The sequence below is a fragment of the Abramis brama genome (assembly GCF_963993115.1).
Source record: "Abramis brama genome assembly, chromosome: 4".
NCBI lineage: Eukaryota > Metazoa > Chordata > Actinopteri > Cypriniformes > Leuciscidae > Abramis > Abramis brama.
This window is the reverse complement of record NC_139966.1, coordinates 11098411-11170499: the sequence shown is the minus strand read 5'-3', so window position 1 is coordinate 11170499 and position 72089 is coordinate 11098411. Positions and strand designations below refer to the sequence as shown.

Below are 72089 nucleotides of genomic sequence, written 5' to 3'. Positions count from 1 at the left end.
AGTGTGAAGTCTCATGTGGACGCAGAGGCTTGTGTTATACGTGAAACTCTTTCCACACTGATGACATGTGAATGGTTTCTCTCCAGTGTGACTGTTCATGTGACATCTAAGGTTTTGTTTTGTTGTGAAGCTCTTTCGACACTGTTGGCAGATGAAAGGCTTTTCTCCAGTGTGGATTCTCATGTGATACCTAAAGTTTTGTTCTGTTGTGAAACTCTTTCCACACAGTTGGCAGATGAATGTCTTTTCTCCTGTGTGAATTTTCATGTGAGTCTCAAGATTTCCTTTTTGTGTGAAGCTCTTCCCACACGGTTTGCAGGTGTAAGGCTTCACTCCAGTGTGAACTCTCATGTGAACGCAGAGGTTACTGATATGAGCGAAACTCTTTCCACACTGATGACATGTGAACGGTTTCTCTCCAGTGTGACTGTTCATGTGACACCTAAGGTTTAGCTCTATTGTGAAGCTCTTTCCACACTGATCACATGTGAACAGGTTTTCTCCAGTGTGGATTCTCATGTGGCAAACAAGATTTTTTTTATGTTTAAAACTCTTTCCGCACTGATTGCAATGGTAAGGCTTCCCTCCAGTAGGAGCACCATCTTGAGCACCATCTTGAGCACCAAGACTCTCCTCTTTGAGCACCATCTTGTCTAAAATGAAAAAAAAATAAAAATAATTTAACTCCCGTTTAATGGCACAAAGCAACAGAAATCAAAACCACAATAAAGAACCAAGATAAAAACCTTGTTAGATCCGATATACACTAAGCTATTGAAAGAGTAATCTCACAATCTCTTCTCAATATTAACTGTTCACTTTCATTAGAACATAAAAAAAGCTTTAGTCCATGAAAGCTGGAAATTATCAAACCCCTCATCACTTCACCCAGAATAATTGGTTTATTATAGATCAATCCCAAAATGTTAGAATAAAATATTGTCCTCTCAACTATGCTCAGTTTTGCAGAAAAACAATATTTCAGTCAGAATTTAAGCCCCATTGTAGCACATAAACTAAAGATACTAAAGTTAATTAGATCTTTTGACAACAGAGACCACAACGTTCTCTGATATTGATAATTATGTTATTAAATTTAAATATATTAAATATATAATTATGCAAACACAAGTATAGTGTGCCACAAGGCTCAGTATTAGGTCCTCTGCTTTTCTCATTGTTTATGCTTCCCCTAAGGGACATTGTCATTCACTGTTATGACAACAATACTCAGTTTTACACTGCTAACTTAGAGTAGTGAAGTTTTGTCCGGTTATATTAATAATGATATAAATGATGGGTTGACTAAAGTGTTAGATTTTAGCAAATGTACTGTTATCTGGGTGTCTAGAGATTAGGGCTGGGCGATTTAAATCGTGAGATTGTTATGCGCATCTCGTCAGTAAAGCCGGTTCCTTGATTAGTAGTAAATCGCCATCACCTGCTTTCAGATGGAGCGGCATTTACTACAAAGAGCCGTAGTTAACTGACAAGCTGAGCCATATCGCATTAAAATCGATATGGCTCAGCTTGTCAGTTAACTACGGCTCTTTGTAGTAAATGCCGCTCCATCTGAAAGCAGGTGATGGCGATTTACTACTAATCAAGGAACCGGCTTTACTGACGAGATGCGCATAACAATATCACGATTTAAATCGCCCAGCCCTACTAGAGATATAAACAAGTTAAATGTAAGACTTTTTAAGACCTTTTTAATACCACCTTATATGATATTTAAGACCAAACCTGCAATGGAAACCATATAATCAAAAATGTTCATTTTACTCAACAAGTGTCACGGCTGTATACTTTGTATTGTCGTCTTTGCCGTGTCTGGGTGTGTTTTGCTCCTCCTACAGGTGCGCTGCGGAAATGAGGTAATTAGGTGGATTGGGTGCACCGGTGCACAGGTGTGCCTGTCAATAAAAGCTTCCTGTTTGGCGTCCTTAGTGAGCGTTCCATTCTGTCACATCGATCCTTGGCCAGGACCGAGATGTTGATCAGCGTTGTGGCGTATAGCGAGAACTTGAGAGACAGTCTTTGTTATAAAGAATGTGTAAATAAAAAGAGTATTGTAACCGCCGTAAACGTTTCCTCCTCCTTTATTGTTGCTTCCTAATAAGGGCGTAACACTGCAATTTTTTTCAGATATACAGTTGCAATCAGAAATATTCAACCCCCTAAAGATTTTAAGGATTTATCAATTAAAGTTTTTTCAAAGAGCAAGATTCTGCATTGGATGATTTCTTGATGAGTTGATAAATAAAATCCATCCATCCATCTTCTTCCGCTTATCTGGGGCCGGGTCGCCGGGGCTGGGTGCAGGGATGCCCAGACTTCCCTCTCCCTAGACACTTCCTCCAGCTCTTCCGGGGGGACACCGAGGTGTTCCCAGGCCAGCCGTGTTCCCAGCGTGTCCTAGGTCTTTCCCAGGGCCTTCCCGGGAAGGCGTCCAGGAGGCATCCGGAAAAGATGCCCGAGCCACCTCAGCTGACCCCTCTCGATGTGGAGGAGCAGCAGCTCTACTCTGAGCTCCTCCCGAGTGACTCAGCTTCTCACCCTATCTCTAAGGGATCACCCAGCCACCCTGCGGAGAAAGCTCATTTTGGCCGCCTGTATCTGGGATCTCGTCCTTTCGGTCATGACCCACAGCTCATGACCATAGGTGAGAGTAGGAACGTAGATTGAACGGTAAATCGAGAGCTTCGCCACACCACGACAGACCGGTACACGACCGCATTACTGCAGAAGCTGCACCGATCCGTCTGTCAATCTCCCGTTCCATCCTTCCCTCACTTGTAAACAAGACCCCAAGATACTTGAACTCCTCCACTTGAGGCAGAAACTCTCAGCACGACAACATCATCTGCAAAGAGCAGAGATGAAATCGTGTGGTCCCCAAACCTGACACCCTCCGGCCCCTGGCTGCACCTAGAAATTCTGTCCATAAAAATTATGAACAGAACCGGCGACAAAGGGCAGCCCTGCCGGAGTCCAACATGCACCGGGAATAAGTCTGACTTACTGCCGGAAATGCGAGCCAAGCTCCTGCTCCGGTCGTACAGGAACCGGATAGCCCTTAGCAAAGGGCCCCAGACCCCATACTCACAGAGCACTCTCCACAAGATGCGAGGGACACAGTTGAATGCCTTCTCCAAATCCACAAAGCACATGTGGATTGGTTTGGCAAACTCCCATGAACCCTCCAACACCCTGGAGAGGGTATAGAGCTGGTCCAGTGTTCCACGACCGGGACGAAAACCGCACTGTTCCTCCTGAATCCGAGGTTCTACTATCGGCCGTATTCTCCTCTCCAGTACCCTGGCATAGACTTTCCCGGGGAGGCTGAGAAGTGTGATCCCCCTATAGTTGGAGCACACCCTCCGGTCCCCCTTCTTAAAAAGAGGGACCACCACCCAGTCCAAAGGTACTGTTCCCGACCGCCACGCGATGCTGCAGAGGCGTGTCAGCCAAGACAGCCCCACAACACCCAGAGACTTGAGGTTCTCGGGGCGGATCTCATCCACCCCCGGTGCCTTGCTACCGAGGAGTTTCTTGACTACCTCGGTGACTTCAGCCCGGGTGATGGACGAGTCCACCTCCGAGCCCTCAGCCTCTGCTTCCTCAATGGAAGACGTGATGGCGGAATTGAGGAGATCCTCAAAGTATTCCTTCCACCGTCTGATGACATCCCCAGTCGAGGTCAACAGCATTGGTAGGGCACTGCTTCCCCCTCCTGAGGCGCCGGACGGTTTGCCAGAATCTCTTCGAGGCCGACCGATAGTCCTTCTCCATGGCCTCACCAAACTCCTCCCAGGCTGATAGGACTCCTTCTTCAACTTGACGGCATCCCTTACTTTCGGTGTCCACCACCGGGTTCGGGGATTGCCGCCTTGACTGGCACCGGAGACCTTAGTGTTGACAATGGAGGTGGAGAACATGGTCCACTCGGACTCAATATCTCCAGACTACTCCATGTCTGGTCAAAGCTCTGCCGGAGGTGGAAGTTGAAGATCTCTCTGACAGGGGATTTGGCCAAACGTTCCCAACAGACCCTCACAGTACGTTTTGGGTCTGCCGAGTCTGTCCAGCTTCCTCCCCTGCCATCGGATCCAACTCACCACCAGGTGGTGATCAGTTGACAGCTCCGCCCCTCTCTTCACCCGAGTGTCCAAGACATACGGCCGGTGGTCAGATGAAACAACCACAAAGTCGATCATCGACCTCCGGCTTAGGGTGTCCTGGTGCCATGTGCAGTGATGGACACCCTTATGCTTGAACATGGTGTTCGTTATGGACAAACTGTTACTAGCACAGAAGTCCAATAACAGAACACCACTCGGGTTCAGATCAGGGGGGCTGTTCCTTCCAATCACGCCCCTCCAGGTGTCACTGTTGGCGGCTGAGCTGGGGGGCTATAAGCAAACCCACACCAGCCCGCCGCCTCTCACCATGAGCAACTCCAGAGTGGTAAAGAGTCCATCCTCTCTCAAGGAGTGTGGTTCCAGAGCCCAAGCCATGCGTGGAGGTGATCCCGACTATCTCTAGCCGGAATCTCTGAATCTCACGCACAATCTCAGGCTCCTTCCCCGCCAGAGAGGTGACATTCCATGTCCCCAGAGCTAGATTCCGTGTCCAGGGATCAGGTTGTTGAGGCCCCCGCCTTCGACTGCCGCCCAATCCACTAAGCACCGGCCCCTTACGGTCCCTCCTGCAGGTGGTGGGTCCACGGGAGGGCGGCCCCACATCGCTCCTTCGGGCTGAGCCCGGCTGGACCCCATGGGGGAGGCCCGACCACTAGGCGCTCGCATACGAGCCCCAACCCCGGGCCTGACTCCAGGGTGGGCCCCCGGCTGCGCCATGCCGGGCGACGTCACGGTCCTCAAATTTATAGGCATCATAAGGGTTTTTTTTTTAACCGCTCTTAGTCTGACCCATCACCTAGGACCTGTTTTGCCAAGGGAGACCCTACCAGGGGCATATAGCCCCAGACAACATAGCTCCTAGGGTCGTTCGGGTACTCAAACCACTCCACCACGGTAAGGTGGCAGTTCAAGGAGGGGATAAATAAAATCAGCACAGAAAATGCATGATGTAGTATTTGTGTGAAACAGGATATCTTGCAAATATAGACATGTCACAGTTATTCAACCCATATATATATAATATTGTTGTTTTTAAAGCTTTCTGAAAGTTTTTATGGCCTAAAGTGGAGTTGGAACATAATTAAGCCTTTGGGAACTCTATAATGATCCTTCATTTGCTTCAGCTTTGAAGTCGACTAAAATATGCCAGGAGGAATTTGGATAAGACTACAGAGTTTTGGGAGACAGTTCTATGGACTGACTAAACCAAACTGGAACTGTTTGGGCCAGCGGCATGTCTGGCATGCGAAAGGCTTATGACCAGAAGAATATCATCCCCACAGTCAAGCATGGAGGTGGGTCACTGATGACGTCGGGCTGTTTTTCTGTGGCAGGAACTGGCAATATTGATGGTGTACCTGGCATCGTGGATTCCCAGAAATACCAGGCCATTTTAAAGAGGAATGTGATGCCTTCTGTTGACAAATTAAACCTTGGTGATCATTGGACTTTCCAGCAAGACTATGATCCCAAGCACACCTCCAAGTCAACCAAAGCTTGGTTTAGTAAAAGATCCAGGAACGTCCAAGAATGGCCTTTTCAGTCACCAGATTCAAATCCAATTGAAAATCTTTGGTGGGATTTAAAGAAGGCAGTTGCAGCACGGAAGCCATCAAACATCACTGAGCAAAAGATTCCAATCGAGAGGTGTAAGAAAACTTACCGAAAACATTTGTTAGAAATTATAAAAGCTAAAGGATGCTCCACAAAGTACTGAAGCTGAGTTGAATAATACTGCACATGCATGTGTTAAAAGTTAAATGTTTCATTTGAACTTCAAAGTTAAATAAAAATTTCTGTTGTCAAAATAACTCAAACATGCATCAATAAATATTTTTTGTTGCTTGAGTTTTTTTGTCATTTATTGTCATTGTCGTTCATCGACATCACTATAATGTATTTTGAGGAGAGGGGGTTGAATATTTCTGATTGCAACTGTATATATATATAAATAAAACCTTCATTTATATAGCGCTTTTAACAATTCAGACTGTTTCAAAGCAGCTTTACAGTGATAATAGGGAATTTATTTAATTAAATCACACACAACTGAAACATACAAGATTATCTTTGGCTTGAGACGGACCTTTTCAGAGAGAATGTTTAACAACCTGAGGAAGAGATCATTTTCTACTAACATAGATGAGCCCACCAGTAACAGCAACAAGACTGCTGGTGAGCTACTACCATGAAGATCTGGAGAAGGTTGTGGAGGAACACCTGAGGTCTACTGAGGTGATGCACATCCATCAGGTACAATGTGGATCCCGGTCTGGCCACTTACAAGCAGGGAGAAATGTGGTGGAGTGGTGCAGAAAACAGGGAGGTATCCAACCCTCAACCAAGTGGTGAAAGTAGCACTCTCAATCGTCCAAGGTCCTGTAGTGGAGTCATCATTGAGCTTGATGTACAGTGTAATCGACACCAGACGAACAAACACGTCAACCTTCAATGTTCAGCCTGCGCTTCTCGTCCGGTGTGCGCCCCCCTTCAGACCCCCGAGGGTTAAGGTGAAGCTGCTTTGAAACTATTTCTGTTGTATAAAGTACTATATAAATAAAGGTGACTTGATTTGTTACTGTACTGGTGTGCAGGAAAATAAAGCTATCAAAAGATATAACTGGCTGTCATGTCGTTCTTCTGTCCACATGAGGCGACCGGCTCAAATAAAATTAAAATAAAACCACTTTAATTAGGACACTCTTCAAAAATATCATTTATTTCTGTAGAGCTAGACATTTCAATAAGGATCAAACAACTGAGTTCAACTTTGAGAATGAAACCAACCTGTCTGTGTCTCAGTATCGTCATGTTTGACATGTTTGAATGTTTCTTCAATCTTCACGTCTTCACTCTCCTCTTTAATAAACGCCATCTTTATAATAGTGTGTCACGTGGATCTCAGTCGCTTCACCAGGAGTTTTTCTGTGTGTTTGGAAACTCTGTCCTGTTTAAGAGGAGAATAATTAACAGAAAGAAAAACACTCTAAACTAAATATCTGAGTGTGTGGCAGTCAGATCTACTGCCATCATTCCTTGATGACGTAAGGAACCGATTAATCTGTTTTTGAAATAAACTGTCCAAAAGAACCGTTTCGCAGAAATGAATCAGATTTGACATTACTACTCAAAACTAGCACTACAAATTAAAGGAACAGAGAATATACAGGCAATTCATATTTAGGCATTTATAATTCACATGTATGTATTGATTTGTTGACTATATTTAATGGATTACACTGTGAACATTGTCAGTTGATTTGTAGAAGTTGTCACTCCACATGTTTGTGTTGTTGTTCTTGTTGCATTTACATGCTGTGAATCAAGTGCTTCCAAACTCTACATTATTTGATTCAATTGAATCTCAACTGGTTTTGAAAATCTCTTTCTCTATCATAACTTGCCAGAGAGCAATATGATTATGATGAACTGATTCACAATATAGGGAGCTTAGGAACCTTTACTGTTACTCATTTATGGATGTGCTTCACTGCTAAAAAAAAAACCTGGTTCATTAATTTTATTAGATACATTATAATTTTACATTAAAATAATTCATTTCAAAGTTCTCTATATAATTGTACTGACGGGTTGTATTGATTTAAACACTTTAGATGATTAAAAACACAAACCTTTCTTCAGCAGAATCACAGATGCAGGAGCGGCGCAGCCTTATGACATCATGTCGCCCCACCAAAATAAAAGTCCTGTTAACATTAAATAGAAATTCACACACAGAAAACACATTAAAATGATAAGATAAAGGATTCATTCAAAGAATAAATTGCTGATTTGTGATATTCTCAATCATGAATAAAGTCAAGTATCTTGATCTTCATTATTATAAAGGATTGGAAAAAAGTTTGTATTTAAAAACTAGGTTTTTGGTTGCAGAGTGAAACTCAACTATTTAATTGAACTAAAATGGAGTCCTTATCATAATATAAATATCCACCCGCTCCCGGTTAAAATTCACTCAGTGTTCACCCGCTACCCACCGCCCGACCGACGCCGCTGAATTTAGATCTCATTTCCAGAATCTCACATTAAAATTTCCCCTAAAGGAAGAGTGACTGGGGATATACAATTTTGGCTATACAATAATTGTATTTGTTATTTTTGTCGGTAACACTTTATTGTGATGGTCCCTTTTAAACATTCTGTTGACTATGAGTAACAACTACATGTCAACTAACTCACATTAGAGAATTTGTGGACTGACTTCTTAATATCTAAACCAGGGATAGGCAACTCCGGTCCTGGAGGGCCGCTGTCCTGCAGAGTTTAGCTTCAGCCCTGATAAAAACTCACCTGCCTGTATCTATCTAGTAATCCTGAAAACATTGATTGCCTTGTTCAGGTGTGTTTAATTAGGGTTGGAGCTAAACTCTGCAGGACAGTGGCCCTCCAGGACCGGAGTTGCCTATCCCTGATCTAAACTCTTATTTTGATGCTCCCCAACAGACATTCTACTGACTATAAGAACATCTGCAAGTACTGTACATATGAACTTTTTCTAACCCTAACCCTACCAGTCTACTGATACTCTACTGAGAGTTAGTAGACATCCAGGCGCAACGTTACTTGCAGTCAACAGAATGTGTTGAAGGGAAAATATAGCAATGTGTGGAAAAGTAAAGTGGAACCGTTTTTCTTATGATAATGTAAACACCATAAATAATGTCACAAAGAAAAATGGGCTAAATCAGATCTGTCACTCAAACTGATATCTTCAGCAGGATTGAACTTGAGCTGGCTGGGCCCAGCGTTTAAAAAGTAGTATACTAATAGCACACTTGAATAAACTTGTTTTTTAAAGAGTACTCTGATACAAAGAACACAGAAGGTCTCACATTTACATGACTTTTTTCATTTGTATTTCTAAGTGTGATGATTTTATTACACTGATCACAATTTAATTGTATTTCTCCAGAGGGAATATGCAGATGATTGCTAAAATTTCTCCTTTTCAACTTCTCGTCACACTGAGAAAAATGGCGATTTCTTCCCAGAATGAGTTTGCAAATGCTGTGTCAGGTTTGAGTGAAATGAGAAACTCTTCTCACACTGAAGACAATTGTAATGGTGCGTTCACACCGGACAAGGAATAGCGCGTCAGGCACGATATGCGAATATGCAGATGATTGCTAAAATTAGATTTTTATTTTGATTGCGATTTCTTTCCAGAATGAGTTTGCAAATGCTGTGTCAGGTTTGAGTGAAATGAGAAACTCTTGTCATCACACTGAAGACACTTGTCAGGCTTCTCTCCAGTGTGAACTCTCATGTGAATCTTCAGGTTTCCTTTAATCGTGAAGCTCTTTCCACACTGAGGACAGGTGAAAGGCTTTTCTCCAGTGTGAACTCTCATGTGAGTCTTAAAGTTTGTTCTACATATGAAACTCTTTCCACAGTCTTCACATGAGGAATCACTCAGGAGAGAACTGTTTTATATGTCAAGATCAAGATGTGATTTATATCTATAACTTGTTTCACACTGATCACAAGCAAACGGCTTCTCTCCAGTGTGAATTCTCATGTGATTCTTGAGAGATACTTTTTCGATACCAATTTTATGAAATCCATTTTAACAAGATTAACACATAACACATTACCTCAGAAAAACTTTGGTTTTATTTTTTCAGTTTGACTCATGCTCCTTAGCCAGTGCACAAAGAAAAAAATTTTTTTATTAAGAGCTCATGCTCACCAAAGCTGAATTTGTTTGGTCAAAAATACAGTAAAACTTGTAACATTGTGAAATAGTATTACAATTTAAAATCTTATTTGAATATATTTCAAAATGTAATTTATTCCTGTGATGTCAAAGCTGAATTTTCAAAATGAAGTCATTACTTCAGTGTCACATGATCCTACAGAAATATGAAAACAGTTTGCTGCTTAATATTTTGGAAACTATGATAAATTTTTTCATGATTCTTTGATGAATAAAAAATTCAAAAGAACAGCATTTATTTGAAACAGAAATCTTTTGTAACATTACATGTTTTAAGGTCATTTTTGATCACTTTAATGCATCCTTACTGAAAAAAATTCTGAACGGCAGTGTACATTCAGTAGGTCATTATTGCAATAATAAACACTGTCAGAGTGATCAACAAGGTATCTCTTCATTTACCAGTCAAAGGCGGAGCAACTTTCTGCTCTTATGTTTACTCCGTGCACTGTCAAGGGCTTCATCATATCTGTCGTGGTACCGGTCTTTGCAGCAATTATTTTACCACAAATACTGCATCGCGCGCTGTTGGCATCGAGCCTGGAGAAATGTAGCCACACTTTTGATAGACTTTTCCACATCTTTAGGGTATTGTATGTGCGCGAGTTTGTGTGTGTGTGCTCACATCACGTCTCATATGAGTATGTGCGGAGAGTTCTGCGCGTCTCGTGTGTGTAGAGTTTGCGTGTATGTGCGTGAGCGACTTTAGGTGTGTCGTTGTGCATTTCATATGTATTTGTTTGAGCACTGACATTGACGAGTTAACCCCTTAGGTATTGAAATCTGGTACCGAAAAACAAGTCATTTTTCGATACTCGATAGTATCAAGGCAATTCGGTCGGCACCTAAAAAGTATTGAACTCGGTACCCAGCCCTACTGATGTACGTTGACATCAGTCCAAAACATTGTAGGCCCATTGGGGCAAAGCTCCTGTGCCATGGTTACAGATGACTGCATGTCAACAAGTTCGAGTGTGAATTTCCCCTCGTCAATGGAAGGAACCACTTGCTTTGCTCTGGCGGATAAGTCCCCTTCTATTGCAACAGTGAATGGGTCTCTGACAAAAACGGCCAACACTGTGGGCAGAACAAGTCCATCCAAAGTTCATTTTCAACCTCGCAATGAAATCTGTCATCACATCTGTGATTTGTGTGGGGGATGAGATGCATTTGCAGAGTGTCGGAAAATGCAGCATTCGGCCTGTGCTCAAATCAGTTGCAAAAAGGTCCAGTTTAACTGGGAATCCGCGCATCTGTTCCACAAGGTCGATGACAGTTTTGTCTCTGCCTTGTAGTGCCAAATTGAGATCATTCAGGTGTTTGAATATGTCGCTCAGAAAGCAGGAATCGGCCATGAAGTTAACCAGGAGTGCACAATTAATCACAATGAAACCGCACGCAAGATCCATCTACATTTAATTTATACAGTAAAGAATATGCAATGTCCGCTGACCCAATCCTCGGCGCTGAGCCCTGCTGGAGCACCTCTAAATATGTGCTCTAAATGCAGACACCAGCTGACTCGGTCTGTGTGTCTATAGAGTTAGAAAATACAATATAAAGTTTTCTTTTATCAAATGCAGTACTACAAAATAACTGACTATAAATAATTCAGTTTTTAGTCAAAAAAAGCTTTTAAGCTTCTTATGAATAGAATTATGACAAGGTATGATTATATAAATAATACCTTTGCGACGGTACTTGGGTCTCGTGGTTTGAAATCATAGACAGTATATAAACTGGACACAGCGACCCCATAGGTTTCAACGGAGAGAAAGTGAAGCACATTAGAAGCCCTCATTTCCTGATTGCCAAGCGTACTGCGCAGACTCAAACTGAGCTTGACGACGTGGATGTGACGTGAGCAGCCTGCCTGACAGTTGTAAGTTTTCTAGTAGCTGTGCCAAACGAAATCTGAACCATTCCCTTCCGAATCTTGCAGAGATGGAAAGCGTGAGTAGGATCTGTCCATGAGCTAGGAGCAGGAGCAACGTCATGACTCTCTATGGGCTTCTCCCTTGACTTTATCGGACTTTATGCCTCCACGTCCCCCCGATTGCATGCAAGCTTCTCTTCCTGTCTCTACGGTAATTTCCAGAGAGTCGGGTGGTTATGACGCAATCGTTAGCCTACTTTTACAAAAACTGCTTCTACGGGGGCATAACGTAAGATACAAGGTAATGGAGCCTTTTATACATTGTCGTGTTTCTTTAGAAATAAACCATAGACAAACGGAGTCTTTAAACGCCTCAGATGTAAAGTTATTCGCTGTCAAAGTGACGCCAAAATGAATGGGAGTCAATGGGATGCTAACAGCAGGTGATGGCTTGTTAGCCAATGGCGGCTCCCGGGGGTACCTTCAAAGTAATATGAAACCCTTACCCACTGTTTGAAATGCCTGCTGTGTATTTCACACACTGATGTGTGTGTGTGTGTGTGTGTGTGTGTGTGTGTGTGTGTGTGTGTGTGTGTGTGTGTGTGTGTGTGTGTGTGTGTCTTTCATCTTTCAACGCGGGGTCTGAACATGACAGACTCTGAAAACAATATGCAAGAACACCAAGTAAAAACACTGTGATTATTCATCATGAATTAAACTGCAATTAACGTTTTAGTAAGTAGTTTTTACATTACTCAAAGTTTGTGGCATCATCGTTGGGTCCAGAATAGTAGGCACAGCCTGAATTTTGAGGAAAAGTGTTATGGCTAAGCCAGCATCATACTGCGATTTGTTCTCAGTCATCCGTGAAGTGTAGTGAACACACGCGTAAATGAACACTGACGTGACTGGGACGTCCGCAAAAAATAAACTGAATCCATTTTTCCCTGATGTCTGGATCCTCCGGCAGCGTATTCAAACATGCTGTTTTTCCACAGAGCCAGGAACGTGGGACGCGTCAAAATCTTACTGTAAATTAGGGCTGTACTCAACCAAAGAAAATCTTGGTCGACTGAAGTCCTGAAATTTTCGACTAAAAATCGACTAAAAATGACGTTAGAAAAAAAACAACTTTAAATTAATTTAGATGCGCACTGTGCGCAGGACTTGGTAGCCTTGTTGTCCGCCTAAATGAATTATAAATAAACAAACAACTAGTAGGCTATTTGCAGTATATTAAATCGTTTTTGACCTAATTATTTTGCACTGAAATGAGTCTGACACACGAGTCTGTCGGCTCTGACAGCGTTGCATCACGTGCACCTGCGCAATATCATAGTTATGATTTCTGAAAATAGTACTATGTTGTCAACTAGTGATATCATCACAAGAACTGTTGAGGAATATGCAACATAATTTAGACAATTATTTGTGTCATATGTTATAATAATAAGTTATAACTGTCAGACACTATCATTTCACCGTGCATGTCCTCGCACCGAGCGAGGCTGAACATGAGCTCAACTTCGCAGCTGAGACACGAATAGACTATTAACTTAAAGGTGCCATGTGTAAAAATTGAGGTAAAAATATCCAAAAAATGAGCTACACGCATCAAAAGAATGAGAAGAAATAAGGGCGATGATGTCATTAAAAAATGACAAGTTATAGTTCTGCAGAGATATCAACCTGAATTAGCATTAGCATTAATAGCCACGGCCAGACAGGTGTCGTAATACCAGTTTCGGCCATGGGAGGCGGTATGCGGGCAACATAACCACCAGTCAAACATGCAATACACGAATAACTCGCACGGCTTGTGGGCGTACTTGAACCTGATGTCAATCGTGTGGAAAGTAGCCTACTGCCCACTACTACATTCAAATAAAATCTGATAAAAAAGGAACAGAACCAGAGTAAACATTGGCACTGCTTTCCATCGCTGGAGACAACTAATGGACATGAAAGAAATGAGGTTCGACTCCGAACTTGCAACATTTCTTTTGGATTGGTAAGTAAGATGCTGTTAGTATTTCGTTAGAAGTTTGTTTTATATGTTTGTGTAGTTTTTTCGGGAAGTTATAACATAGAAATGTATCGAAGGCTGTTCGATAAACGTATAACGTACATAAATATAGTATTGTAATAGTACACATATATAGCACAATCTCTATAGCTCTTTTTTTCTTGCCAACTACGTGACCTATATTATGTTTATTAAATGGCTTTCCTGAGGTAAATCTGACATAATTGTTCCCCAACTGTGTTATTGACCTCTTCACGCTGATAAAAAACACTGATTGGTCGATATTATGTATGAGGAATACATTTTGGTAAGTTGTAGCCTACTGTATCTTTCAACAGTGTTCGTGTTTTTTTTACTATTAGTAGAGATGATCGGTTCACGTGCCGCTAGGGATCTGTCGTGTAACATTTACAAGCGCCAAAACGGTATTTTTTGTTTGAATTGCGTAATGATTAAATAAATACTTATTTTATAATAGGGAGGACGTCTTAAGCTTTGAAACTTGCAGGAGGTTTTAATGATACAAAGACCTCTTATATATTGATCTGATTAGACAAAGAACACTCAAAACTAGCACTACAAATTAATAAAAGAACACATATCTTACAATTATTTTGTTGTGATTTATATTTGGTATCTAATAACTCTTAGATTATATTTAATGGACTGCACCTTCCATTAAAACATTTTCAATAGTTTTTTTTTTTTTTTTTTTCAAAAGTTGACATTAAAGATCATTGTTTGTTCTCTTTGTATTTACACTGTTTCCATAAGCATTTGTTTCAGTTGACTCAGATTTTTTTTTTTGAACTTAAAAAAAGTCATTTTCTCTATTATTACTTTCCAGAGAGCAAACAGTGTGTTTATGATGAACTGACTCAGCGAAATGAGACGCACTGTTTCCGTTAGTCGCGTGTGGATGCGCTTTACTCACACAAACTGTTTATTAATGCTAACGTTATTTATGCACTCTACTAAAAAAAGCAATGCTCATTACTGCTATTAAATAGAATACAGTGTTATATTCATTAACAATTAACTTATTTCACAGTTTTACATATCATTGTTTGAACAGGTTGTATTGATTTAAACACTTTAGATGATTAAAAACACAAACCTTTCTTCAGCAGAATCACAGATGCAGGAGCGCGGCGCAGCCTTATGACGTCATGCCCCCACACCAAAATAAAAGTCCCGTTCAAAATATAATATAATACAAATTCACATACAGAAAACATATTCAAATGATAAGGTAAAGAATTGATTTAATGTATGAATTACCAAAGCTTTTCAGATTTCCAAAGCTTTCAACACCGAGATTTTTCCAAAAGCTTCTGGCTTATATCTAAATGTAAATAATTATAATACAAACTACAGAGCATTTGTGATATTCTCAATCATGAATAAAGTCAAGTACTTTGATCTTTTTATGAAATATTGAAAAGAAATAAATACCTAAATATTTTAATTTTATATTTAATATAAATATTTATATCTAAATTTAAATATTTTACACAAATTAAGAATTTTTATCTCAAAATCAAATTTGTGATAGGAAAGAAATCTTACTACTTTTGACCGTAATTTATTAACTAAAATAGTCCTTATCATGATGTACATCTTATTCCATCTCAGTTTCTCCACAGAATATTGGGGGGGAAAAAAACTATATGTGAAAAAAACAACAAAGTGCATTGTAGTAAAGGGCCATGACACTGAAGAAATAGCTCCTTTAACACAAGCAATTTGATTATACAAGTTGTATATGTTCTTTGTTACAGTCAGAAAGTGAAAAACATCTAATGAAAATAAACCATTGTTAGAAGAACTCTATGGTATCCCTTACGAAAATTAACCATGGTTTTACTATAGTAAAACTGTAGTTAACTATGACTGTAGTAACCGTGGTATTTTGGTGCAGTTTTGATACCATGGTTTTACTACAGTTATATTGTAGTAATATTATAGTAAAACTGTAGTTAACTATGACTGGAGTGACCGTGGCTTTCTCCAAAAACCACGATTACTATGGTTTTACTGTAGTATTACCACAGTGTAGCCATGGTTTTACAAAATTATCTTGAATTACATTTAAGCCATTTACTTACAACAAACATCTACAAAATAACAACAGAAAGAAGTTACCATTCTATGATACAGACTTTATTACACAAATTACATCATCTGAAAAAAATATAAACTTGCATTTGTTCTCACATGTGACATAAAACAATAAACTACAAAGTTATACAAAATTATTGGTGATAAAGTGGTGCTGTGCAATGGTTAAAAAATTCAGTTGCTAATTTACAAAAAATAACATTGTACAAATAAACATGACTTAGAGCCCCTTTAAATACACAGCATCTACCTCCTCTAAAAATGTCTATAACCTGTTAACACGTGTCCAACACAAGCATGTTTGCAATTTATACTGTACATACATTAACAAGATGACAACATTACTTCATTACTTAAAAACATTACTAAAAGTTTAATGGAAAATTCTTACATATACTATTAAACAAATTCAGAAGAAATGAGCAGTTCTTTAAAGAATGTTTAAAATGATATCCACTCACAAGAGATGAAGACATGGAGTCTCCTCATGGGGGATGAAAACTCTAGGTGAAGAAGTCAATATGAAGTGAAGTCAGTCATATAGGCCAGTAGGTTACATCTCGATCCTCAGCCAAAATGGACACAGGAGCTAAAATAAGAAGAATACACACCACATTAACACTCGGCTTGCTGGAATACTCAACTGTACTATTGGGCAGCCGAGTAATAATGTCCAAGTGCAATAATGTCCATTCAGCCAGTGTTTTCATAAATAACCCATACATTATTAGGGCTCCAAAAGCCAAGCAGAAAGAATGTACATTATATGATCAGCTGAGTGTATTTTCTTTTACTTATACTCTTGAAAGGTTAAACAGAACAAAAAGTACAAGTCTCATATATACATCATTTCACGAAAGAGAAAATGAGATGGAATAAAGGACAAAAGAGATGGAGAAAGTATTGGTTTGAGTAGAGACATCTGTAACCAACACAGGGACAGAGCTCTAGACACTCACAATCGTACATGCAGAATAACAGAATTGAGAAATACCCAGACAGATAATCAAGAAAGGTTTTTTCTCACCCACAGCTATTGTATTGTTTCAACCTGGAAAACAGTGCATGAGTCACGTGGACCTGTTTTATGGTGATTTTTTATTCCTTTTACAGTTTAAAAAAAAAGATTGGCTCAGTTAAATCTCACGACATGGACAGAACAAATCAGAACATTCTTCCAAAGTTCACGTTTTTATCCCTTTAATGTTTATCATATTTAATTTTGGGAGTTATACTGACATTTGTTAAACAAAAATTAATTGGTTTGTAAATGTACTTACCACTAATACACTTGAATTGCCAATAGAACTCGCTTTCTTCCAGTCCAAGAACTCTTTTTCTCATGTTGGTACAGATTGGACAGGTTTTTTTGGCAGGCTGGGGACAAAAAAAAAAGAAAAGATTTTAAAAGACAAAAAATTTAGATAGACAGTACATATACCATATAATTATTATATGTTTATTAATGGCATTCACTATGACTTCACTATTTACCTGGCAAACAGCTGATGGTTTCACACTCTCTCTTGTCTGTATTAAAGAAGATGATAATTAGAAACTAGAAAAAAAAAGTTTGTTGAGACAAACTTTAAGTTGGCTTGAGAAAGCCGGACCAGAGAGTTTGAAAAAGTTAAAAGTAGTTAGAAGTTTGAAGTAGTTTGAAGTTTAAAGTAGTTTAAATTTTGATTGATAAATTAGTTAGAAAGAAAGAAAAAATATTAGTTAGAAAGAAAAAGAACGATAGATTAGTTAGAAAGAAAGATTAAAAGAAAGATTAGTTAGAAAGATAGATTAAAAGAAAAATTAGTTAGAAAGATAGATTAAAAGAAAGATTAGTTAGAAAGAAAGACAGATTAGTTAGAAAGCAAGAAAGAAAGAAAGAAAGAAAGAAAGAAAGAAAGAAAGAAAGATTAGGTAGAAAGAATGAATGAAAGAAAAAAGAAAGTAAGATTAGTTAGAAAGAAAGACATTAGTTAGAAAGCAAGAAAAAGATTAGAAAGAAAGAAAAAAAGAAAGAGAGAGATTAGGTAGAAAGAAAGAAAGAAAGAAAGAAAGAAAGAAAGAAAGAAAGAAAGAAAGAAAGAAAGAAAGAAAGAGATTAGAAAGAAAGAAAGAACGAAATAAAGAAAGAAAAAGATTAGGTAGAAAGGTAGAAAGAAAGAAAGAAAGAAAGAAAGAAAGAAAGAAAGAAAGAAAGAAAGAAAAAGATTAGGTAGAAAGAAAGAAAGAAAGAAAGAAAGAAAGAAAGAAAGAAAGAAAGAAAGAAAGAAAGAAAGATGGATTAGTTAGAAAGAAAGAAAAATGGATTAGTTTGAAAGAAAGAAAGAAAAATCGATTAGTTAGAATGAAAAAAAGAAAGACTGATTAGTTAGAAAGAAAGATGATTAGAAATTGATAGAAAGAAAGATTAGTTAGAAAGAAATAAAAATGGATTAGTTTGAAAGAAAGAAAGAAAGACTGATGAGTTAGAAAGAAAGATAGGTTAGTAAGAGAGAAAGAAAAATTGATTAGTAAGAAAGATGATTAGAAATTGATTAGAAAGAAAGAAAGAAAGAAAGAAAGAAAGAAAAAGATTAGATAGACAGATAGATAGATAGATAGATAGATAGAAAAGGTTTGAAGATAGATAGATAGATAGATAAATAGATAGATAGATAGATAGATAGATAGATAAAGTTCAATAGATAGATAGATAGATTAGGTAGAAAGAAAGAAAGAAAGAAAGAAAGAAAGAAAGAAAGACAGGATAGCCAGAAAGATTAGGTAGAGGAAAAGAAAGAAAGAAAGATTAGTTAGAAAGAAAGAAAGACAGAAAGGAAGATAGATAGATAGATAGATAGATAGATAGATAGATAGATAGATAGATAGATAGATAGATAGATTAGTTAGAAAGACAGATTGATTAGTTAGAAAGAATGATAGATAGATTAGTTGGAAAGAAAGAAAGAAAGAAAGAAAGAAAGAAAGAAAGAAAGAAAGAAAGAAAGAAAAATAAAGATTAGTTTGAAAGAAAGAAAGAAAAAGATTAGTTAGAAAGATTAGGTAGAAAGAAATATTAGTTAGAAAGAAAGAAAGATTAGGTAGAAAGAAAAAGATTAAGTAGAAAGAATGAGAAAGATTAGTTAGAAAGAAAGAAAGAAGAAAGAAAGATTAGGTAGACAGAAATATTAGTTAGAAAGAAAGAAAGATTATGTAGAAAGATAGAAAAGTTAGAAAGAAAGAAAGAAAGAAAGAAAGAAAGAAAGGTGGATTAGTTAGAAAGAAAGAAAAATGGATTAGTTTGTAAGAAAGAAAGAAAGAAAAATCGATTAGTTAGAAAGAAAGAATGAAAAAGATTAGTTAGAAAGAAAGAATGAAAAAGATTAGTTAGAAAGATTAGGTAGAAAGAAATATTAGTTAGAAAGAAAGAAAGATTAGGTAGAAAGAAATATTAGTTAGAAAGAAAGAAAGATTAGTTAGAAAGAAAGAAAGATTAGGTAGAAAGAAAGAATGAAAAAAATAGTTAGAGAGAAAGAAAGAAGAAAGAAAGATTAGGTAGACAGAAATATTAGTTAGAAAGAAAGAAAGATTATGTAGAAAGATAGAAAGAAAGAAAGAAAGAAAGAAAGAAAGAAAGACAGGATAGCCAGAAAGAAAGAAAGATAAGGTAGAGGAAAAGAAAGAAAGGAAGATTAGTTAGAAAGAAAGAAAGACAGAAAGGAAGATAGATAGATAGATAGATAGATAGATAGATAGATAGATAGATAGATAGATAGATAGATAGACAGATTGATTAGTTAGAAAGAAAAAGATAGATTAGTTAGAAAGAATGATAGATAGATTAGTTAGAAAGAAAGATGGATTAGTTGGAAAGAAAGAAAGAAAGAAAGAAAGAAAGAAAGAAAGAAAGAAAGAAAGAAAGATGGATTAGTTAGAAAGTTAAAACCAAAGAAAGAAAGAAAGAATAGTTAGAAAGAAAGATAGATTAGTTAGAAAGAAAGATAGATTAGTTAGAGATAGATAGATAGATAGATAGATAGATAGATAGATAGATAGATAGATAGAAAGACAGATTGATTAGTTAGAAAGAAAAAGATAGATTAGTTAGAAAGAATGATAGATAGATTAGTTAGAAAGAAAGATGGATTAGTTGGAAAGAAAGAAAGAAAGAAAGAAAGAAAGAAAGAAAGATGGATTAGTTAGAAAGAAAGATAGATTAGTTAGAAAGAAAGATAGATTAGTTAGAGATAGATAGATAGATAGATAGATAGATAGATAAAAACAGTTTGAAGATAGATAGATAGATAGATAGATAGATAGATAGATAGATAGATAGATAGATAGATTTATTAGTCCATAGAATGGAAGTTTAATTGAGTCTAGGGCTTCAGGGAGTTGAGATTTGAGTTTTTGGCTTGTGCACTACTGGGCCACCGTAGTCTTGGCTCACTTTGAACAGTCCGCAATGAAAGTCTATGGGATTTAGGAGGAGTTAGAATTGTAAATTTAGTCTAATAATAATAATAATAATTAAAGCTGCAAGCAGCATTTATCGGGGTTCAAGCTATTAAGGCCTTTAAGGGTTTTTAAGCACAAAAGCATCAAAAGTTATCAGGTTTTATTTAGCAAGCATGTAACCACTGACATAATAGATGGAAAAGACCATTTACAGCCAATACAGGCAATGTACCATAGGAAATATATGGTTTTAAAGCTTTTTAACAGTTATAGCGCCACCTATAGTCCGATCTCCATAAAATTTGGCATGCTTGTTAATGATGTTATGTCACATATGCTCACCAATTTTTGTGAAGTTCTGAGTTTTCATTTAGGATTTATAGGCTTTTTAGTGTATTTTGCCACACCCATTTTATAAATGACCCTATTACAGCCATCCAAATGCAAAAGTTCAACTTTTTTTTGATAGTTTTTGATCTAGAGAGTCCAGAGAATTGTCCTAGACTGGTCTGGTTCCAATCGTGCGAAAAACCTAGGACTAGTTCGCAAAAGTAGGTTTTTAACATGTTTGCGAATATTTAATGAACGGTTTGATTGACAGCAATGGTCCTTGAGGCAAAGTTGTTCAGGATGAGGAGATCTATCAAATGATATGCATATTGTGTGGATATTTGTAACACCACGTGATTACAGAGCTGTAAAACTCGTTAGCACCAACTAGTGGCCGATTTCTTTCAAAATTGTTACAGACCTCTATGGCCTTGAGTCGAACATGCCCATCGAGTTTCGTTCCGATCGGCCTCCGTTAACCTTGTCTAATAGGTGCTCAAACTTCATTGGCCGATGGCGGCCATGTTTTTCGAGATACGCCAATGTCCTCATACACATACATGGCACCTTGGACCAAGACACTGCATGCCAATTTTCAAGTCAATCGGACTAATGGTCAGGTGGTTATAGCCTGTTTTATGTTTTTTTCATGTTATAGCGCCACCATGTGGCCAATTGCCGCGGTTTTTTTACTGTGACCTCAGATTGACCTCTTACACATGTGTACCAAGTTTGGTGAAGATACCTCATTTACTTCTGGAGTTATAGCCATTTTAGTAAAATAGGCCCTTCCCACAACGTACGTTTTGGCGCCCCTTACCGTCCGTGAGTCGAAATTTCAACTTTTTTTCGATAGTTTTTGATAATCAGACTCTAGAGAACATTTCTGCACTGGTTTGGTTCCGATCGGGCGAAAAACCTAGGACTAGTTCGCAAAAGTATGTTTTTGACAAAATTCAAAATGGCGGAAAATCTATCATGGCGGAAATGAAATCGGAGATATACGTTTTGTTCGTCAGGCGTCCAGCTTTCCAATGATATAACACACTTGAGTCTACGTCATACGGTCTAGTAGTTATGAGCAGTTTCGCGCTTTTGGTTGCTATAGCGCCACCTATGGGCCAATCGGGGTCATACTTTGATAGGTTCTCCCCAAATTGAGGACTACCATTTGGCCAAGTTTCAAGGTTCCAGCTCTTACGGTTTGGTCTGCACGATGCGTTTTAGGGGAAAATAATAATAATAATAATAATTAAAGCTGCAAGCAGCATTTATCGGGGTTCAAGCATTTAAGGCCTTTAAACACATAAGCATTTAAGACATTTAGATTTATTTAGAAAGCTTTGAACCACTGAAATAATAGATGGAAAAGTCCATTTACAGCCAATACAGGAAATTTACCATAGGAAATATATGGTTTTCAAAGCTTTTTAACAGTTATAGCGCCACCTATGGTCCGATCTCCATAAAAATTTCCATGCTTCTTTAGCATGTTATTTCACATATGCCCATCAATTTTTGTGAAGTTCTGAGTTTTTATTTAGGCTTTATAGACGTTTGAGTGTATTTGGACACGCCTATTTTATAAATGATCCTCTTATAGCCAACCAAAAGCAAAATTTTAACTTTTTTTTGATAATTATTGATCTAGAGCAGGGGTCACCAACTGGCGGACCCCGGTCCGAATCCGGACCGCAAAATGCGTCCATACGGACCGCGAAGCCTTTTGACATAATGAAATAAATAAATGCCGCTATTTTCTAATAAAAACACATTTATATCAGGCACATCAAAGTCAGCTCAGTAGAGCCGTTTGGGTCCAACAGCGCAACGGGTTGCTATGGTTGCTACTACAGTTACTATGCTCACTGTTGCTACGTTCAGACGCGCAGTCATTGCGTGCAATGAAGAGAGCAGAGAGCGCGCAGACAGATGAAACTTTCAGCGAGTGAAAAACGCAGAGAGATAAAACTTTCAGTGAGTGAAAAACAATGGCATTTTCAAAAATTAGTAAAGTTGACGCTGAAAACCGAGTTTTCCGGTGGGAAAATACGCATTTATTCTTCCTGCATTGAGCTGTAACTGTTACAAGGCCTGTGTGTCTCATTTGCTCCGAGTCTGTCGCGGTTGTTCAAAGTGGAAACATTAAATGTCATTACGAAGCTAAACATAGACACTTATTAGAAGAAACTTATCCTCAGCAGTCCGAGGTAAGGGCGCAGAAAATAAATGAGCTCAAAGCCCAGTATGAGCGATCTACACGGGTCGTCCTCTCTCACTCATTCGCCGCCCAACATCGAGCATATGAGTGTTCACTGAGAATACAGTGAATTTTAGACAATTTTATTTAAATTTCATAAGAGGTTATTTACATTTTTATGGACTGTACAAAATAAGAGATAAAGGGTTTCTTGCACTTTTTATTTTTCCAACACTGGTGGCACTATTTTTTGCATGTGTTTCTGAATGATATTGCTGATTATCAACATTAGATACATTGATTTAGTTAAGTAGAGACAATACAAGGAGGTTTGCGTTGATTGTGATAGTTAATCTCAGTTCAGCCGAAAAAAGCACTTTAGTTTTCCTTTTAAGTTGTTAATGTTGAAATTAATGTATGTTTAGTGCACATTTAGAGATGAAGGCATTTTGCACAGTTTCCTTAATCATATTTTTTGTCAGACATTGTTACTGGTTGAATTCAGATATTTTGTACCAAATCAACTTAAAGGACATAACAGAACAGCATTAAAATTAGATCAGTTTTGTGAAGGATTACTTATGGCTGCTTATACATATGAAAATACATATGTTTATCCATAACATTATATTTTGTTCAATAAAAAAAAAAATGTTATCTACACTCATTTCTTTAGTCTGGTAAAACCCATCAATTCATATTTTTAGGTATATAATTGTCTGGACCTCGGCTGGTGAGGAGGGTTCATTTACTGGACCTCAAGCGATTTTAGTTGAAGACCCCTGATCTAGAGAGTCCAGAGAATTGTCCTAGACTGGTCTGGTTCCGATCGGGCGAAAAACCAGGGACTAGTTCGCAAAAGTAGGTTTTTAACATATTCGTGAATAATTAATAAACTGTTTGATTGACAGCAATGGTTCTAGAGGCAAAGTTGTTCAGCATGAGCAGGTCTATCAAATGATATGCATTTTGTGATGATAAGTGTAACACCACGTGATTACAGAGCCATAAAACTCGTTAGCGCCAACTAGTGGCCGATTTCTTTCAAAATTCTTACAGACCTCTAGGGCCATGAGTCGAACATGCCCATCGAGTTTCGTTCCGATCGGCCTCCGTTAACCTTGTCTAATAGGTGCTCAAACTTCATTGGCCGATGGCGGCCATGTTTTTTGAGATACACCAATGTCCTCATAGATATACATGACAGCTTGGACCAAGACACTGCATACCAATTTTCAAGTCAATCGGACTAACGGTCAGGTGGTTACAGCCTGATTTATGTTTTTTTCATGTTATAGCGCCACCATGTGGCCAATCGCCGCAATCTTTATACTATGACCTCAGATTTACCTCTTAAACAGGTGTACCGAGTTTGGTGAAGATACCTCATTTACTTCTGGAGTTATAGCCATTTTAGTAAAATAGGCACCGCCTTCTTCAAACATTTTGGCGCCCCTTAGTGACCGTCAATCGAAATTTCAACTTTTTTTCGATAATTATTGATATTCTGACTCCAGAGAACATTTCTGCACTGGTTTGGTTCCGATCGGACACAAAACCAGGGACTAGTTCGCAAAAGTAGGTTTTGGACATAATTCAAAATGGCGGAAAATTTGCATACCGGAAATGAAATCCTTGAGGCCTTTTTTGTTCGGCTTGACCCAAGGATTCCAATGATATAAGACACTTGAGTCTGTGACAAACGGTTAATGAGATTTAAGCAAAAATATGATTTTTTTTTGTTTTTTGCACTGTAGCGCCACCTATGGGCCAATCGGGGTCATATTTTGATAACCTCTCCTCGATTTTTGTACTACCATCTGGCAAAGTTTCAAGTCTCTAGCACTTACGGTTTGGGCTGCACGATGCGTTTTACGGCAGAAGAAAAATAATAATAATAAAAATCAGTACAATTACAATAGGGTTTCAGCACTTCGTGCTTGAACCCCTAATTAAAGCTGCAAGCAGCATTTATCGGGGTTCAAGCTATTAAGGCCTTTAAGGGTTTTTAAGCACAAAAACATCAAAAGTTATCAGGTTTTATTTAGCAAGCATGTAACCACTGACATAATAGATGGAAAAGACCATTTACAGCCAATACAGGCAATGTACCATAGGAAATATATGGTTTTAAAGCTTTTTAACAGTTATAGCGCCACCTATAGTCCGATCTCCATAAAATTTGGCATGCTTGTTAATGATGTTATGTCACATATGCTCACCAATTTTTGTGAAGTTCTGAGTTTTCATTTAGGATTTATAGGCTTTTTAGTGTATTTTGCTACGCCCATTTTATAAATGACCCTATTACAGCCATCCAAATGCAAAAGTTCAACTTTTTTTTGATAGTTTTTGATCTAGAGCGTCCAGAGAATTGTCCTAGACTGGTCTGGTTCCAATCGTGCGAAAAACCTAGGACTAGTTCGCAAAAGTAGGTTTTTAACATGTTTGCAAATATTTAATGAACGGTTTGATTGACAGCAATGGTCCTTGAGGCAAAGTTGTTCAGGATGAGGAGATCTATCAAATGATATGCATATTGTGTGGATATTTGTAACACCACGTGATTACAGAGCTGTAAAACTCGTTAGCGCCAACTAGTGGCCGATTTCTTTCAAAATTGTTACAGACCTCTATGGCCTTGAGTCGAACATGCCCATCGAGTTTCGTTCCGATCGGCCTCCGTTAACCTTGTCTAATAGGTGCTCAAACTTCATTGGCCGATGGCGGCCATCTTTTTCGAGATACGCCAATGTCCTCATACACATACATGGCACCTTGGACCAAGACACTGCATGCCAATTTTCAAGTCAATCGGACTAATGGTCAGGTGGTTATAGCCTGTTTTATGTTTTTTTCTTGTTATAGCGCCACCATGTGGCCAATTGCCGCGGTTTTTTTACTGTGACCTCAGATTGACCTCTTACACATGTGTACCAAGTTTGGTGAAGATACCTCATTTACTTCTGGAGTTATAGCCATTTTAGTAAAATAGGCCCCTCCCACAACGTACGTTTTGGCGCCCCTTACCGTCCGTGAGTCGAAATTTCAACTTTTTTTCGATAGTTTTTGATAATCAGACACTAGAGAACATTTCTGCACTGGTTTGGTTCCGATCGGGCGAAAAACCTAGGACTAGTTCGCAAAAGTATGTTTTTGACAAAATTCAAAATGGCGGAAAATCTATCATGGCGGAAATGAAATCGAAGATATACGTTTTGTTCGTCAGGCGTCCAGCTTTCCAATGATATAAGACACTTGAGTCTACGTCATACGGTCTACTAGTTATGAGCAGTTTCGCGCTTTTGGTTGCTATAGCGCCACCTATGGGCCAATCGGGGTCATACTTTGATAGGTTCTCCCCAAATTGAGGACTACCATTTGGCCAAGTTTCAAGGTTCCAGCTCTTACGGTTTGGTCTGCACGATGCGTTTTAGGGGAAAATAATAATAATAATAATAATAATAATAAAAATCAGTACAATTACAATAGGGTTTCAGCACTTCGTGCTTGAACCCCTAATTAAAGCTGCAAGCAGCATTTAGCGGGGTTCAAGCATTTAGGGTCTTTAAGCACATAAGGCAGTTTAGTGAGTTGTCTGAGTTTTTGTTTAGGATTTACAGGCTTTTGAGTGTTTTTTGCCATAACCATTTTCTAAATGATCCTGTTATGGCTACCCAATGGGTAAAGTTTAAGTTTTTTATATAATTATTGATCTAGAGCTTCCAGAAAATTGTACTGCACTGGTATATTTCCGATCGGGCTAAAAACCGATGGCGGCATAGACATACATGGCACCTTGGACCAAGACACTGCATGCCAATTTTAAAGTCAATCGAACTAATGGTCAGGTGGTTATAGCCCTTTTCCTGTTTTTGTGATTATATGGCCTGATCTCCATTTTAAATAATTATTTTAAAGGTGCTGTAGAATGCATTGATATATTCTAAATTGTTCTCTGATATCTCTGAAACAGAAATGTCTTCAACAGTCAAGTAGTGGATAAAATCACTAATGTTACTTTCTGCTTGCGGTAGGGGTTGTAATGGAAATATAACATTAGTTGGAACTGCCCCCTTCTTCAGTATCAAACAATGAGCGAAACCTGCTTGATATTGTCCCACTCCCAGGTTAGAAAAACTGTCTGTGGTAAAATGGGCAGAGCAAACTAACAGCTTTGAATTAAAATGGTGAGGTATCCTGTTGTAAACATCAACCATGCCTGTTGACAGTTTTGTGGGAAGGGAATGAAAAGTTCTCAAATCTGCAGCACAGCCTCGAACATAACATTTATATCCATGATCTGCCATTTTCACTATTGTCCTTGCTTGCTTCTTCACAATACCTGCAGATCTTCTGATGATTCAGCTGTGCAGGTCCACGTTAACACTGCCTGGCCTAGAACATGGGCTGGTATATGCAAATTTGGGGGGTATAAATATTAATGATCCTGACTCCAACGTCACAGTCAGTGTTATGCTGGGATTCACTCATTTTTCAGCGGTCTTTTGCAAACAGGAGATTTACACATGAAGGAGGAAACAATGGTGTTTGAGGCTCACGGTATGTCAGTTCCATGTCCAGAACTCTTATCATTCAACTATGCCAAGATAAATACAGTTTTCAATTGTATGGCACCTTTAAAATAGATGATTAGTAATATAATGCTTACTTGTAGTCTGAAATGGCTTTAACAAAAGAAGAAAAATAGTCTTAGATTTCTGTTCACTCTAATCATGTACAAATAAAGTAGCACAGTAAGATTACATTTATTTGAATGCATTAGTGAGTGTGTGATTGTGCTGTGTGTGCAGCGTATCAATACTAAAAGTGAAGGTGTAGTTGATATCTTTGGTGATAATATCTGTAGTAATCATAAAAAAATCAATTAAGAAATAAAGAATTAAAATTACAAATAATATTCTATTAAGATATGAGTTACAATAACATGATTTGCAATAGTAATAATATCAATAATATATGCACAATACACACAGATTAGACTATCAGGTCTGTGTCTTACAAAAACATTAGTATTGCAGCCAATGTGAGTCTGTGGGATTTATAAACAGACAAAATATGATTTGAAATGTTATTTTAATGATTTTATTAAGTTTAAACAATATTTCAAATGGAAAAAAAATGAAAAATAATATTTTAGTGAGCAGAATGAACCAATGAGTGGTCTTCATCTGGTGGTTAAAATGTAAATGAAAACAATAATACTTAAACAATAATACTTAATACACTAACCATGCTTGAACACACACATGCACACACATTTTGTTGTAGATGTAGATATTTAAAATAAAAGATAGGTAACAAAATGATAATTGCAAATCTCCTCTGTATAACACCATTTTCAGATTGAGGGGCAGAATTGTTCAAACTGAGAGCTCAGTACAAATGAAGTGATAAACTTTGACAAAACATGATTGTGTTATAATAGGTGATTTTCATGCAAGTAATTATATACTTTATACAAAAATTAATGCAAAAGCACAGGTGAAAATATTTTATTAAGTAGAATGTCCTGCAGAGGGCAGTAGAAGACCACTAATTGACTCACTTTCATTTGAAAGACTTTTTTATCCACCAGTAAAACAAAGCAGTTTCTCCATGTTCTTTCCATTAAGCATGCTTACACACACAGACACACACAAACACAAACACATCCACACACACATCCACACACACACACACACACACACACACACACACACACACACACACAAAGATAAATATGTTTTCCATGTTTTTAGGATGTGATATTGTGAAAATATCTTTTAATGGTCTAACCATTTCACATATTTCTTTGTGATCTGTATTACCAGTCCGTAATAATAATAATAATAATAATATTTAATTGTCTATAGGCATTTCTTTATCTAATAATATAAAACTTCATAATAATCATAATAAAAAATTAAAAAATAAAATATATACAAATATCATAATAAAATAAAAAACATCATAATAAAAAAGATTGCTTTTTAAAGCATTTGTTTGTTTCCCAATACTGAAAGCGAATAAAAAGATCATGTGTAATCCTGCTGCTCCCTCCAGTGGACAACAGTGGTGTGTTTCTAGTTGTGCAACAGTTGAAGTGATTGATTGAATTAATGAATGAATGAATGGGAATTTGGTTTATCACTTATATCTCCGGAACCAAAAGGCGAAAAATTCTGAAACTCAGAGCATAGATAGTGCTTGAGGAGTCTTGTTGAATGAGACCATCGCGGTGTTTTTGGGCGATTGGGACCGGGAGTTCTGATCGTTCAAAGGCATATATTTCAGGGCTTTTATCTCTGGAAGGCCCGAGGCCCGCGGCGATACGTTTCGATCAAGAGAGGTCCTTACCATCAAAATTTGAGCGTGCAGCGTCTTTCCGTTTTCGAGTTATGAGTGAATTTGTACTGGGGGGGGCGTGGCCTAAATGGCGGCCTCCGTTTTTACTTTCGTTTCAGGATTCCATTCCTTAATTTGACAGAATTGTCAATAGTAATACTTCAATAGATGAGTTTTGACAAAATGTGATTGTAAATGTTAAAATAATGATTTTATAAAGTCTAAATATGAATTATATAACAATATTAGGGAGTAGTATGATGAAATGACAGCAGGGGGCAGTACAATACCACTTATTGACTTAATATGCCATGTTATATCATTTTTACCTTTTTAACTGTTATAGAGGCAAATTTTGTCCGATCTGTCTGAAATTTTTCATGCTTCTTAAGAGCAGAACTTCTTAAGTTCTGACTTGTTTTTATTAAAGAGATATAGGCTTTCGGGGACACTTGGTAAAGGCCACATTTTGAAGTGAACCTATTATAGCTAACCAAATGAAGTAGTTCAACTTTTTCTGACAATTATTGATCTAGTGAGTACAGAGAATTGTATTGCACTAGTTTTGAACATTATGATATGAAAATTATATGATCAGAGATTTACAGACCATTTTACAGATCAGACCATTTACAGCCAATACAGGCAGTTTACCATAGGAAACATATGGTTTTAAAGCCTTTTAACTGTTATAGCGCCACATTTGGTCCGATCTCCAAAAATTTTTGCATGCTTGTTAATGATGATATGTCACATATGCTCACCAATTTTTGTGAAGTTCTGAGTTTTCATTTAGGATTTATAGGCTTTTGAGTGTATTTTGCAACGCCCATTTTATAAATGACCCTATTACAGCCACTCAAATGCAAAAGTTCAACTTTTTTTTGATAATTATTGATCTAGAGAGTCCAGAGAATTGTCCTAGACTGGTCTGGTTCAGATCGGGCGAAAAACCTAGGACTAGTTCGCAAAAGTAGGTTTTTAACATGTTTGCGAATATTTAATGAACGGTTTGATTGACAGCAATGGTTATAGAGGCAAAGTTGTTCAGCATGAGCAGATCTATCAAATGATATGCATTTTGTGACAATAAGTGTAACACCATGTGATTACAGAGCCATAAAACTCGTTAGCGCCAACTAGTGGCCGATTTCTTTCAAAATTTTTACAGACCTCTAGGGCCATGAGTCGAACATGCCCATCGAGTTTCGTTCCGATCGGCCTCCGTTAACCTTGTCTAATAGGTGCTCGACTTCATTGGCCAATGGCGGCCATGTTTTTTGAGATACGTCAATGTCCTCATAGACATACATGGCACCTTGGACCAAGACACTGCATACCAATTTTCAAGTCAATCAGACTAACGGTCAGGTGGTTATAGCCCTTTTCATGTTTTTTTCATGTTATAGCGCCACCTAGTGTTCAATCGTCGCTATTTTGTTACTGTGACCCCAGATTGAAATCCTACATATGTGTACCCAGTTTGGTGAAGATATCTCATTTACTTTTTGAGTTATAGCCATTTTAGTAAAATAGGCTCCTCCCACAACGTTCATTTTGAGCCCCCTAGCGAATTTGAATCGAAATATCGACGTTATTTCGATAATTATTGATCTTCAGACTCCAGAGAACATTTCTGCACTGGTTTGGTTCCGATCGGACGAAAAACCACGGACTAATTTGCAAAAGTAGATTTTTGACAAAATTCAAAATGGCGGAAAATCTATCATGACGGAAATGAAATCGGAGATATACGTTTTGTTCGTCAGGCGTCCAGCTTTCCAATGATATAAGACACTTGAGTCTACGACATACGGTCTAGGAGTTATGAGCAGTTTCGCGCTTTTGGTTGCTATAGCGCCACCTATAGGCCAATCGGGGTCATACTCTCTGAACCTTTCCTCGATTTTTGTACTACCATCTGGCAAAGTTTCAAGTCTCCAGCACTTACGGTTTGGGCTGCACGATGCGTTTTAGCGGAGAAGAATAATAATAATAATAATAATTAAAGCTGCAAGCAGCATTTAGCGGGGTTCAAGCATTTAGGGTCTTTAAGCACATAAGGCAGTTTAGTGAGTTGTCTGAGTTTTTGTTTAGGATTTACAGGCTTTTGAGTGTTTTTTGCCATAACCATTTTCTAAATGATCCTGTTATGGCTACCCAATGGGTAAAGTTTAAGTTTTTTATATAATTATTGATCTAGAGCTTCCAGAAAATTGTACTGCACTGGTATATTTCCGATCGGGCTAAAAACCGATGGCGGCATAGACATACATGGCACCTTGGACCAAGACACTGCATGCCAATTTTAAAGTCAATCGAACTAATGGTCAGGTGGTTATAGCCCTTTTCCTGTTTTTGTGATTATATGGCCTGATCTCCATTTTAAATAATTATTTTAAAGGTGCTGTAGAATGCATTGATATATTTTAAATTGTTCTCTGATATCTCTGAAACAGAAATGTCTTCAACAGTCAAGTAGTGGATAAAATCACTAATGTTACTTTCTGCTTGCGGTAGGGGTTGTAATGGAAATATAACATTAGTTGGAACTGCCCCCTTCTTCAGTATCAAACAATGAGCGAAACCTGCTTGATATTGTCCCACTCCCAGGTTAGAAAAACTGTCTGTGGTAAAATGGGCAGAGCAAACTAACAGCTTTGAATTAAAATGGTGAGGTATCCTGTTGTAAACATCAACCATGCCTGTTGACAGTTTTGTGGGAAGGGAATGAAAAGTTCTCAAATCTGCAGCACAGCCTCGAACATAACATTTATATCCATGATCTGCCATTTTCACTATTGTCCTTGCTTGCTTCTTCACAATACCTGCAGATCTTCTGATGATTCAGCTGTGCAGGTCCACGTTAACACTGCCTGGCCTAGAACATGGGCTGGTATATGCAAATTTGGGGGGTATAAATATTAATGATCCTGACTCCAACGTCACAGTCAGTGTTATGCTGGGATTCACTCATTTTTCAGCGGTCTTTTGCAAACAGGAGATTTACACATGAAGGAGGAAACAATGGTGTTTGAGGCTCACGGTATGTCAGTTCCATGTCCAGAACTCTTATCATTCAACTATGCCAAGATAAATACAGTTTTCAATTGTATGGCACCTTTAAAATAGATGATTAGTAATATAATGCTTACTTGTAGTCTGAAATGGCTTTAACAAAAGAAGAAAAATAGTCTTAGATTTCTGTTCACTCTAATCATGTACAAATAAAGTAGCACAGTAAGATTACATTTATTTGAATGCATTAGTGAGTGTGTGATTGTGCTGTGTGTGCAGCGTATCAATACTAAAAGTGAAGGTGTAGTTGATATCTTTGGTGATAATATCTGTAGTAATCATAAAAAAATCAATTAAGAAATAAAGAATTAAAATTACAAATAATATTCTATTAAGATATGAGTTACAATAACATGATTTGCAATAGTAATAATATCAATAATATATGCACAATACACACAGATTAGACTATCAGGTCTGTGTCTTACAAAAACATTAGTATTGCAGCCAATGTGAGTCTGTGGGATTTATAAACAGACAAAATATGATTTGAAATGTTATTTTAATGATTTTATTAAGTTTAAACAATATTTCAAATGGAAAAAAAAATGAAAAATAATATTTTAGTGAGCAGAATGAAATATAAATGAAAACAATAATACTTAAACAATAATACTTAATACACTAACCATGCTTGAACACACACATGCACACACATTTTGTTGTAGATGTAGATATTTAAAATAAAAGATAGGTAACAAAATGATAATTGCAAATCTCCTCTGTATAACACCATTTTCAGATTGAGGGGCAGAATTGTTCAAACTGAGAGCTCAGTACAAATGAAGTGATAAACTTTGACAAAACATGATTGTGTTATAATAGGTGATTTTCATGCAAGTAATTATATACTTTATACAAAAATTAATGCAAAAGCACAGGTGAAAATATTTTATTAAGTAGAATGTCCTGCAGAGGGCAGTAGAAGACCACTAATTGACTCACTTTCATTTGAAAGACTTTTTTATCCACCAGTAAAACAAAGCAGTTTCTCCATGTTCTTTCCATTAAGCATGCTTACACACACAGACACACACAGACACACACAAACACATCCACACACACATCCACACACACACACACACACACACACACACACACACACACACACACACACACAAAGATAAATATGTTTTCCATGTTTTTAGGATGTGATATTGTGAAAATATCTTTTAATGGTCTAACCATTTCACATATTTCTTTGTGATCTGTATTACCAGTCCGTAATAATAATAATAATAATAATATTTAATTGTCTATAGGCATTTCTTTATCTAATAATATAAAACTTCATAATAATCATAATAAAAAATTAAAAAATAAAATATATACAAATATCATAATAAAATAAAAAAACATCATAATAAAAAAGATTGCTTTTTAAAGCATTTGTTTGTTTCCCAATACTGAAAGCGAATAAAAAGATCATGTGTAATCCTGCTGCTCCCTCCAGTGGACAACAGTGGTGTGTTTCTAGTGGTGCAACAGTTGAAGTGATTGATTGAATTAATGAATGAATGAATGGGAATTTGGTTTATCACTTTTATCTCCGGAACCAAAAGGCGAAAAATTCTGAAACTCAGAGCATAGATAGTGCTTGAGGAGTCTTGTTGAATGAGACCATCGCGGTGTTTTTGGGCGATTGGGACCGGGAGTTCTGATCGTTCAAAGGCATATATTTCAGGGCTTTTATCTCTGGAAGGCCCGAGGCCCGCGACGATACGTTTCGATCAAGAGAGGTCCTTACCATCAAAATTTGAGCGTGCAGCGTCTTTCCGTTTTCGAGTTATGAGTGAATTTGTACTGGGGGGGCGTGGCCTAAATGGCGGCCTCCGTTTTTACTTTCGTTTCAGGATTCCATTCCTTAATTTGACAGAATTGTCAATAGTAATACTTCAATAGATGAGTTTTGACAAAATGTGATTGTAAATGTTAAAATAATGATTTTATAAAGTCTAAATATGAATTATATAACAATATTAGGGAGTAGTATGATGAAATGACAGCAGGGGGCAGTACAATACCACTTATTGACTTAATATGCCATGTTATATCATTTTTACCTTTTTAACTGTTATAGAGGCAAATTTTGTCCGATCTGTCTGAAATTTTTCATGCTTCTTAAGAGCAGAACTTCTTAAGTTCTGACTTGTTTTTATTAAAGAGATATAGGCTTTCGGGGACACTTGGTAAAGGCCACATTTTGAAGTGAACCTATTATAGCTAACCAAATGAAGTAGTTCAACTTTTTCTGACAATTATTGATCTAGTGAGTACAGAGAATTGTATTGCACTAGTTTTGAACATTATGATATGAAAATTATATGATCAGAGATTTACAGACCATTTTACAGATCAGACCATTTACAGCCAATACAGGCAGTTTACCATAGGAAACATATGGTTTTAAAGCCTTTTAACTGTTATAGCGCCACATTTGGTCCGATCTCCAAAAAATTTTGCATGCTTGTTAATGATGATATGTCACATATGCTCACCAATTTTTGTGAAGTTCTGAGTTTTCATTTAGGATTTATAGGCTTTTGAGTGTATTTTGCAACGCCCATTTTATAAATGACCCTATTACAGCCACTCAAATGCAAAAGTTCAACTTTTTTTTGATAATTATTGATCTAGAGAGTCCAGAGAATTGTCCTAGACTGGTCTGGTTCAGATCGGGCGAAAAACCTAGGACTAGTTCGCAAAAGTAGGTTTTTAACATGTTTGCGAATATTTAATGAACGGTTTGATTGACAGCAATGGTTATAGAGGCAAAGTTGTTCAGCATGAGCAGATCTATCAAATGATATGCATTTTGTGACAATAAGTGTAACACCATGTGATTACAGAGCCATAAAACTCGTTAGCGCCAACTAGTGGCCGATTTCTTTCAAAATTTTTACAGACCTCTAGGGCCATGAGTCGAACATGCCCATCGAGTTTCGTTCCGATCGGCCTCCGTTAACCTTGTCTAATAGGTGCTCAACTTCATTGGCCAATGGCGGCCATGTTTTTTGAGATACGTCAATGTCCTCATAGACATACATGGCACCTTGGACCAAGACACTGCATACCAATTTTCAAGTCAATCAGACTAACGGTCAGGTGGTTATAGCCCTTTTCATGTTTTTTTCATGTTATAGCGCCACCTAGTGTTCAATCGTCGCTATTTTGTTACTGTGACCCCAGATTGAAATCCTACATATGTGTACCCAGTTTGGTGAAGCTATCTCATTTACTTTTTGAGTTATAGCCATTTTAGTAAAATAGGCTCCTCCCACAACGTTCATTTTGAGCCCCCTAGCGACTTTGAATCGAAATATCGACGTTATTTCGATAATTATTGATCTTCAGACTCCAGAGAACATTTCTGCACTGGTTTGGTTCCGATCGGACGAAAAACCACGGACTAGTTCGCAAAAGTAGATTTTTGACAAAATTCAAAATGGCGGAAAATCTATCATGACGGAAATGAAATCGGAGATATACGTTTTGTTCGTCAGGCGTCCAGCTTTCCAATGATATAAGACACTTGAGTCTACGACATACGGTCTAGGAGTTATGAGCAGTTTCGCGCTTTTGGTTGCTATAGCGCCACCTATAGGCCAATCGGGGTCATACTCTCTGAACCTTTCCTCGATTTTTGTACTACCATCTGACAAAGTTTCAAGTCTCCATCACTTACGGTTTGGGCTGCACGATGCGTTTTAGCGGAGAAGAATAATAATAATAATAATTAAAGCTGCAAGCAGCATTTAGCGGGGTTCAAGCATTTAGGGTCTTTAAGCACATAAGGAAGTTTAGTGAGTTGTCTGAGTTTTTGTTTAGGATTTACAGGCTTTTGAGTGTTTTTTGCCATAACCATTTTCTAAATGATCCTGTTATGGCTACCCAATGGGTAAAGTTTAAGTTTTTTATATAATTATTGATCTAGAGCTTCCAGAAAATTGTACTGCACTGGTATATTTCCGATCGGGCTAAAAACCGATGGCGGCATAGACATACATGGCACCTTGGACCAAGACACTGCATGCCAATTTTAAAGTCAATCGAACTAACGGTCAGGTGGTTATAGCCCTTTTCCTGTTTTTGTGATTATATGGCCTGATCTCCATTTTAAATAATTATTTTAAAGGTGCTGTAGAATGCATTGATATATTTTAAATTGTTCTCTGATATCTCTGAAACAGAAATGTCTTCAACAGTCAAGTAGTGGATAAAATCACTAATGTTACTTTCTGCTTGCGGTAGGGGTTGTAATGGAAATATAACATTAGTTGGAACTGCCCCCTTCTTCAGTATCAAACGATGAGCGAAACCTGCTTGATATTGTCCCACTCCCAGGTTAGAAAAACTGTCTGTGGTAAAATGGGCAGAGCAAACTAACAGCTTTGAATTAAAATGGTGAGGTATCCTGTTGTAAACATCAACCATGCCTGTTGACAGTTTTGTGGGAAGGGAATGAAAAGTTCTCAAATCTGCAGCACAGCCTCGAACATAACATTTATATCCATGATCTGCCATTTTCACTATTGTCCTTGCTTGCTTCTTCACAATACCTGCAGATCTTCTGATGATTCAGCTGTGCAGGTCCACGTTAACACTGCCTGGCCTAGAACATGGGCTGGTATATGCAAATTTGGGGGGTATAAATATTAATGATCCTGACTCCAACGTCACAGTCAGTGTTATGCTGGGATTCACTCATTTTTCAGCGGTCTTTTGCAAACAGGAGATTTACACATGAAGGAGGAAACAATGGTGTTTGAGGCTCACGGTATGTCAGTTCCATGTCCAGAACTCTTATCATTCAACTATGCCAAGATAAATACAGTTTTCAATTGTATGGCACCTTTAAAATAGATGATTAGTAATATAATGCTTACTTGTAGTCTGAAATGGCTTTAACAAAAGAAGAAAAATAGTCTTAGATTTCTGTTCACTCTAATCATGTACAAATAAAGTAGCACATTAAGATTACATTTATTTGAATGCATTAGTGAGTGTGTGATTGTGCTGTGTGTGCAGCGTATCAATACTAAAAGTGAAGGTGTAGTTGATATCTTTGGTGATAATATCTGTAGTAATCATAAAAAAATCAATTAAGAAATAAAGAATTAAAATTACAAATAATATTCTATTAAGATATGAGTTACAATAACATGATTTGCAATAGTAATAATATCAATAATATATGCACAATACACACAGATTAGACTATCAGGTCTGTGTCTTACAAAAACATTAGTATTGCAGCCAATGTGAGTCTGTGGGATTTATAAACAGACAAAATATGATTTGAAATGTTATTTTAATGATTTTATTAAGTTTAAACAATATTTCAAATGGAAAAAAAATGAAAAATAATATTTTAGTGAGCAGAATGAACCAATGAGTGGTCTTCATCTGGTGGTTAAAATGTAAATGAAAACAATAATACTTAAACAATAATACTTAATACACTAACCATGCTTGAACACACACATGCACACACATTTTGTTGTAGATGTAGATATTTAAAATAAAAGATAGGTAACAAAATGATAATTGCAAATCTCCTCTGTATAACACCATTTTCAGATTGAGGGGCAGAATTGTTCAAACTGAGAGCTCAGTACAAATGAAGTGATAAACTTTGACAAAACATGATTGTGTTATAATAGGTGATTTTCATGCAAGTAATTATATACTTTATACAAAAATTAATGCAAAAGCACAGGTGAAAATATTTTATTAAGTAGAATGTCCTGCAGAGGGCAGTAGAAGACCACTAATTGACTCACTTTCATTTGAAAGACTTTTTTATCCACCAGTAAAACAAAGCAGTTTCTCCATGTTCTTTCCATTAAGCATGCTTACACACACAGACACACACAAACACAAACACATCCACACACACATCCACACACACACACACACACAAAGATAAATATGTTTTCCATGTTTTTAGGATGTGATATTGTGAAAATATCTTTTAATGGTCTAACCATTTCACATATTTCTTTGTGATCTGTATTACCAGTCCGTAATAATAATAATAATAATAATATTTAATTGTCTATAGGCATTTCTTTATCTAATAATATAAAACTTCATAATAATCATAATAAAAAATTAAAAAATAAAATATATACAAATATCATAATAAAATAAAAAACATCATAATAAAAAAGATTGCTTTTTAAAGCATTTGTTTGTTTCCCAATACTGAAAGCGAATAAAAAGATCATGTGTAATCCTGCTGCTCCCTCCAGTGGACAACAGTGGTGTGTTTCTAGTGGTGCAACAGTTGAAGTGATTGATTGAATTAATGAATGAATGAATGGGAATTTGGTTTATCACTTATATCTCCGGAACCAAAAGGCGAAAAATTCTGAAACTCAGAGCATAGATAGTGCTTGAGGAGTCTTGTTGAATGAGACCATCGCGGTGTTTTTGGGCGATTGGGACCGGGAGTTCTGATCGTTCAAAGGCATATATTTCAGGGCTTTTATCTCTGGAAGGCCCGAGGCCCGCGACGATACGTTTCGATCAAGAGAGGTCCTTACCATCAAAATTTGAGCGTGCAGCATCTTTCCGTTTTCGAGTTATGAGTGAATTTGTACTGGGGGGGCGTGGCCTAAATGGCGGCCTCCGTTTTTACTTTCGTTTCAGGATTCCATTCCTTAATTTGACAGAATTGTCAATAGTAATACTTCAATAGATGAGTTTTGACAAAATGTGATTGTAAATGTTAAAATAATGATTTTATAAAGTCTAAATATGAATTATATAACAATATTAGGGAGTAGTATGATGAAATGACAGCAGGGGGCAGTACAATACCACTTATTGACTTAATATGCCATGTTATATCATTTTTACTTTTTTAACTGTTATAGAGGCAAATTTTGTCCGATCTGTCTGAAATTTTTCATGCTCCTTAAGAGCAGAACTTCTTAAGTTCTGACTTGTTTTTATTAAAGAGATATAGGCTTTAGGGGACACTTGGTAAAGGCCACATTTTGAAGTGAACCTATTATAGCTAACCAAATGAAGTAGTTCAACTTTTTCTGACAATTATTGATCTAGTGAGTACAGAGAATTGTATTGCACTAGTTTTGAACATTATGATATGAAAATTATATGATCAGAGATTTACAGACCATTTTACAGATCAGACCATTTACAGCCAATACAGGCAGTTTACCATAGGAAACATATGGTTTTAAAGCCTTTTAACTGTTATAGCGCCACATTTGGTCCGATCTCCAAAAAATTTTGCATGCTTGTTAATGATGATATGTCACATATGCTCACCAATTTTTGTGAAGTTCTGAGTTTTCATTTAGGATTTATAGGCTTTTGAGTGTATTTTGCAACGCCCATTTTATAAATGACCCTATAACAGCCACTCAAATGCAAAAGTTCAACTTTTTTTTGATAATTATTGATCTAGAGAGTCCAGAGAATTGTCCTAGACTGGTCTGGTTCAGATCGGGCGAAAAACCTAGGACTAGTTCGCAAAAGTAGGTTTTTAACATGTTTGCGAATATTTAATGAACGGTTTGATTGACAGCAATGGTTATAGAGGCAAAGTTGTTCAGCATGAGCAGATCTATCAAATGATATGCATTTTGTGACAATAAGTGTAACACCATGTGATTACAGAGCCATAAAACTCGTTAGCGCCAACTAGTGGCCGATTTCTTTCAAAATTTTTACAGACCTCTAGGGCCATGAGTCGAACATGCCCATCGAGTTTCGTTCCGATCGGCCTCCGTTAACCTTGTCTAATAGGTGCTCGACTTCATTGGCCAATGGCGGCCATGTTTTTTGAGATACGTCAATGTCCTCATAGACATACATGGCACCTTGGACCAAGACACTGCATACCAATTTTCAAGTCAATCAGACTAACGGTCAGGTGGTTATAGCCCTTTTCATGTTTTTTTCATGTTATAGCGCCACCTAGTGTTCAATCGTCGCTATTTTGTTACTGTGACCCCAGATTGAAATCCTACATATGTGTACCCAGTTTGGTGAAGCTATCTCATTTACTTTTTGAGTTATAGCCATTTTAGTAAAATAGGCTCCTCCCACAACGTTCATTTTGAGCCCCCTAGCGACTTTGAATCGAAATATCGACGTTTTTTCGATAATTATTGATCTTCAGACTCCAGAGAACATTTCTGCACTGGTTTGGTTCCGATCGGACGAAAAACCACGGACTAGTTTGCAAAAGTAGATTTTTGACAAAATTCAAAATGGCGGAAAATCTATCATGACGGAAATGAAATCGGAGATATACGTTTTGTTCGTCAGACGTCCAGCTTTCCAATGATATAAGACACTTGGGTCTACGACATACGGTCTAGGAGTTATGAGCAGTTTCGCGCTTTTGGTTGCTATAGCGCCACCTATAGGCCAATCGGGGTCATACTCTCTGAACCTTTCCTCGATTTTTGTACTACCATCTGACAAAGTTTCAAGTCTCCAGCACTTACGGTTTGGGCTGCACGATGCGTTTTAGCGGAGAAGAATAATAATAATAATAATAATAAAAATCAGTACAATTACAATAGGTGTTCAGCACTTCGTGCTTGAACCCCTAATAATAAAAATCAGTACAATTACAATAGGTGTTCAGCACTTCGTGCTTGAACCCCTAATAAAAATCAGTACAATTACAATAGGTGTTCAGCACTTCGTGCTTGAACCCCTAATAATAATTAAAGCTGCAAGCAGCATTTATCGGGGTTCAAGCATTTAAGGCCTTTAAGCACATAAGCATTTAAGACATTAAGATTTATTTAGAACGCTTTTAACCACTGACATCATAGTTGGAAAAGTCCATTAAAAGCCAATACTGGCAATTTACCATAGGAAATAAATGGTTTTCAAAGCTTTTTGGCAGTAATACTGCCACCTATGTTCCGATCTTCATAATTTTTGCTTAGGATTTATAGGATTTTCTATACATTTCTGCACTGGTTTGGTTCCGATCGGGCGAAAAACCAAGGACTAGTTAGTAAAAGTAAGTTGTTGACAAAATTCAAAATGGTGGAAAATTTATCATGGCGGAAATTAACATTTTTCTCTAATTTTTAGCATTGATATTGAGAGAGCATAGATTGATGACAATAACGTAGGAGCAGTATTGTTAGATTTTATCTCATCTTTTGATGTACTGGATTATAAATTGTTGCTGGATAAACTGAAATTTTACAAATTTACTTCTCATACTCTACATTGGTTTAAAAGTTAACTGTCTCATGGGACAATGTGCACTTATAATGGAAGTTATTCAGATGTGAAAGAGTTGCAGTGTGGTGTGCCTTAAGGAAGTTGTTTAAGACCAGTGATGTTCCTCTTGTTTTAAAGTGCGTGGACAGTCATGTATGCAGATGATAAAACATTTACCTGCAACCTGCACTGGTCTCTATTAAGCTATGAAGCTTCAGCGTTACCCATGCAACGTATTGCTGGTCAGCTGAGCCTTAAAGTGGAGCTTATAGTTAAAAATAATTAACACATAGTTTCATCTATCTTTTTAACGAATCAGTGTTTTTGAACATTTTTGTACATGTACGGTTTAATGACTCAAAGACAATCCGTTGCTGTAACAATGTAACTGCGCACTGAGTGACAGCCTTTCAATGCGCAGAGACGCGGTTTAGTTTCGGCTACATTCGTTACAGAAAATGTCCTTAATTTTTGTGCATGCTATACACATTGTAACACTTATTTATATAGCAACACATAAATATAAATAAGTCCAAATATATAAATGGTGAAAATACTGCATGTTGCGCTATTGAGCCACTCAAAGTTACCGCTTGGGAAATTCCTTCACGAGACAGTCCTGCATTCTATAACCCAAAATGTACAAAAAGAAATGTAATCAGTAGTGTCGTTTTTGGCGGCCTGTTTTATTTTTAGTTTTAGTGTAGTCTTTGTGTCAAGCTGTCATTTTAGTTTTTATTAGTTTTAGTCACGTTCACACTCTTTTTAGTCGATAAACTGATGACATTTAGTCTAGATTTAGGCTACGTTTACACGTGGATGGCTATTTTCATAAACGGACATTTCACCCCTCTTCGTTTTCAAAAATAACATTGTGCACACGAACCTGTGTATATGCTGTCAAGAGCATGCCAAACCTGTAGGTGGCATTGTAACGCGAAGCTCAAGCCCACCTAATCCAATCAGAATCCCGAAAATAGTCACATTCTGTGACGTCGCTGCCTAAATCTCTGTTTTTCTCAGTTTACATGCAAACATGCAAACGAAGATTTTCAAAATCTCCACTCCGGCGGGAGTTTTTAGAAAGAATCGGTTTCACTGGCGAATCCTCCGTTTGCGTGTAAACGAAGGGCTCAAACGAAGGGAAATGTCTCAGTTTTTCAAAATAACCATGTACGTGTAAACAGGGCCTTAGTCAATGAAAATTGCATTTTAGTCTCTTTTTAGTAATGCAATTCTATTTAACCCAGTTAATATAGTGTACCACTATGGAAAAATAGCAAAAATAGCGAACAGAAAAGTAACACTCGTCTCATTCTTGGAGGTTGAAAAACAAGTTCTTTGTGACATCCAAGATTTACTGTATTAAAATTTAAATGCAAAAGAAAAGGCATGAGAGTTGGCTGTTTTTGTCAATTTTAAGTTTTGATTTAAAATGTTTGCGGTTTTAATATAACTACACGGCTAAATATTTTACCACATGCTTATAAATCTATATAGAAGTAGAGCATTTAATAATACGTTGTTTAAATTGTGCTTAAAAGTGAATTACGTCTATTAAAGAGTGTATTGGTGTGTAAAGAGAATCGCAATGCTGACAAACTTTTTTTTAAAATAAAAGTAGCTGATAACTTCTGGATTTGAAATAAAAAAAGTGAGTATGTGTTTGTGGTGAAGCCGTGGATCAGTTACGTACTGCAAACGCAGCACATGTGAAAGCACTATAGCGTGTGCTGCTCCTGTGCTGCTGCACCTACAGTGTGTGTGAAACGGGCGTCAGACTTATCTTTGTTTTTTGTCGTTTATGCTAACTCACTGCAGCTGCATCTTCTATATAACGTCGCGAGTGGGGCTTGAGAAAGCGACGTCGCCTGCGTCTGTGCAGTGAGACCTGATGCAGCCCCTGAAGTGAGCCACGGGAAACAGAAATACTGCAAAGTAATAGTAATAATAATAATAATGCGACTACTCAACGTTTTGTTCAATGAAAATGAAGAGACATTTTAGCATAGTTTTTATTTTGTTAACCACATTTAGTCTTGTTTTTATTCGTCAACAATATTGCATTATACATTTAATTATAGTTATAATCACATGAGCAGCATTTACATTGTGTCTTGTCTCGTTTTCGTCATGCGGTTCGTTGACGACGATATTTAGTCAATTTTCGTAGACGAAAGAAACACTAGTATTGGTTTTGACCCAAAACACAATGTGATTCATAATTCCTTCCAATAAACCACCTTATCTTTCTATAGTAAAATAGTATGTTCAACAATATGAATTGGAAATGCTGGAGAGATTAATTGATTAAAGGAGTAGTTCACTTTAAAAGGAAAATTCTGTCATCATGAATGAAGATAATGAAGAAGAAAAAATGAAGCTATTTAGAAGAATATCAGTAGGACCCAGAAACTGTCTGGTTACTGATATTCTTCTAAATATCTTCCTTTCTGTTCAGCAGAAGAAAGAAATTCATACAGGTTTGAAACAACATGAGGGTGAGTATATGATGAAAGAATTTTCATTTTAAAGTGAACTATTCCTTTAAGTTGAACAAAGTTCATGAATCAAACAAGTCAGCTGATCAGAGTTTGTGAATCAAATAATTCAGTTTAAAGAGTTGTTCTCTCTCCATTTCAGAAGTAAAAAAAATAAATAAATAAATCAAAGTCCTTTGAGTCCAAAAAAACAAAAGAAAACTGTAATTATCCTACCAGTTGATGGTTTCAAATTACAGTTCAAAGGGGAAACAGGTCCATGGGCACTGGTCAGCATTTGTGCATATGTAATTGCATCCACTAGGCAGGCGATTCACATTCACGGGATTATTTATGGCAGAAAACAGGATACACTTGCCGATCACGTTCACATAGGAAAAAAAATAGAGAACAAGAAAACGCAGCCTTGGAAAACACAAGGCAAACGTACAATAATTAATTTCTGACTCAACATTTCAATAACAAATGACATGCGCAGCTCAAATGACACATTAATCCAACTTTACGACAGTTATTTAACACATCGACACTCAATAATCACTCTTTGTCTCAACTCATGATTCAAAGATCATTGTTACACGCGGTAGCTTTAGCCCACGGCTAACTAGTGACTGCGGCCTAACTTTACACAACTCAGCTCATATCAAATAATTTCTGAAATTGACATATCTGTCATAAGATAACATATGATAAAAAAATGTCACTCACTAAAACGAGATTGCATCACATATTCAATTAAAGAAGATTATTCAATAAAGATTATCACACAGGGATCCACTAAATCTTTAGCAGCTACTCCGATTTCCACTTCACCTTTCTCTGACGACAACACTCTTGATGCATCCAAAGTTTCCAAGTGCACACAATCACAGTTACCGATAGATTATGATGATCATTTAGTACAAGGAGTTTCTGGAGTAATGTTCCGTGCTGCTGTCTCATCTGATCTGTTCTCTCATCATGCTGACAGCAGCGCCAGCGCGAACAGTGGGCGGGCCTTATGAATATGGCGCTACTGTTGGCTCTCTGGGGTGTCAGTCACTGCAGCACAATCAATCAGTGATTGGATGAATCGCGTGTTATTGCCCAGTGCCAGTGGTGTGGCAACCAGTGCATCAATTAAAGACCCACTCCGATGAAAATCATGTTTTTCTAGGTGTTAACATGTTCTTGTGGCATTTTTCTGATGTTAGAGGACATATCTTGAGAAAAATAAGTTCAAAGTTGTATTTCTGAGTATTTCTGCATTCAAATGGCTGTGAATCAGTAGCAGACGCTAAAATGCCAGCTAAAATAGACTGGAGTTGTGACGTAGTAACTCCACTGGGCGGTGCCACAAGCTCATACTCCCCTCCGCCCCCGCCCCCGCCCCCGCCCGCGTGGCTCAGGTTCTGAGGAGTAGAGAAGACGATGGCGGATCAACACCTATGTGCGGTAGCGGGTTGCAATGCTAACTGTACGTTCACACCGCCGCCGACTTGAGCGGCAAAGAAGCTCTGGCCGCCCTGTCAAGGACGCTTGTCAAAAAGTACGAGGAAGCTTGTTGACGCTTTGGCCGCTCTGACGTAGCAGCATTCTATGTTCGACCATGGGAGAAGAGAAGTGTCACACCATGAAAAGTAAACAAAATAAACAAGCAATACATTGACACTAGAAACCTTTTATAATGACAGCATTTGTATAACCGTTTTGGTCACATTATTATTTATTATTATTAATAGTGAGTGCGCGCGCGCGGCCGAGGCTCTCTCTCTCTCTCTCTCTCTGCGTTCTTATATGCCCTGTCAAGCGCGCCCTGTTAAACTGGCAGGACTTAAAAACACATGCAAATGATAAACTTTCACTCTGATGGTTAAACTGCAATTAATCCGATAATGATAGGAAACCCAGCAACGGCGATGATCAGATTCTCCTCCGTTTTCTCGGAAGCTCAAGTCGGCGGCGGCGTGAACGAGGGGGAGGGTCGTCTCCGTGCCAACGGCTCCGCCCACAACGCAGAGGCGAATTGCTAATGAGCTACTGCCGCTCTGCTGAAGCAAAGTCCCAGAAAACGGCACAGGTTTTGTGATTTTGGCTAAAAACGCCATAATCATCATTTAAAGACCACTGAGAATGTTTAAAAATAGCTCAAAATATGATCGGAGTGGGACTTTAAAGAAAAGAAAAAAAGAACTAATTGAAAAAATTAAATTTGTCCATAACAGAGCAACACGACTCAATTTAAACTGTTATAGATGAGCTAATTATACTAAGAATGAACTGGTGAAGGATTGTCTCTCTGCTTTATTTTATAAGAAATATTTCTGTGTCTAGAGTCCTAATGCGCTGTACTCTCAACTTTTGTATAGTAGTACTAGGCATAATTTTTTACACCAGGCATGAATAAAAGGAATGTTTTTTATTTCCTGTTTTGAAAACCACTGGAAAACAACAGACTGTAATGTATAGAGGAATGAAAATATGGAATCATTTACCATTGATATCACATTTTTACAAGAAAATGAGTTTAAAAAAAAAATATTTAAAGGACCATTTAATGGCAAAATATATAGTAAATTGTTGATTGATTGTTGTTTTGATATTTGGAATGAATGTTGCGTTAGTATGTTTCATTGACTTGACTTTTTATTGTTGTTGATTAAATGTAGTTTTGTTTGTCTTACTTGTTGGGACACCAGGAAGAGTAGCCACTGCCTAGGTAGAGGCTAATGGGGATCCAAATAAACAAATAAACTTAGATCATTGATGGAAAATACCATTTACAGCCAATACAGGCAATTTACTGAGGAAAGTTTTTTTTGACAGTTATAGCACCACATCTTGCCTGATCTCCACCACTTTTATTAAGTGTCCTCAAAGTGTAGCCATGCATGTCTGTCAAATTTGTTGTAAATATCTCATTTTGTTTTGAAGTTTAGACACTTCTGTTTATGAGAGAATAAAAATGATCCATGGGTGACAATGATTTAAATTTTTTATTTGTTTATTTATTTTTGTCAGTTCCTATCATAATTGTGACATTTGGGCGTTATTGTTTAGCTATTGATCTATGTTTTCAAATTTCACGAAATTTGGACTAATGGTTTCGAAGATAATTGCAAGTTTTTTAAGTGCTAAATGACAATGATACACAAACTATAAGGAGAAACCTGGCATATTTGGTATTGTTGGACTCGGGAAGGATTCAGGATTTCAAAGGACTAATGGTTGGGTGCGTTTATAGTCATTTTCATGATTTTTTCCATGTTGTAGCGCCACCAAGTGGCCAGTCGTCGCGATTTTTTTCAAGTAACCTCAGATTGAGCTCATGAACATGTTTCCCGAGTTTAGCGAAAATATCTCTTTCCGTTCACGAGATATAATTGTTTTAGTAAAAGTGGCCCTGGTGCCATCAAACATTTTGGTTTCCCTTAGCGACCGTGAATTTAAATTAAGAATTTTTTTGATGATTATTGATAGTCACTGTCCAGAGAATATTTCTGCATTGGTTTGGTTCCGATCAGGCGAAAAATCTAGGAGTAGTTCGCAAAAGTAGGTTTTTCAAAAAACCTCAATTTACTCAAAATTGGAGCCTGAAGGGCGAGCAAATCCGAGGCATGCATCTTGTCCGCCTCGAGCCAAGGATTCCAGCGATATAAGACACTTGAGCCTACGCCTCACGGTTGATGAGTTATGAGCCGTTTCGTACTTTTGACCGCTGTAGCGCCCCCGTCAGGCCGATCGGGGCGGGCCTTGGTGACGCTGCAGGCGGTGTGAGTACTATCAGCCCCCAAAGTTTCAAGTCTCCACGACTTACGGTTTGGTCTGCCCGATCAGTTTTAGGTCTGAATGTTGCATCATGGGAAAATTAACAATAACAATAGGGTTTCAGCACTTTGTGCTTGAACCCCTAATAAGTGGCTAAAAAAGGGCCACAAAAAGGCCTCCAAAAAAAAAACTATAGGGTCTAGGCACTTGCCGTTTGCGCTGCTGCGTTCCAAAAACTTTATCAAGCCTTCTAACATGTGCCTCGGAGAGGAAAAAGAACGTTTTTTGCCCTTTTAGCTCATTTATCATGGAAATGTGGTGCATTTTTTTTTTTTACCTTTTAAGCTGTGACACCTCCACTGATGGCCCGATCTCCATAAAAGTTTGCACGCTTCTTTGGAATAATATGGCGCATGTGCTCAGCTAATTTGGTGAAGCTCTGCTCTTTTTTCCCCCATTTTTCAGTCATTTAAATGTCATTTTGCATAGGATAATACAGAGGCCTTCTCACCTTTATGACAGTTAAAGCGCCACCAATGGCCCGACGTCCATGAAAGTTTTCAAGCTTCTTCAGGATCACGTGACGCATGCGCATGCCCGATTTTGTGAGGTTGTATGCAAATCAGACAGCAAGATGGCCGCTTTCAGCCATTTCATGGGGTTTTTCCATAGAAATACATCATTTTGACACCCTTTTAACAGTTATAGCGCCACCAAGTGGCCAGTCGCTGCGCCCTTTTTCACGTGACCACAGAATGAGCTCGTACATGCGTGTGCCGAGTTTGGTGCAAACATCTCGTTCCGTTCACGAGTTATAGCCAATTAAGCAAAATGGGCTCCTCCCACTTGGAACGTTTTGGCAGCCCTTAGGGACCGTGAACCGAAATTTTCACTTTTTGTTTGATAATTATTGACATTCAGACTCCAGAGAATCTTGCCGCACCGGTTTGGTTCCGGTCGGGCCAAAAACCTAGGACTAGTTCGCGAAAGTAGGTTTTTGGAAAAACCGCAAATACCCGAAAATTTTCCCAGGGTCACGAGCAAATCCGAGGCATGCATCTTGTCCGCCTCGAGCCAAGGATTCCAGCGATATAAGACACTTGAGCCTACGCCTCACGGTTGATGAGTTATGAGCCGTTTCGTACTTTTGACCGCTGTAGCGCCCCCGTCAGGCCGATCGGGGCGGGCCTTGGTGACGCTGCAGGCGGTGTGAGTACTATCAGCCCCCAAAGTTTCAAGTCTCCACGACTTACGGTTTGGTCTGCCCGATCAGTTTTAGGTCTGAATGTTGCATCATGGGAAAATTAACAATAACAATAGGGTTTCAGCACTTTGTGCTTGAACCCCTAATAAGTGGCTAAAAAAGGGCCACAAAAAGGCCTCCAAAAAAAAAACTATAGGGTCTAGGCACTTGCCGTTTGCGCTGCTGCGTTCCAAAAACTTTATCAAGCCTTCTAACATGTGCCTCGGAGAGGAAAAAGAACGTTTTTTGCCCTTTTAGCTCATTTATCATGGAAATGTGGTGCATTTTTTTTTTTTACCTTTTAAGCTGTGACACCTCCACTGATGGCCCGATCTCCATAAAAGTTTGCACGCTTCTTTGGAATAATATGGCGCATGTGCTCAGCTAATTTGCTGAAGCTCTGCTCTTTTTTCCCCCATTTTTCAGTCATTTAAATGTCATTTTGCATAGGATAATACAGAGGCCTTCTCACCTTTATGACAGTTAAAGCGCCACCAATGGCCCGACGTCCATGAAAGTTTTCAAGCTTCTTCAGGATCACGTGACGCATGCGCATGCCCGATTTTGTGAGGTTGTATGCAAATCAGACAGCAAGATGGCCGCTTTCAGCCATTTCATGGGGTTTTTCCATAGAAATACATCATTTTGACACCCTTTTAACAGTTATAGCGCCACCAAGTGGCCAGTCGCTGCGCCCTTTTTCACGTGACCACAGAATGAGCTCGTACATGCGTGTGCCGAGTTTGGTGCAAACATCTCGTTCCGTTCACGAGTTATAGCCAATTAAGCAAAATGGGCTCCTCCCACTTGGAACGTTTTGGCAGCCCTTAGGGACCGTGAACCGAAATTTTCACTTTTTGTTTGATAATTATTGACATTCAGACTCCAGAGAATCTTGCCGCACCGGTTTGGTTCCGGTCGGGCCAAAAACCTAGGACTAGTTCGCGAAAGTAGGTTTTTGGAAAAACCGCAAATACCCGAAAATTTTCCCAGGGTCACGAGCAAATCCGAGGCATGCATCTTGTCCGCCTCGAGCCAAGGATTCCAGCGATATAAGACACTTGAGCCTACGCCTCACGGTTGATGAGTTATGAGCTGTTTCGTACTTTTGACCGCTGTAGCGCCCCCGTCAGGCCGATCGGGGCGGGCCTTGGTGACGCTGCAGGCGGTGTGAGTACTATCAGCCCCCAAAGTTTCAAGTCTCCACGACTTACGGTTTGGTCTGCCCGATCAGTTTTAGGTCTGAATGTTGCATCATGGGAAAATTAACAATAACAATAGGGTTTCAGCACTTTGTGCTTGAACCCCTAATAAGTGGCTAAAAAAGGGCCACAAAAAGGCCTCCAAAAAAAAAACTATAGGGTCTAGGCACTTGCCGTTTGCGCTGCTGCGTTCCAAAAACTTTATCAAGCCTTCTAACATGTGCCTCGGAGAGGAAAAAGAACGTTTTTTGCCCTTTTAGCTCATTTATCATGGAAATGTGGTGCATTTTTTTTTTTTACCTTTTAAGCTGTGACACCTCCACTGATGGCCCGATCTCCATAAAAGTTTGCACGCTTCTTTGGAATAATATGGCGCATGTGCTCAGCTAATTTGGTGAAGCTCTGCTCTTTTTTCCCCCATTTTTCAGTCATTTAAATGTCATTTTGCATAGGATAATACAGAGGCCTTCTCACCTTTATGACAGTTAAAGCGCCACCAATGGCCCGACGTCCATGAAAGTTTTCAAGCTTCTTCAGGATCACGTGACGCATGCGCATGCCCGATTTTGTGAGGTTGTATGCAAATCAGACAGCAAGATGGCCGCTTTCAGCCATTTCATGGGGTTTTTCCATAGAAATACATCATTTTGACACCCTTTTAACAGTTATAGCGCCACCAAGTGGCCAGTCGCTGCGCCCTTTTTCACGTGACCACAGAATGAGCTCGTACATGCGTGTGCCGAGTTTGGTGCAAACATCTCGTTCCGTTCACGAGTTATAGCCAATTAAGCAAAATGGGCTCCTCCCACTTGGAACGTTTTGGCAGCCCTTAGGGACCGTGAACCGAAATTTTCACTTTTTGTTTGATAATTATTGACATTCAGACTCCAGAGAATCTTGCCGCACCGGTTTGGTTCCGGTCGGGCCAAAAACCTAGGACTAGTTCGCGAAAGTAGGTTTTTGGAAAAACCGCAAATACCCGAAAATTTTCCCAGGGTCACGAGCAAATCCGAGGCATGCATCTTGTCCGCCTCGAGCCAAGGATTCCAGCGATATAAGACACTTGAGCCTACGCCTCACGGTTGATGAGTTATGAGCCGTTTCGTACTTTTGACCGCTGTAGCGCCCCCGTCAGGCCGATCGGGGCGGGCCTTGGTGACGCTGCAGGCGGTGTGAGTACTATCAGCCCCCAAAGTTTCAAGTCTCCACGACTTACGGTTTGGTCTGCCCGATCAGTTTTAGGTCTGAATGTTGCATCATGGGAAAATTAACAATAACAATAGGGTTTCAGCACTTTGTGCTTGAACCCCTAATAATAATTAAAGCTGCAAGCAGCATTTATCGGGGTTCAAGCTATTAAGGCCTTTAAGGGTTTTTAAGCACAAAAGCATCAAAAGTTATCAAGTTTTATTTAGCAAGCATGTAACCACTGACATAATAGATGGAAAAGACCATTTACAGCCAATACAGGCAATGTACCATAGGAAATATATGGTTTTAAAGCTTTTTAACAGTTATAGCGCCACCTATAGTCCGATCTCCATAAAATTTGGCATGCTTGTTAATGATGTTATGTCACATATGCTCACCAATTTTTGTGAGGTTCTGAGTTTTCATTTAGGATTTATAGGCTTTTTAGTGTATTTTGCTACGCCCATTTTATAAATGACCCTATTACAGCCATCCAAATGCAAAAGTTCAACTTTTTTTTGATAGTTTTTGATCTAGAGAGTCCAGAGAATTGTCCTAGACTGGTCTGGTTCCAATCGTGCGAAAAACCTAGGACTAGTTCGCAAAAGTAGGTTTTTAACATGTTTGCAAATATTTAATGAACGGTTTGATTGACAGCAATGGTCCTTGAGGCAAAGTTGTTCAGGATGAGGAGATCTATCAAATGATATGCATATTGTGTGGATATTTGTAACACCACGTGATTACAGAGCTGTAAAACTCGTTAGCGCCAACTAGTGGCCGATTTCTTTCAAAATTTTTACAGACCTCTATGGCCTTGAGTCGAACATGCCCATCGAGTTTCGTTCCGATCGGCCTCCGTTAACCTTGTCTAATAGGTGCTCAAACTTCATTGGCCGATGGCGGCCATGTTTTTCGAGATACGCCAATGTCCTCATACACATACATGGCACCTTGGACCAAGACACTGCATGCCAATTTTCAAGTCAATCGGACTAATGGTCAGGTGGTTATAGCCTGTTTTATGTTTTTTTCATGTTATAGCGCCACCATGTGGCCAATTGCCGCGGTTTTTTTACTGTGACCTCAGATTGACCTCTTACACATGTGTACCAAGTTTGGTGAAGATACCTCATTTATTTCTGGAGTTATAGCCATTTTAGTAAAATAGGCCCCTCCCACAACGTACGTTTTGGCGCCCCTTACCGTCCGTGAGTCGAAATTTCAACTTTTTTTCGATAGTTTTTGATAAACAGACTCTAGAGAACATTTCTGCACTGGTTTGGTTCCGATCGGGCGAAAAACCTAGGACTAGTTCGCAAAAGTATGTTTTTGACAAAATTCAAAATGGCGGAAAATCTATCATGGCGGAAATGAAATCGGAGATATACGTTTTGTTCGTCAGGCATCCAGCTTTCCAATGATATAACACACTTGAGTCTACGTCATACGGTCTAGTAGTTATGAGCAGTTTCGCGCTTTTGGTTGCTATAGCGCCACCTATGGGCCAATCGGGGTCATACTTTGATAGGTTCTCCCCAAATTGAGGACTACCATTTGGCCAAGTTTCAAGGTTCCAGCTCTTACGGTTTGGTCTGCACGATGCGTTTTAGGGGAAAATAATAATAATAATAATAATTAAAGCTGCAAGCAGCATTTATCGGGGTTCAAGCAGTTAAGGCCTTTAAGGCATTTAAGCACAAAAGCATCAAAAGTTATTAAGATTTATTTAGGAAGCATGTAACCACTGACATAATAGATGGAAAAGACCATTTACAGCCAATACAGGCAATTTGCCATGGGATATATATGGTTTTAAAGCTTTTTAACAGTTATAGCGCCACCTATGGTCCGATCTCCATAAAATTGTTTACTGTGACCTCAAATTGAACCCATACACATGTGTACTGAGTTTGGTGAAGATATCTCATTTACTTCTTGAGTTATAGCCATTTGAGTAAAATAGGCTCCTCCCACAACGATTTGCCACATTCTAGAATTATTTAATATGATTCTAGCATGATTTACTATCATATACCATGTTCCAGAATGATTTATTAGGATTCTAGCATGATTTACCTTGATACACCTCATTTCAGTATTATTTACTATGATTTACAATGTTTCTAGCATGATTAACCACATTACTAGCAATTATGTGAAGTGTCAGTGCAAATGAGGTGATGAACACTGACAAAATATTATTGTGTTATAATAGTTAGTTATATACGTGATTTTTGTGTGTGTGTCCAAGTATGAATGCAAAAGCACATGTAAAATATTTCATTATTAAGTAGAATGGCCAGCAGAGGGCACTAGAAGACCACTTATTGGCTCACTTTCACTTTAAACCAGTTTTCTGCACTAAAGCAAACCAGTTTTTCCATGTTAACTCAATGCATGCTTACACACACACACACACACACACACACACACACACACACAGCATAGTTAACCATGATTTACCATGATATACCACGTTCTAGTATTATTTACCAGGAGATAAACGACAATCTAGTATTATTTACTTTGATTTACCATGTTTCTAGCCTGATTTATCACATTACTAGCAATTATTTGAAGTGTCAGTGCAAATAAAGTGATTAACACTGACAAAATATGATTGTGTTATAATGGTTATTGCTATATAAGTGATTTTTTTAGTGTGTATTCAAGTATGAATGCAAGCACATGTTGAAATATTTCATTAATAAGTAGAATGGCCTGCAGAGGGCAGTAGAAGACCACTTATTGGCTCACTTTCACTTTAAACCAGTTTTCTGCACTAAAGCAAACCAGTTTATCCATGTTAACTCAATGCATGCTTACACACACACACACACACACACACACACACACAGCATAGTTAACCATGATTTACCACATTACTAGCAATTATTTGAAGTGTCAGTGCAAATAAAGTGATTAACACTGACAAAATATGATTGTGTTATAATAGTTATTGCTATATAAGTGATTTTTAGTGTGTATTCAAGTATAAATGCAAGCACATGTGGAAAAATTTAATTAATAAGTAGAATGGCCAGCAGAGGGCAGTAGAAGACCACTTATTGGCTCACTTTCACTTTAAACCTCATGATTTTGACCAGTTTTCTGCACTAAAGCAAACCAGTGTTTCCATGTTAACTCAATAATGCATACTTGCTACATATGCTACACACAATAATGCTACACACACACACACACACACACACACACACACACACACACACACACACACACACACACACACACACACAATGTTTCAGTGATATTGGTGTCACATTCACCTTCATCACATTCACCTTCTGTCTTCATCACATTCACCATCTGTCGTCATCACCTGCACCTGCTCCTCATCACCCTCCTCATCATCACCTGCTCCTCATCATCATAACCGTCACCTGTTGTCCTTGTCTTGATCTGTGTATTTAAGTTCCCCTCTCATCCATTATCATTGTCGGTTATTGTTTGTGCACTAGCACTCTGTTATGTTTGTTTTCATGTTGGAAAATAAAACCTTTGTTATATTTGTACCACACACACACACACACACACACACACACACACACACACACACCATCATTTATCATGATTTACCATGGCTGATACCAATACCAATATGAGAAAATGACTATTTTAAACAGCAGGGGGCAGTAAAATACCACTTATTGGCTTAACATGCCATTAATTCATATCATTTTCACCTTTTTAACTGTTATAGAGGCAAATTTTGTCCGATCTGTCTGAAAATTTTCATGCTTGTTCAGGGTGATATTTCACACGTTCTGACTTGTTTTTAAGAAGGTCTGAGCATTGATTAAAGAGATATAGGCTTTCGGGGACACTTGGTAAAGGCCAGATTTTGAAGTGAACCTATTATAGCTATCCAAATGAAGTAGTTCAACTTTCTGACAATTATTGATCTAGTGAGTCCAGAGAATTGTATTGCACTAGTTTTTTAACATTATGATATGAAAATTATATGATCAGAGATGGAAAAGACCATTTACAGCCAATACAGGCAGTTTACCATAGGAAATATATGATTTTAAAGCTTTTTAACAGTTATAGCGCCACCTATCGTCCGATCTCCATAGAATTTTTCATGCTTGTTAATGATGTTATGTCACATATGCTGACCAATTTTTGTGAAGTTCTGAGTTTTTATTTAGGATTTATAGGCTTTTTAATGTATTTTGACACGCCCATTTTATAAATTACCCTATTACAGCCATCCAAATGCAAAAGTTCAACTTTTTTTTGATAATTATTGATCTAGAGAGTCCAGAGAATTGTCCTAGACTGGTCTGGTTCCGATCGGGCAAAAAACCTAGGACTAGTTCGCAAAAGTAGGTTTTTAACATATTCATGAATATTTAATGAACTGTTTGATTGACAGCAATGGTTCTAGAGGCAAAGTTGTTCAGCATGAGCAGATCTATCATATGATATGCATTTTGTGACGATAAGTGTAACACCACGTGATTACAGAGCCATAAAACTCGTTAGCGCCAACTAGTGGCCGATTTCTTTCAAAATTCTTACAGACCTCTAGGGGCTTGAGCCGAACATGCCCACTGAGTTTTGTTCCGATCGGCCTCCGTTAACCTTGTCTAATAGGTGCTCAAACTTCATTGGCCGATAGCGGCCATGTTTTTTGAGATACACCAATGTCCTCATAGACATACATGGCACCTTGGACCAAGACACTGCATACCAATTTTCAAGTCAATCGGACTAACGGTCAGGTGGTTATAGCCTGTTTTATGTTTTTTTCATATTATAGCGCCACCATGAGGCCAATCACCGCGATTTTTTTACTGTGACCTCAACTTGAGCTCATACATATGTGTACCGAGTTTGGTGAAAATATCTCATTTCGTTCACGAGTTATAGCCATTTTTGTATAATTAGCTCCGCCTCCTGCGAACGTTTTGATGCCCCTTAGCAACCGTGGATCGAAATTTTAACTTTTTTTCGATAATTATTGATATTCAGACTCCTGTGAATATTTCTGCACTGGTTTGGTTCCGATCGGGCGAAAAACCAGGGACTAGTTCGCAAAAGTAGGTTTTGGACAAAATCCAAAATGGCGGAAAAATTTGCATACCGGAAATGAAATCCTTGAGGCCTTTTTTGTTCGGCTTGACCCAAGGATTCCAAAGATATAAGACACTTGAGTCTGTGACAAAGGGTTGATGAGATTTAAGCAAAAATATGCAATTTTTTTGTTTTTTGCACTGTAGCGCCACCTATTGGCCAATCTAGCTCATATTCTCTGAACCTCTCCTCGATTTTTGTACTACCTTCTGGCCAAGTTTCAAGTCTCTAGCACTTACGGTTTAGGCTGCACGATGCGTTTTACGGCGGAATAATAATAATAATAATAAAAATCAGCACAATTACAATAGGGTTTCAGCATTTCATGCTTGAACCCCTAATTAAAGCTGCAAGCAGCATTTATCGGGGTTCAAGCAGTTAAGGCCTTTAAGGCATTTAAGCACAAAAGCATCAAAAGTCATTAAGATTTATTTAGCAAGCATGTAACCACTGACATAATAGATGGAAAAGACCATTTACAGCCAATACAGGCAAATTGCCATGGGATATATATGGTTTTAAAGCTTTTTAACAGTTATAGCGCCACCTATGGTCCGATCTCCATAAAATTGTTTATTGTGACCTCAAATTGAACCCATACACATGTGTACTGATTTTGGTGAAGATATCTCATTTACTTCTTGAGTTATAGCCATTTGAGTAAAATAGGCTCCTCCCACAACGATTTGCCACATTCAAGAATTATTTAATATGATTCTAGCATGATTTACTATCATATACCATGTTCCAGAATGATTTATTAGGATTCTAGCATGATTTACCTTGATACACCTCATTTCAGTATTATTTACTATGATTTACAATGTTTCTAGCATGATTAACCACATTACTAGCAATTATGTGAAGTGTCAGTGCAAATGAGGTGATGAACACTGACAAAATATTATTGTGTTATAATAGTTAGTTATATACGTGATTTTTAGTGTGTGTCCAAGTATGAATGCAAAAGCACATGTAAAATATTTCATTATTAAGTAGAATGGCCAGCAGAGGGCCCTAGAAGACCACTTATTGGCTCACTTTCACTTTAAACCAGTTTTCTGCACTAAAGCAAACCAGTTTTTCCATGTTAATTCAATGCATGCTTACACACACACACACACACACACACACACACACACACACACACACACACACACACACACACACACTTACCATAGTTTATCATGATTTACCATGGCTGATACCAATACCAATATGACAAAATGACTATTTTAAACAGCAGGGGGCAGTAAAATACCACTTATTGGCTTAACATGCCATTAATTCATATCATTTTCACCTTTTTAACTGTTATAGAGGCAAATTTTGTCAGATCTGTCTGAAAATTTTCATGCATGTTCAGAGAGATATTTCACATGTTCTGACTTGTTTTTAAGAAGGTTTGAACATTCATTAAAGAGATATAGGCTTTTGGGGACACTTGGTAATGGCCACATATTGAAGTGACACTATTATAGCCATCCAAATGAAGAAGTCATACTTTTTCTGATAATTATTGATCTAGAGAGTCCAGAGAATTGCACTGCACTGGTTTTGAACATTATTATATGAACATTATGATTATAGATGGAAAAGACCATTCACAGGCAATACAGGCAATTTACCATAGGAAATATATGGTTTTAAAGCTTTTTAACAGTTATAGCGCCACCTTTGGTCCGATCTCCATAAAAATTTCCATGCTTCTTTAGCATGGTACGACACATATGCTGACCAATTATCGTGATGTTCTGAGTTTTTGTTTAGAATTTATAGGCTTTTGATTGCATTTTGCCACGTCCATTTTCTTTATGACACAATTATACCCATGCGAAAAATGCAAAAGTTCAACTTTTTTTGATAATTATTGATCTAGAGAGTCCAGAGAATTGTCCTAGACTCGTTTGGTTCCGATCGGGCAAAAAACCAGGGACTAGTTCGCAAAAGTAGGTTTTTAACATATTCGTGAATAATTAATAAACTGTTTGATTGACAGCAATGGTTCTAGAGGCAAAGTTGTTCAGCATAAGCAGATCTATCAAATGATATGCATTTTGTGATGATAAGTGTAACACCACGTGATTACAGAGCCATAAAACTCATTAGCGCCAACTAGTGGCCGATTTCTTTCAAAATTCTTACAGACCTCTAGGGCCATGAGCCGAACATGCCCATTGAGTTTCGTTCCGATCGGCCTCCGTTAACCTTGTCTAATAGGTGCTCAAACTTCATTGGCCGATGGCGGCCATGTTTTTTGAGATACGCCAATGTCCTCATACACATACATGGCACCTTGGGCCAAGACACTGCATACCAATTTTCAAGTCAATCGGACTAACGGTCAGGTGGTTATAGCCTGTTTTATGTTTTTTTCATTTTATAGCGCCACCATGAGGCCAATCGTCGCGATTTTTTTACTGTGACCCCAGATTGAACTCATACACATGTGTACCAAGTTTGGTGAAGATACCTCATTTACATCGGGAGTTATAGCCATTTTAGTAAAATAGGCCCCTCCCACAATGTACGTTTTGGCGCCCCTTAGCGACCGTGAATCGAAATTTCCACTTTTTTTCGATAATTATTGATATTCAGACTCCAGAGAACATTTCTGCACTGGTTTGGTTCCAATCGGGCAAAAAACCAGGGACTAGTTCGCAAAAGTAGGTTTTTAACAAAATTCAAAATGGCGGAAAATCTATCATGGCGGAAATGAAATCGGAGATATACGTTTTGTTCGTCAGGCATCCAGCTTTCCAATGATATAAGACACTTGAGTCTACGACATAAGGTCTAGGAGTTATGAACAGTTTCGCGCTTTTGGTTGCTATAGCGCCACCTATGGGCCAATCGGGGTCATAATCTCTGAACCTTTCCTCGATTTTTGTACTACCATCTGTCAAAGTTTCAAAGTTCCAGCTCTTACGGTTTGGGCTGCACGATGCGTTTTACGGCGGAATAATAATAATAATAATAATAATTAAAGCTGCAAGCAGCATTTATCGGGGTTCAAGCATTTAAGGCCTTTAAGCACATAAGCATTTAAGACATTAAGGTTTATTTAGAAAGCTTTTACCCACTGAAATAATAGATTGAAAAGTCCATTTACAGCCAATACAGGCAATTTACCATAGGAAATATGTGGTTTTAAAGCTTTTTAACAGTTATAGTGCCACCTTTGGTCCGATGTCCATAAAATTTGGCATGCTTGTTAATGATGTTATGTGACATATGCTCACCAATTTTTGTGAAGTTTTGAGTTTTCATTTAGGATTTATAGGCTTTTTAGTGTATTTTGCCACGCCCATTTTATAAATGACCCTATTACAGCCATCCAAATGCAAAAGTTCAACTTTTTTTTGATAATTATTGATCTAGAGAGTCCAGAGAATTGTTCTAGACTGGTTTGGTTCCGATTGGGCAAAAAACCTAGGACTAGTTCGCAAAAGTAAGTTTTTAACATGTTTGCGAATATTAAATGAACGGTTTGATTGACAGCAATGGTTCTTGAGGCAAAGTTGTTCAGTATGAGGAGATCTATCAACTGATATGCATATTGTGTGGATGTATGCAACACCACGTGATTACAGAGCCGAAAAAACTCGTTAGCGCCAACTAGTGGCCGATTTCTTTCAAAATTCTTACAGACCTCTTGGGCCATGAGTCGAACATGCCCATCGAGTTTCGTTCCGATCAGCCTCCGTTAACCTTGTCTAATAGGTGCTCAAATTTCATTAGCCGATGGCGGCCATGTTTTTTGAGATACGTCAATGTCCTCATAGGCATACATGGCACCTTGGACCAAGACACTGCATACCAATTTTCAAGTCAATCGGACAAATGGTCAGGTGGTTATAGCCCTTTTCATGTTTTTTTCAAGTTATAGCGCCACCTACTGTTCAATCGTCGCGATTTTTTTACTGTGACCTCAAATTGAACTATTACACATGTGTACCGAGTTTGGTGAAGATACCTCATTTATTTCTCGAGTTATAGCCGTTTTAGTAAAATAGGCTCCTCCCACAACGTACGTTTTGGCGCCCCCTAGCGACCGTGAATCGAAATTTCAACTTTTTTTCGATAATTATTGATATTCAGACTCCAGAGAACATTTCTGCACTGGTTTGGTTCCAATCGGACGAAAAACCTAGGACTAGTTCGCAAAAGTAGGTTTTTGAGAAAATTCAAAATGGCGGAAAATTTTCCCAGGCGGAAATGAAATCGGAGATATACGTTTTGACCGTCTTGAGCCAAGGATTACAGTGATATAAGACACTTGATTCTATGACAAACCGTCTAGGAGTTATGGCTGATTTCATACTTTTGCTTGCTATAGCGCCACCTATTGACCAATCGGGGTCATACTTTGATAGGTTCTCCCCAAATTGAGGACTACCATTTGGCTGAGTTTCAAGTCTCCAGCATTTACGGTTTGGGCTGCACGATGCGTTTTAGGGGAAAATAATAATAATAATTAAAGCTGCAAGCAGCATTTATCGGGGTTCAAGCATTTAAGGCCTTTAAGCACATAAGCATTTAAGACATTAAGATTTATTTAGAAAGCTTTTAACCACTGAAATAATAGATTGAAAAGTCCATTTACAGCCAATACAGGCAATTTACCATAGGAAATATGTGGTTTTAAAGCTTTTTAACAGTTATAGTGCCACCTTTGGTCTGATGCCCATAAAATTTGGCATGCTTGTTAATGATGTTATGTCACATATGCTCACCAATTTTTGTGAAGTTTTGAGTTTTCATTTAGGATTTATAGGCTTTTTAGTGTATTTTGCCACACCCATTTTATAAATGACCCTATTACAGCCATCCAAATGCAAAAGTTCAACTTTTTTTTGATAATTATTGATCTAGAGAGTCCAGAGAATTGTCCTAGACTGGTTTGGTTCCGATTGGGCAAAAAACCTAGGACTAGTTCGCAAAAGTAGGTTTTTAACATGTTTGCAAATATTAAATGAACGGTTTGATTGACAGCAATGGTTCTTGAGGCAAAGTTGTTCAGTATGAGGAGATCTATCAACTGATATGCATATTGTGTGGATGTATGCAACACCACGTGATTACAGAGCCGAAAAAACTCGTTAGCGCCAACTAGTGGCCGATTTCTTTCAAAATTCTTACAGACCTCTTGGGCCATGAGTCGAACATGCCCATCGAGTTTCGTTCCGATCAGCCTCCGTTAACCTTGTCTAATAGGTGCTCAAACTTCATTGGCCGATGGCGGCCATGTTTTTTGAGATACGTCAATGTCCTCATAGGCATACATGGCACCTTGGACCAAGACACTGCATACCAATTTCCAAGTCAATCGGACAAACGACGGACCAAGGATTACAGTGATATAAGACACTTGATTCTATGACAAATCGTCTAGGAGTTATGGCTGATTTCATACTTTTGCTTGCTATAGCGCCACCTATTGACCAATCGGGGTCATACTTTGATAGGTTCTCCCCAAATTGAGGACTACCATTTGGCTGAGTTTCAAGTCTCCAGCATTTACGGTTTGGGCTGCACGATGCGTTTTAGGGGAAAATAATAATAATAAAAATCAGAGCAATTACAATAGGGTTTCAGCACTTCGTGCTTGAACCCCTAATAAAAATCCTTACAAATACAATAGGGTTTCAGCACTTCGTGCTTGAACCCCTAATAATAAAAATCAGTACAATTACAATAGGGTTTCAGCACTTCGTGCTTGAACCCCTAATAAAAATCAGGGCAATTACAATAGGGTTTCAGCACTTCGTGCTTGAACCCCTAAAAATCAGTACAATTACAATAGGGTTTCAGCACTTCGTGCTTGAACCCCTAATAATAAAAATCAGCACAATTACAATAGGGTTTCAGCACTTCGTGCTTGAACCCCTAATAAGAAGAGACGTTTTGGACAGTTATAGCGCCACCTCTTGTCCGATCTTCACGAAACTTGGCATGCTTCTTCACCATGCTATGACACATCTGCTCATCGATTTTTGTGAAGTTTGGGGTTTTCCCTTAGGTTGTATAGGCTTTTGAGTGTTTTTTTGTCCCACCCCTTTCCTAAATTACCCTGCTACAGCCAGGCAAATGCAAAAGTTCCACTTTTTTTCGATAATTATTGATCTAGAGAGTCCATAGAATTGTCCTAGACTGGTCTGGTTCCGATTGGGCCAAAAACCAGGGACTAGTTCGCAAAAGTAGGTTTTGAACATAATTCAAAATGGCGGAAAATTTGCATACCGGAAATGAAATCCTTGAGGCCTTTTTTGATCGGCTTGACCCAAGGATTCCAATGATATAAGACACTTGAGCCTGTGACAAACGGTTAATGAGATTTAAGCAAAAATATGATTTTTTTTTGTTTTTTGCACTGTAGCGCCACCTATGGGCCAATCGGGGTCATATTTTGATAACCTCTCCTCGATTTTTGTACTACCATCTGGCAAAGTTTCAAGTCTCTAGCACTTACGGTTTGGGCTGCACGATGCGTTTTACGGCAGAAGAAAAATAATAATAATAAAAATCAGTACAATTACAATAGGGTTTCAGCACTTCGTGCTTGAACCCCTAATAATAAAAATCAGCACAATTACAATAGGGTTTCAGCACTTCGTGCTTGAACCCCTAATAAGAAGAGACGTTTTGGACAGTTATAGCGCCACCTCTTGTCCGATCTTCACGAAACTTGGCATGCTTCTTCACCATGCTATGACACATCTGCTCATCGATTTTTGTGAAGTTTGGGGTTTTCCCTTAGGTTGTATAGGCTTTTGAGTGTTTTTTTTGTCCCACCCCTTTCCTAAATTACCCTGCTACAGCCAGGCAAATGCAAAAGTTCCACTTTTTTTTTATAATTATTGATCTAGAGAGTCCATAGAATTGTCCTAGACTGGTCTGGTTCCGATTGGGCCAAAAACCAGGGACTAGTTCGCAAAAGTAGGTTTTGAACATAATTCAAAATGGCGGAAAATTTGCATACCGGAAATGAAATCCTTGAGGCCTTTTTTGATCGGCTTGACCCAAGGATTCCAATGATATAATACACTTGAGCCTGTGACAAACGGTTAATGAGATTTAAGCAAAAATATGATTTTTTTTTGTTTTTTGCACTGTAGCGCCACCTATGGGCCAATCGGGGTCATATTTTGATAACCTCTCCTCGATTTTTGTACTACCATCTGGCAAAGTTTCAAGTCTCTAGCACTTACGGTTTGGGCTGCACGATGCGTTTTACGGCAGAAGAAAAATAATAATAATAATTAAAGCTGCAAGCAGCATTTATCGGGGTTCAAGCAATTAAAGGGACACTTCACCCATTTGCATTAAGCTTTGTATTGTTAGAAACCCAGTCATATATTATAATAAACGTGGATTTTTCATTAATTTTTCCCTGAGATGGGAGAAATAAGGATTTAAGTGTTTTACTTCCTGCTTATTATGACGTAAAAATCATCATTTTGCGTCATAATAAGCAGGAAGTCACATTTCATTGAAAAGTGTAGAGACTACAAACACTAGCTCCTCATTATTCCAGGGGGCGGGACCCGCTCACGTACAGGCCTATTACAGATCAGTGGGTGGGACTTCACTTTCTGAAACTAAAAGCAATATCCTCCATCTTGTTTGGAAGCTAAGCTAACAGGCACTGTGGAGCAAGCTGTGAAGATATGACAATAGCGGAGGGTAACGTTACTCAATATGATGTAGAAGAAGAGGATTTCGGAAGTCTGATGCTCGAATCAGGTGTTTGTGGCTACCTTTACAAGCCGCATAGCGTATAGCAGCCGAGGCAGAAGACCTGCCTGTCGCGGACGAGAAGCCCAGACTGGCTCGAGCTGGGGGCGGACTGGTGGCGCCGGTGATCTCACTATGCAACTACGAACCGCTACGAACACAGAGATAGAGTCCGTCTGCTGCAAAGCATTTAAACGATGCCAATTTCTCCTGGACGAAATCTCTGAATCAGACGAGGACACGGACGTTTGTGTTGTGAACCATCCTAGTTTCGCACCGCATCTGACTGAACATCCCGGTAACGTAACCATGCAATAATTCACCACTTCGAAAGAAATACAAATGAGGAGTAATTCATTAATGAGTTCGCCAACTAACTAACGTTAGACATTTTGTGTGAAATGAATTTCAAGCTCCGGTGGTAGCTAGCCTTATGGACGGATGAGTGATTCATATGCTGTTCTGGATTAGTGGGAGTGGCTTGGGCAGCTGTGCAATGTGGTGCATTGTGGGAGTTGTTGTCTTTCATACAAATGCGTCCTGAAGTTACTTTCTTTCTTTCCTCGGTCAAGAAGGCACCAAATTCAAAATTTATTTTACATTTCGACTACATATATGACCCACTTTCAATAAAGATCAATGTTCCCATGGGTGAAATGCTCCTTTAAGGCCTTTAAGGCCTTTAAGCATAAAAGCATCAAAAGTTATTAAGATTTATTTAGCAAGCATGTAACTACTGACATAATAGATGAAAAAGACCATTTACCATAGGAAATATATGGTTTTAAAGCTTTTTAACAGTTATAGCGCCACCTTTGGTCCGATCTCCATAAAATTTGGCATGCTTGTTAATGATGTTATTTCACATATGTTCACCAATTTTTGTGAAGTTCTGAGTTTTTATTTATGATTTATAGGTTTTTTTATTTATTTTGCCCCGCCCATTTTATAAATGACCCTATTACAGCCATCCAAATGCAAAAGTTCAACTTTTTTTTGATAATTATTGATCTAGAGAGTCCAGAGAATTGTCCTAGACTGGTCTGGTTCCGATCGGGCGAAAAACCAGGGACTAGTTCGCAAAAGTAGGTTTTTAACATAATTACAAATATTTAATGAACGGTTTGATTTACAGCAATAGTTCTTGAGGCAAAGTTGTTCAGCATGAGCAGTTCTATCAAATGATATGCATTTTGTGACAATAAGTGTAACACCACGTGATTACAGAGCCATTAAACTCGTTAGCGCCAACTAGTGGCCGATTTCTTTCAAAATTCTTACAGACCTCTAGGGGCTTGAGCCGAACATGCCCACTGAGTTTCGTTCTGATTGGCCTCCGTTAACCTTGTCTAATAGGTGCTCAAACTTCATTGGCCGATGGCAGCCATGTTTTTCGAGATACACCAATGTCCTCATAGACATACATGGCACCTTGGACCAAGACACTGCATACCAATTTTCAAGTCAATCGGACAAACGGTCAGGTGGTTATAGCCTGTTTTATGTTTTTTTAATGTTATAGCGCCACCATGTGGCTAATCACCGCGATTTCTTTACTGTGACCTTAGATTGACCTCTTACACATGTGTACCAAGTTTGGTGAAGATAACTCATTTACTTCTGGAGTTATAGCCATTTTAGTAAAACTAGCTCCGCCTCCTTCGAACGTTTTGGCGCCCCTTAGCGACCGTGAATCAAAATTTAAACTTTTTTTTAATAATTATTGATATTCAGACTCCAGAGAACATTTCTGCACTTGTTTGGTTCCGATCGTACAAAAAACCTAGGACTAGTTCGCAAAAGTAGGTTTTGGACAAAATCCAAAATGGCGGAAAATTTGCATACCGGAAAGGAAATCCTTGAGGCCTTTTTTGTTCGGCTTGAGCCAAGGATTCCAATGATATAAGACACTTGAGTCTGTGACAAAGGGTTGGTGAGATTTAAGCAAAAATGTGCCATTTTTTTGTTTTTTGCACTGTAGCGCCACCTATTGGCCAATCTGGCTCATATTTTGATAACCTCTCCTCGATTTTTGTACTACCATATGGCAAAGTTTCAAGTCTCTAGCACTTACGGTTTGGGCTGCACGATGCGTTTTACGGCAGAAGAAAAATAATAATAATAAAAATCCTTACAATTACAATAGGGTTTCAGCACTTCGTGCTTGAACCCCTAATTAAAGCTGCAAGCAGCATTTATCGGGGTTCAAGCAATTAAGGCCTTTAAGGCCTTAAAGCACAAAAGCATAAAAAGTTATTAAGTTTTATTTAGCAAGCATGTAACCACTGACATCATAGATGGAAAAGATCATGTTCTAGCATGATTTACCATGATATACCACATTCTAAAATGATTTACCATAGTTCATCATGATTTATGATGGTTTACCATGATTTACCCTGTTCTAGCATAGTTTACCATGATTTACCATGTTCTAGCATGATATACCACGTTCTAGAATGATTTACTAGGATTCTTACATGATTTACCTTGATACACCACATTCTACTATTATTTACTATGACTTACCATGTTTCTAGCGTGATTTACCATGATTTACCACATTACTAGCAATTATGTGAAGTGTCAGTGCAAATGAAGTGATAAACACTGACAAAATATGATTGTGTTATAATAGTTATTGTTATACAAGTGATTTTTTTTGTGTCTACTCTAAATATGAATGAATCCAAAAGCACATGTGAAAAGACTTCATTAATAAGTAGAATGGCCAGCAGAAGCCAGTAGAAGACCACTTATTGGCTCACTTTCACTTTAAACTTCATGATTTGCACCAGTTTTCTGCACTAAATCAAACCAGTCTTTCCATGTTAACTCAATAATGCATGCTTACACACACACACACACACAAATATGTTTTTTGGATATGTTGTTGAGAAAATATATTTAATTGTATAAAAATAGGCATTTCTTTGTGATCTAATAATATAAAACTATGTTACCAGTATAGGGCTGTAAAGATTCCTCGATTATAGTCAAGTACTCGATTTAAAAAAATCCTTGATTGCAATTTACCCCTCGAGTAATTGGCAAAATACTGAAAGTGGTGCATTCCACAGATGAGAATCCAACAACCGCAGAATTACAGTTTTCTAGGACAACGCGATATTTAAACAGGGCTCCAGACTAACTTTTTTTACTAGGAGCGCTGTAGCCCCTGACTGAAAATTTAGGGGCACACCTTAAATCAACTTGCAATGCAATTATTCAAATTTCCCCCAAAATAACTACTGACAAATTATTTATTTATTATTTAATAATAAATAGACTTAATGTACAGATATTACAATGTGCAGTTTTATTTTAAGTTCACAGGCACCAGACTAACATCTGAGGGCAGCGGCACCGCAGACACTGAGTTTTACAAAAAAATATCTGGTAGCACTGGGGCTGACAATAAAGCACTAAGCTTAGTTTAGGGTGTAGATGAAATTAACTTTAATTATTATCATTCATAATGTCTTAATATTAATTAAAAAGCAAACCGAGTGAAATAAATTATATTAGGGAGTGAAAATAGCCAATAAGCATCTTACTGTTTACAATGGTAATTTATTTATTTTATTATTTTTAAATAAGTGTATAAATAAGAGTTTAAATAAGACCATTTTTGAAGGATGAACAAAAAAAATGTGTTGGTCATCACATTAAAAATAACATTTCTATATGATAGTTTTGAAGTGCTGGAAAAAGATGAGTAGCCTAACAGTTAGTACTTGTAAGCGTTTGACTATTTCTGTCACATTATGGTTACAGTTACTACATTAAATCCATGGTGAATGTCGCTGATTTGTGGTCTGAAAGCCCAGTGTTTCTCCTGGTTTCCACATCAGCGCTGTTTGATCTGATATCTGATTATGTTATTAATTCTGAGGCGAATTCAATGGATTTCTTCACTGGATCTCCAGAGTCTGGATCTCCTAGTAACAGTGTCGCGTGATCGAGATCGGCCCGCGACTGGCAAGTTCGGGCTGCTGCGCTCATAGGCTGCGCCATAGATATCATATATAAACGCGTTTATATATTATATCTATGGGCTGCGCTGTCTATTATTGATTCAAACTAATAAACGGTCTGTGAAGCATAAAGGAGTAAGTTAGCGCATTTTCGTTCCGCTTTCATTTTGTTTGGATTCGCTGCTCGGCAACGTTGTGGTCGAATAAATCGAATAAATATTTGGTCGCACCGGCAGGAAAAATGGTCGCAAAATGCGACCAATTGATCGCAGTCTGGAGCCCACCATTTACAGTCATAATATAGCATAGTGCCATTGTGAAATCACAAAGGCTGTGATTCAGTTAAATAAATATATCCTCTGTTTTTTGTTTGTTTTTTTCACAGAGAAGACACTTCAATTACATGAGTGCAGATTAGCCTACATGTTAAAATTACCTCAGCTCCGTCCACAGTAAACGCTGCTCCAAGCAAACTCAGTCTCTGCAGTGCTGTTTGTTTACGTTTCCAATAACGTGCAAATATGGGAACGCAAGTCGGACGCAGTTTGTTTCATAGTTGCACTGTTATCATTTGTGGAGCACATCTGGGTTTCTCAAACTGCTGTTCATCGCGATTTCAAAATAAAAGTTTAAACATCGCGATTTCAAAATAAAAGTTTAAACTCTCGCTCTGAGTTTGCATGTTTTGATGTGCACATGTTCTTGTTCAAGAAATTACAGTGGCTGTAGCATTTCTATCGTACAGAAGTGGCCAAATATTAAAGGTTAAGTTGACATTTGAATTTAATGTTGTTTGGCCAATAAACAAGGATTTGATAATGCCTTAGTAGTGTAACAACAACCAGGCCGCTGGTGCCCTCTGCAGGCATTTGTTATTCATGTACATAAGTTATCTCTATATTAGTTTATATCATTTATTTTACATGGGTATATTTTAACAGTGTTGTTCAATAAAACCCATATAATTACTTACTTTGATACTTTACTTGAACCAATCATTATTGCTTGTTATTATATATTTGTATTTTAAGTCATTTTAAAGGCTGTTGTTAACTTGAATCTATTTTTTACCACATTTTTTTATCCGATTACTTGAATAGAATACTCGATTACTAAAATAATCGATAGCTACAGCCCTATCATAATAAAAAAGATTGCTTTTTAAAGCAATTTATTTTTGTTTCCCAATACTGAAAGCTAATGAAAAGATCATATGTAATCTTGCTGCTCCCTCAAGTGGACAAAAGTGGTATTATAGCTTACATTTTACAATTGAAGTGTTTAAATGAATGAGTGAATGAATGGGAATTTGGTTTTTCACTTATATCTCGGTAACCAGAACGCAAAAAATTCTGAAACTCAGAGCATAGATAGTGCTCGAGGAGCCCTGTTGAATGAGACTATCATTCAGGCCCGCGACAACACGTTTCGATCAAGAGCCTGGAGAGGACCTTACCATCAAAATTTGAGCGCGCAACGACTTTCCGTTTTCGAGTTATGAGTTAATTTGTATTCGGGGACGTGGCGTAAATGCCGTTTTACTTTCGGTTTCAGTATTCACTTGTGACTCAGTTGTCAATAGTAATACAACAATAGATTAATTTTGACAAAATGTGATTGTAAATGTTAAAATAATGATTTTATAAAGTCTAAATATGAATTATAGAACAATATTAGGGAGTAGTATGATGAAATGACAGCAGGGGGCAGTAAAATACCACTTATTGGCTTAATATGCTATGTTATTCATATTCACCTTTTTTATTAACTGTTATAGAGGCAAATTTTGTCCGATCTGTCTTTTTCATGCTTGTTCTGACTTGTTTTTAAGGTCTGATCATTCATATTAGAGATATAGGCTTTTGTGGACACTTGGTCAAGGCTACATATTGAAGTGACCCTATTATAGCCATCCAAATGAAGAAGTTATAATTTTTCTGATAATTATTGAGTACAGATAATTGCACTGCACTGGTTTTGAACATTATTATATGAACATTATATGAGCACAGATGGAAAACACCATTTACAGCCAATACAGGCAATTTACCATAGGAAATATATGGTTTTAAAGCATTTTAACAGTTATAGCGCCACCTATGGTCCGATCTCCATAAAAATGTCCATGCTTCTTTAGCATGTTATGTCACATATGCTCATCAATTTTTGTGAAATTCTGACTTTTTATTTAGGATTTATAGACGTTTGAGTGTATTAGGACATGCCTATTTTCTAAATGACCCTCTTATAGCCAACCAAAAGCAAAATTTCAACTTCTTTTTGATAATTATTGATCTAGAAAGTCCAGAGAATTGTCCTAGAATGGTCTGGTTCTGATCGGGCGAAAAACCAGGGACTAGTTCGCAAAAGTAGGTTTTTAACATAATTCCGAATATTTAATGAATGGTTTGATTGACAGCAATGGTTCTTGAGGCAAAGTTGTTCTCCATGAGGAGATCTATCAAATGATATGCATATTGTGTGGATGAGTGTAACACCACGTGATTACAGAGTCATAAAACTCGTTAGCGCCAACTAGTGGCCGATTTCTTTCAAAATTCTTACAGACCTCTAGAACCATGAGTTGAACATGCCCATCGAGTTTCGTTTCGATCGGTCTCCATTAACCTTGTCTAATAGGTGCTCAACTTCATTGGCCAATGGCGGCCATGTTTTTCAAGATACGCCAATGTCCTCATAGATTTACATGGCACCTTGGACCAAGAGACTGCATACCAATTTTCAAGTCAATCGGACTAACGGTCAGGTGGTTATAGCCCTTTTCAAGTTTTTTCCACGTTTTAGCGCCATCTAGTGTTCAATCGTCGCGATTTTTTTACTGTGACCCCAGATTGAGCTCATACATATGTGTACCGAGTTTGGTGAAAATATCTCATTGCGTTCCCGAGTTATAGCCATTTTAGTAAAATTAGCTCCGCCTCCTGCGAACGTTTTGACACCTCATAGCAACCATGTATCGAAATTTCAACTTTTTTTCGATAATTATTGATATTCAGACTCCAGAGAACATTTCTGCACTGGTTTGGTTCCGATCGGGCGAAAAACCAGGGACTAGTTTGCAAAAGTAGGTTTTGAACAAAATCCAATATGGCGGAAAAATTTGCATACCGGAAATGAAATACCTCCTATATTTTTTGTTCGGCTTGAGCCAAGGATTCCAATGATGTATGACACTTGAAGCTGGGACAAATGGTTATTGAGATATGAGCAAAATAGTGGATTTTTTTTGTTTTTTGCGCTATAGCGCCACCTATAGGCCAATCGGGCTCATACTTTGATAACCTCTCCTCGATTTTTGTACTACCTTGTGGCCAAGTTTCAAGTCTCTAGCACTTACGGTTTGGGCTGCACAATGCGTTTTAGCGGAGAAGAATAATAATAATAATAATAATTAAAGCTGCAAGCAGCATTTATCGGGGTTCAAGCAATTAAGGCCTTTAAGGCCTTAAAGCACAAAAGCATAAAAAGTTATTAAGTTTTATTTAGCAAGCATGTAACCACTGACATCATAGATGGAAAAGATCATGTTCTAGCATGATTTACCATGATATACCACATTCTAAAATGATTTACCATAGTTCATCATGATTTATGATGGTTTACCATGATTTACCCTGTTCTAGCATAGTTTACCATGATTTACCATGTTCTAGCATGATATACCACGTTCTAGAATGATTTACTAGGATTCTTACATGATTTACCTTGATACACCACATTCTACTATTATTTACTATGACTTACCATGTTTCTAGCGTGATTTACCATGATTTACCACATTACTAGCAATTATGTGAAGTGTCAGTGCAAATGAAGTGATAAACACTGACAAAATATGATTGTG

At 38.0% G+C, this 72089-nt stretch overlaps 1 long non-coding RNA gene across 1 annotated transcript; it reads right to left on the bottom strand.

Annotated features, from left to right (window-relative positions):
- Positions 1-50514: 50514 nt before the first annotated feature.
- Positions 50515-71020, bottom strand: LOC311081718. Its single transcript, XR_014605990.1, has 3 exons — positions 70853-71020; positions 59690-60221; positions 50515-51742 (listed from the first exon to the last, which is right to left on the bottom strand). It is a non-coding gene; the product is annotated as an uncharacterized lncRNA (long non-coding RNA).
- Positions 71021-72089: the final 1069 nt, after the last annotated feature.